Below are 69,792 nucleotides of genomic sequence, written 5' to 3'. Positions count from 1 at the left end.
ACCTGCCTGCACAGCTCTTGTGCCTGCGAGATGCTTGGTCCTCAGCCGGTGCTGCTCACAGAGCTCCCAGCAGGTTGCCGAGAGGACAACTTCACCTGCACCCGCAACCTCTTCGGCGTCACGAACTTCAGCCAGGCACGGGCCAAAAATGCAGAAGTGTTGCCAGCTCTCATCTCCGAAAACCAGGAGGCTCATGGTCCCTGCAGAGACCCCTGGGGAGAAGGAGAAGCAGAACTGACACAGGAACATTTGGAACTCCACAGCCCCCAGCATCTCGGCTGCTCAGAAGCTCCTCTGAAGCCCAGCGGGGAGACGGGCATTACGGAGGGGTAGAGCATCCTCCCTCCTCCTGGGGGAGACGCTGACACGAGTCCCTAAAACAGGCGTCTAGAAATAGACGAACCGAGTTGACATTGAGAATGTGTTGAGTGCGCCAGGCGTCATCCCCAGCTGCCTGCCCCAGAAGCCCAGCAAACCAGAAGCACCCTGTGGCATGGCAGAGTGCCACACAGCTGCGTCTGGCACAGCGCCCGTACCTATCTTCAGTTGGATCTTCTGCCCCACATCTGTGTCACGCCTTCCGTACTTCTGGATCTGCCAGATACAGTGCAGCACCAGGCTGATGGTCCTGGCCACCTCCTGGGGTGGTGTTCTCCACAGCACCAGCACAGCACCTCCTGGGGAAAGGGAGGGAAGGTAAAGGCTCTGCCGAGACCTGACTCTCCCCGACCTACGGTCTGGTTCTGCAGAGACAGCAGAAACCAGCTGCCGTGCGGAGGAAGATGGGCTTGTGGGAGGCCATCGTCCTGGGGGACCATGTCCTGGGCACCGGGACACCTCTCCTATCCCGGGCCAGCCACAGCAGCAGACGGCTGGCAGCGGTGACACCCCCTGTCCCGAGCGCTCCTCTGCAGCTGCAGCACTGGAGAGAGGGCACTGCTGGAGGGGTGCGTGCGTGGCCAAAGAGCTGGCTCAAGGCGCTGCACAGAGCCTCTTGAGAAGGAGCGCAGAGCAAACGGCCGCCACAGGAGTTAAATGCTACAGCTCAGTGCCCGAGGTCATCGTCGTCCCAAGAACCTACCAGCAAACTTCAAGATGTCTCCTCCAAAAATCAGGAACTCTGTGGACAGAGGGAAGAAAAGGCAGAGTCATGTGGACACCTTCTTCCAGAAGCCACAGAGCAAGGCCCTCTGCCAGGCTGCCTCCACCCTCCACCATCACGGCCCGATGCCACACAGTCCTGCAGCACGGCTCCTACCCTCCAAAATGTCGCACAGGTACTCATTGAGCGTTTGCGCCAGCTCATCAGTGCCTCTGTCCACGCCGCTCCTCTGCACAAATTTCTCGGTCAACGCAGTGAAACCTGGAACAGGGACATCCAGAAATCAGGAAATGCCCATGTGGGCCAAAAGACCTGGCAGCTGTTTCCACGATGCCCGGCCCGAGAGCCTGTAGGGGACACCTTCCCGTGCCAGCTCCGCACTGGTGGCAGCCGTGATGGACCGCCCAAGGTCACCCATCCCGCTCTCTGTGGGCGTCCCAGCAGAAGACCTCAGCAGTGACAAGATGACCACTCTGTCTGAGGGGCTCCAAAGGGCCTGCTGTGTCCCCACACGGCTCATGTCCGTGGCTGCTCCTCCCTGCTCCCCCCACCTGAGATATCCGCAAAGAGCAGCACTCCGTGGACACTCTGAGTGGTGTCGTTGCTCCTGAGGGAGCTATCAGCAAGGAGCGAGGGGAGGAAAGCGACTGCTTTCTGCAGGTCCCCGTAGTGACGATTCCTCTCCCAGGCAGAAGCCATCGTCAGCGCCCTGTGGCACACGGGGTACCTCAGGAGAAGACGGCCGTGCCCAGCCGGGAGGAGGACGAGGACCTCACTGCACAGTGCAAGCTGCACACTGGGCCCGGGGCCTCTGTGCGGGGCGACTAGCCCTCCGCCTTCCCGGGGTGGTCACAGTCACCAGGCGGCGGCCTCCTCTGCAGGTCATCGCTTGCCCGGCAACTCACCTCACGCATCACAATCGGCTCGCAGTGACATCTTCCGTCTGTCACCGCCATTACCCGGTGTCCTGCTGTGAGCGACACAGCACTAACTTCTCTTGTAATGCTGGGGAAAACTGCACTTCTAGAACTCTCTTGTCTGAATTTGGGAAAATATGTACTTCATAGCCAGCTAGCCTATGGGGGATTAGCGGTCTCGGTGCTTTTAAGCAAGTCATTAAACTGTCATTATTCTTATAATATCTCTGGTATTTTCTCCCAGAGGTATTAAATATTCCTTTGTGGTCACACATTAGGGCAAAAATAGGCCTTGTACCGGTGGTTTTTTAGCAAGAAGAAGCGTCCTAAGAACAGGATTCCAACACGCAACTCAAAATATGACTTTCTGGGTTAAAATTGCCCACGCTAACAAGCTGCGCCTCGCTCTAACGGCTTTATACCTGCTTCTGTATGAGGCGAAAATTCTTCTTATGGATGTAAAAAGCCTCTTTAAACAACTGCTCCTCCACCGGTGTCCAAATATCTGAGCCTAGGAATTAACCAGCGACACGCAAATTATTAGAATCGGCATCCCGCGCCTCCAAAAGCCCCAGAAAGGGATTAAAACTTCTCCTTTCCCCACCCCAAAAGAATATTTTTAAGACTCAATTCAATCGGAGCAAAAGGAATGCCGGGATCTGTTCTCCTCGTTTACCTGTGTAATGATAATCAGCCAGGGGATGGGATTCGGGTCTCCGAGGCGGCCCACCATGCAGCCTCTCTGCCGCCTCCTGCGAGATTTCATAGGGAAAAAAGACTTAAATTCCTCTTCCGGAGGAGACAAAAGGGAAATTCTCACTCCTCGTGGCGACGCAGCAGATGCTGAGGGGTGTTAAAGCCCTTCTTCGAAGAAGAGGGAGCAAAGCAGACCCGCTCGGGGCTCACCGAGGGCAGACCTCGGCTTTTAGCTAACATCCCTTCATTTGGGCGTAATTCTATTCTCCATCCCAAACCCTTAGTGATGCACCAGGAGAGGGCTCTGGAAGCCCAAGAGACGTTAACGCAGCGACAGGCATCACCCAAGAACCTCCTGCACCTTCAGCAAAGAGATTCCGGCCCGCGCAATAGAAAACTCGGAGCGACGCCCAGCTCAAACCAGTAACAAAGTCCGTTCTTAATTAGAAATTGCCGCTTCTTACCAGCACGTCGCCTTGAGCCTCGTGCAGGCAATGCAGAGCGAGCTCCAGGTTGACCCGTCCCCCTGGCCTGGTGTTGGCAGAAGCCAAATGGAGCAGGTTTGTAACTACAAATGCAACGAAAACCAAGAAAAAGTCAAGTTTTCCTCAAGAAAAGGGGCGATAGGAGAGGGAGGGAAAACAGGACGAGCGCAGCAGAGACCGGAGATGAGGAAAAGGCAGAGAAAAAAGTCCGATATCCCAAATAGCTCTACTTTAAAAGCTCAGAGAGAAAACTCCCCTCTCCCGAGGGCGCCGCAGATGAGGTGGGACAGCTCCAAACGCCCGTTTTTCATGGAAGACGCTGTCGCCCGTTATTCTTTAGTCACTCTCCCACCAAAACCCAGCCATCTCCTTCCCTCGAACATGAAGGCGGGCAAGAAAAGGAGGGAGAGAAGCCCAAAAAGGTGGAATTTTCAACCCATCATATCCCTGGGTGGGGTGAAAGTGGAAGAGAAGCGTTAGAAAAACCTTTCTCCTGCGTCTCCGGGTTGGTTTCGATGTCGCCCCAGGGTTTCCAGACCAGCGACGCTCCCTCTTCCTCCTCTTCCAAACGGGCTGGGTCCTGGAGGTCGGGAAGCTCCGCTTGGAATTGGTTGCCGATGTTGACGTGCCTGAAAGGGTGAGGAAGAGGAAGTGAGGAAGGCGAGTGGGGAACAGCTGCGGCAGGACAGGGGGAACAGCTGCGGCAGGATAGACGCATGCGTACGTGAGGTGCTGTAATAAATACGGCCCGTATTTCCCAGGAAAGCACTAATTGCTCTCCTCTAACAACTTCTCCAGCAGCATCACGTTACCGCCACTTGAAAGGCTCCATCTCACTTCATTAAACATCCCAAGACTTGAGCTCCTGAAATGATTTCTCAGCCTTTGGCACCGGATTAATGAGTTAATGGTTTTCAGAGCGCCCCGGACACGAGCGCTTTTGAAGTGCTGTTATTGGCGAATCTAGAGCTGTCGACGCTAATAAAAAATGCACTTATTCCTCGCGTTACTCTACACTTCTCACTTTAGTATTAATAAAAACACCTGTTTTTATAACGCTTCTCTTGGAGGCCTTTGGTCCTCAAACGACTAAATAGCCGCACAAAAACAAGCACAAAACTCCTCATCAGCTTTTCTGCACTGGCAGCAAATTTGCCTTTTCTGCGGCTTTGACGGGGAAGATCTGTAGCGACCCGGAACTCACAAACGTGTCTCGCCCCAGGCATGCGACTACCTGAGCAGTGAGCGGAATCAGCCATGCAGGGTTTTCTTGCCGTGCCGCAGAAGGTGACGCTGGGAAAAGAAGAGAGGAGAAATGAGCCTGTTTGTCACACCCAGCCAAGGGGGATGAGATGGGGGACCCCCACCTCACCTCTGCCCCTCAGGAGCGGGGCTGGGACAGATCCTCCGCGCAGACAGAAGGGGCCTGGCGCGGATTTCATCTCCAGCCCTCTTCCTCAGCCCAAAGCCACACAACTCCCTCTCTTTCTCAGCCCCAAAACCAGCCACGCCAGCCCCTTTGCCAGCCCCAGCAGCACGAGTCCCACTCTCCGGGTCAGGCCACAAACCGGCTCCCCCTCTCTGCTTCCCCTCTCTGCTTCGCCCCCCTCTGCAGCCCCCCTGGGCGACGCTGAGGGACAGCAGACACCCCACAGCCCGGCACACCCAGGGCCCCACCGACACTTTGCGGGGAGCGCTGGCAAACTGCGGAGGGCCCGGCCCCGCGTCCCTCCGGGGCGGCACCAGCACGGCCCGAGCATCGCTTTCTTACCACCCTGACGGGCTCCATTTCTCCGCCATCGCCGGCACCGCACCCCAAACCCCCCAGGACCAAGGCACCCTGCGGGGAGCCGGGCCCAGACACCCCCCTCCCACCCGTCAATGCCCCCCCTCAGCCCTCACAGCCCCACTCAGGGCCCTACCAGCCCCTCCACCACCCCTCGGGGCCGCCCACTCACCTTCACATGCTCCAGCTGCCTCACCACGTGCTCGCAGCGGCCCCGCGGGCCCAGCCCAACCAACCACCCGCCGGGCCCTGCTTTCCGCCCCGACCGCCCCGCTCCCATTTCCAGCCGGCCGCCATTTTCCCCCGGCCCGGCCCGCCCACGACGGGCGCCCATTGGCCACCGCTGCCCCATCGCCCGCCCCCTCCTTCTTGGGTTGCACCGCTCCATTGGCCCGCTGCCACTGTCAATCTCCACATTCGACCAATGGGAGCACAGCACAGCAGTCCAACCTTTTCCTTCCCTTCCCTCCCCTTTGCTTTCTCATTTTACTTCCCTTTTTCCTTCCCCTTTTGTTTCCCCTTCCCCTTTTCCTTCCCTTCTCCTTCCTTTCCAATGAGTCAAATCATGATGAGCCTGAAATGCCATGGATTTTTCATCTCCAAAACCACTTGCAAGGACACGCAGCACAAGGGTTACAAGTGGGAACAGGATTTTACTCTCTTTTGCTCAAAGCGGTTGCAGAGCAGATGCTTACAAGCACCATCGCAAAACAAGAGCTCTCACTCCAGAACAGCTGACGAGAGGCGCAGTCAGATGGGAGAAAACAGCCTTTTATTGTGGACGGACATGAGGTGCGGGAGCCCAGGAATGGCAGGGGTTCGGCTCCTGAAAGGAAATGGGCATCTACAGCGAGAGTCGGAAAGCACTGATGAACCCACAGAGGCAGGACTTGGTTGCCCTTTCTTTGGGAAACAGAGTGGACAAGGAGTAGTTTGTAGCCCAGAAGAGAGAGCTCTTGCGGGCATTGCCGAGGGGAGGGCTCTGGCACCGTATCCCCCATGGAAATGCCCTTAGAGGCCCCTGCGTGTGCAGAGGTGCTCAGTGCCCCTGTGCCACGCAGCAGGGCTCCATGGGGAGCCCCTGGGGAGCTGCCGTGGAGTTCTTCCCAAACCCTGCGCAGCACCGTCCCTTGCCCTCCCTTGCCAGCCCCTTGGACTGCCTTAGAGCAGTTTCCCCAGCTGGGAAAGATGGGTAGCGGAGCCTGGGACACACCTGGGCTTCTCCCTCCTCTTTTTCCGTCCCCATCTTTTGCGCTCTTCCTTCTTTCCTCTTCTTGCCAGCGTTCCCTCTCCTCATCCCAGGCCTCTTCTCTCTTCCTTTTGGGTTTTCAGTTTCCTGGAGGGAGCCTGCAAAGCTTTCCATCCCCCAGTGGGTTTAGATAGGTAAAGGCAGGATCAACTGGATTCATCACGTCTTGATGGAAGCAAAGCTGACTCCTTTAACCGTCTTTCCCGGGAAAGGCTCTTTAGTTCTTGTGCGCATCCTGGGGCATCTTCCGTGGTCTCTGGGGCAGTTGGAGGCAAAGCGGCGGGTGCCTAAAGCAGAAATGTTGGCGTTAGCAGGTGGCAAGGGACGCCCTACCTAAATCCAACAGAGCAAAAATATCAGGAAGAGGCAGAGCAGCTCCTTGAACTCATCGGGAACCTCCTCCTAGATGAGACGCCTTGTCCCAGGGTTTGTGGACCTGCCCTACCTTTGCCATTTCCCGTCCTCTCACCGCATCTACCCCTGCTGCTTTCTGGAGGACGAGCAGAGAGGGTGGTGCGTCCAGGAAGGCTTTGGCCTGGTGCTCTACATCACCTTCCCCAGCAGGGCCACGTTGCTCTTCCAAAGGCAAATCTGGAAAGCAAAAACTCGTGTAGCCAAGTGACTTGTGGGAAGTGGACAACACCTAAAGCAAAACCCACCCAAAGCCCTCCACCAGCTTTCTGCTCTGGCTGTGAGAACCCTCAGTCCCTCCTCCTACCTCTGGATGTGTCCCTGGCTGCTGGCGACTCCTCAGCTGAGGGACTGGAAAGGCCAGACGTCTTGGCCCCAGTGGTTTTCTAAGAGGAACTCCACCAGCCCCTTCACCTGCACACGAGAGCCTTGCTTTCAGGGCAGGGGGCTGAAAAGTTGTGGAGCAGCCTTTCCCACTCCTCCCCCTTGCCTCCACGCAGAAGGCTGTGGCTGTGGGGCTGCTTTTGCAGGCAGCCAGCCCACCACCTTTTGCTCTTTTAAGCAAGTCCTGTGGTGACATGGTACCCCAGAGAGAATCGAGTCGGACAACGGGACTCATTTCCGAAACAGCCTCATAGACACCTGGGCCAAAGAGCATGGCATTGAGTGGGTATATCACATCCCCTGTCACGCACCAGCCGCCGGGAAGCTAGAACGATACAATGGATCGTTAAAAACTACACTGAGAGCAATGGGTGGTGGGACTTTAAAACATTGGGATACACATCTAGCAAAAGCTACCTGGCTAGTTAACACCAGGGGATCTACCAATGGGGCTGGCCCTGCCCAATCAAAACTTCCACGTACCGTAGAAGGGGATAAAGTCCCCGTAGTGCACATGAAGAATACGCTAGGGAAGACAGTCTGGGTTAGTCCTGCCTCGGGCAAAGGCAAACCCATCCGTGGGATTGCTTTTGCCCAAGGACCTGGGTGCACTTGGTGCGTGATGTGGCAGCATGGGGAAGTCCGACGTATACCTCATGGGGATCTGATTTTGGGTGAGAATAGCCAATGAATCAAATTGTGTGCTGTTAATTGCTAAGTAACACTCTCACTGTATGTGCTCATTACTATAATTGCTATCAGTTGTACTATGAGTAAGGCACAGGGGTGATGGGATAAGAACTGACCTCAGCAGCTGGCGCCCAGCAACTTCCTCAAGATCTACGTCTTCAGCCCACGGATTGTGTGCATGAGCCACACCGGGTGCACCAGTCACAACCTCCGAAAATACAGCATGCAACAGACCAGCGCCACCCAGCATCTCACCTGCCCTGAGAGACTGTTCTAACAGGTGGAGCCCAAAGCCATGGATTAAAAGAACTCAACGGACGCTTTGGAGGGATGGCCCATAAACTAAGGGCATTATATCCGCATGAATATACGTGTGTATATATATATATATGACAGGGGAAAGTGGTGGCAATTCATTGGAACCTGTAAGATCCGGGCATGGCATAGATGGTATGGAATAAGGGGTGGATAATGCCCTGGTTCCGGCGGGGATAGGGTTAATTTTTCCTGGCATTCCATGCCATGTGAGCCATGCCCACCCTGAGCTGCTGGCGGAGGGGGCAGGAAGTCACCGTTTGGAGCAGGCTGGGGCGTCCCGGGTCCGGTCGGTGAGCGGCGGGGAGCGGCGGTTCCGTAATCGTGTTTGTATATTCCTCTGTCCGTGTGATTGTTGTTGTTTGCTTGTTCCCTTTGCCGTTCTGTTAAACTGCCTTTGTCTCAACCCAAGAGTCCTGTATTGGGAAGGCCCGAGCGAGCGGCACATGGTTCTTTGTTGCCGTCTGAGGCCAAACCACAACATTCAGGTTTCATCACTACTGTGTTATCCTGAAGAACACTTCTAGAACACTGTTAGTATCATATAACGGTTAATATCACGCAGCTCGGAACTAAGTCTTCTCACCCAGGGTCGAATTTCCTTGGGGTACACATTGAGCTTCCCCATTCTCCAGCATCACCCACCAAGTACCTCCAGGTCCTTGAGCAAAAACAGTCCCACGAATGGGTTTGCCCTTGCCTGAGGCAGGAAAAACCCAAACAGTTTTCCCTAACCTATTCCTTTCACGCTGTTCTCCTGTCCCGTAGGGATAGAAGAGACTCTTTAGAGACCCAATTCAACAGTCCCATAAAAACAAAGAATGTTTCCACATTAATTGAGATATATATATACTTTTATATGTATATATATCTATACCTTGGTAGATCACAATTTCTCTTGGGAGTTATACCGTTCTCTTCTTTATACCTTATTATATTCTTACCATAGGTAAGAATGCCTTACCTATGATCCTAAGTAACAAACCAAAACCCGCTACTTATTGACTGCCCTCTGTGTTGTGCTCTGGTTCTGTAATGAAACGGTTGGTACTAACTACGAATTCCTGTGGAGGAGGAGAACGTAGTGTGCGGCAAACAAACCATCCAGCACTGTGCCGAGAATCAGAAAGCCCAAACCCGAGGGCTGAAGGATGAGTATGTGATGATACGTGCATAAATACGCGTGTTGTGTTCCTTGGGTTTTTTTTCTTCATTACTTCATTGGTAAGTAATGAAGTACTCTCCTCTACCTGTCCCCGAATGTCAACAGAGGAGACTGTATTTCTTTCTTGCTAATTGCCTTTGGCGTGAAGTCGGCAACCTTGTATTTGAGATTCTGTGTGGGATGTTCCGGGTCAGTCTCACCTCGAGGACAAAAAGCCCAATGTTTGTATCTAGGACCAAAAACAACGGAGAAGATACTCTCCTCGTCATGTCGCGTTTTTAAAAAATGAGTGTTTTTCCTTCAGAAGCCAAACAGGTGGGGATGGGTCAGCTGAGACCCATTTTTTGAAATGTCAAGTCCCCAAGCATGTGGTAGCTACAAATTGGAACCACAGAGAGCTTCTCATCATTGCTTTGAGCAATGCAGTAACTTTCACAGCTTCACAGGGAGACGCTCAAGAGTACTTGAAATACTGGAAATTTAATTTCACTTGGTGCAGTGGAGGCTCAGTAAAATGAAAAACAGGGTTTAAGCCAGCAAATCTACAAGCACAGGTCACTCGCCGAGGCAAACAGCTCCGGTGCTGGCACGTCGGCAGCAGAGCCGGGCAATGGTGGCGAAAAGGGGCTTTTTCCGAGTTTTTCTGAGGCCGGGAGAAGACCGGGCAGTGGCAGGGACCCGCAGGGAGCCCGCAGCTGACAGCTGATGCGAGAGCGTCTGACGAGGCCGGGGCGGAGCCTGCAGCAGCAGCGGCAGGTTTAAAGGAGGCGTAACCGCCACCAACGGTCACTGGCTGAGGCAAGTGAGCCTGCAGCAGCAGCGGCCAGCCCCCAGCCCCTTCAAAGGCGGCCCAAGGGAGTGCGGGGAACAGGGCGGGCAGACAGGGCATGGCGCGTCAGTTCGCGTGGAAGGGCGCAGGACGCTCGGGGGGGAAGGTCAGCCATGGTCTCCAACTGAAGGACGCAGCTTCCCGCATCTGCTGCACCTGCCAGAGCAGACGTGGCCGTACCAACTGAGCTCCCCTGGAAGCACGCAGCCCCCCAGGTCGCCGGCTGCAGAGAGTGCCTTAATCTCCCAGGGCTGGTGGGTGGTAGAAGAGGTGACAGCTGCGTGAGGTGCCACCAGGGGGATGATCTGCTCAGCCTGGCAGCAGAGCTGAAAGAGGAAACAGAAGGGCTGCGGAGCATCAGGGAGAGTGAGAAAGGAATGGATTGGTGGAAGCAGACTCTGACCTCCCTGAGTCAAAAACCAGAAGAGCCCCCAAAAAAACCCCGAGCTGAAGGAGATCTGGTCCCTTCGCCCTGCCACTGAAGGCAGTGGCCAAAAGGAGGCCAGTGAATGGAGGCTAGTCCCTACGAGGGGAGGGAAGCGAACTCCCTCCTTGCCCACATCCCCCGACCAGGTGCCTCTGCACAACAGGTATGAGGCTCTTGAGGAGGGAGGCCAGCCCATGGATGGCATGGAAGATGGTTTGGCTACACCAGAAGAGATGCCGGGACCAGCAAGGCCTACCCCCAGTTTAAAAACTGCCTCTGCAAGGGAGAAGAGGCGGGTTATAGTAGTAGGCCCAATATGCCGCGCAGACCCTCTTGACAGGGAGGTATGCTGCCTCCCCGGGGCCGGGGTCAGGGACGTCACTTGAAAACTTCCCAGCCTGGTTAAATCTGGCTAGGGGCATCAAGGATAACAAGAAAAACTCCTATGAGTACGTCACGGGTACAGGCAAGACTAGGGAAGGTGTGGGCCCTCTCAGGAAGGACACAGGAGACCTGGTCACCCAGGACACGGAGAAGGCTGAGATGCTGAATGACTTTCTCGCCTCGGCCTTCACCAGCAAGGGCTCCACCCACACCACCCAAGTTGCAGGATGCAAAAGCAGGGTCTATGAGAATGAAGCAGCGCCCACTGTAGGAGAAGATCAGGTTCAGGACCATCTGAGGAACCTGAAGGTGCATAAGTCCATGGGACCAGATGAAATCCATCCACGGGTCCTGAGGGAGCTGTCAGATGAAGTCGCCAAGCCTCTTTCCATTATATTTGAGAAGTCGTGGCAGCCTGGTGAAGTTCCTGCTGATTGGAAAAGGGGAAACAGAACGCCCATTTTCAAAAAGGGAAAAAAGGAAGACCCAGGGAACTACAGGCCGGTCAGTCTCACCTCTGTGCCTGGCAAGGTCATGGAGCAGATCCTCCTGGAAACGCTACTAAGGCACATGGGAAATAGGGAGGTGATTGGTGACAGCTTCACCAGTTTGGCTTCACCAAAGGCAAACTCTGCCTGACATTGACAAATGTCTTACTCTTTGGTGTCTTTGGTGAAATTACAATAGAAACTGTGGCGGCTCTCTGTCAGTGAACGGACTTATTTCAGAGATAACTCACATAATACGTGTGCTTATTTTTGAACTTCAGTACCAATGTACCTTGACAGAAGAGGCTTGAAACACAAGGAAGCGCCTTCCTTCCCCGATTCTTTCAAAACACGCTGGATTCTTTCAGAACTGCTTGGGATGGGAAGTGGCTAATTGTACTAATATTGACTCCTCCATCCAACAAAGAAGGAACTGCAACATGCCATTACAAATTCTACTTTTGTAGCCCTCCAAAACACTGTCAAGTTGCTTTACAAATGCTAATCAATGTCTCCTGAAGTCTAGTAGGTTGAAACGCTCTGGCGATACCACTTGACTTGGTCATTGCAGAGTTGTATGGCGGAGAACAGAACTCCTGAGTTTTCATAAGAACCATTTTATTTGGAAAACAAATATACAGCTCTGGTGACAGAAGAAGTCGGTAAAGTTGTCCTGAATGGTCCCTGTTTAAGAAAAACATCTGCCACGCTAACTGCACCTGCAACAGCACCTGCAACGTGGTCTCCATCTGCGTTTCCATCTTCAATTTTATCTGCATCCGCACCGGCATCCCCAAAGATGCCTTCCTCTGAAATGGTACCTGCATCAGCAACGCTCCCTCTGTCTGCAAGGGCATCTGCAATGCTCTCTGCACTCCGGTTGTGTCTACATCTGCAGTGGCGCACGAAAGGGTATCTGGTGTGGCATCTGTCTCTCCCATGGCATCTCCGTCTGCAGTTGCATCTGAAAGACTACCTGGTTTCTGCAAGGGCGTCTGCAGCGGTATCTGTGTCTGCCACGGCCTCTACAACGGCATCTGCACCTGCAACGGAATGGGCGGTGGTATCTCTGATGGTATCAGTACGGGTGTCCCTGCCTGTATTGGTGCCGGCGTCTGTGAAGGTCTCTGTACGGTGCCTGTGTGCCCAATTGTACCTGTGTCTGCGTCTGTGCTGGCATCTGTCTGTGTCCTAAGTCTGTGCGTGGCGGGAGTTCTGCTGTCCAACAGGAGTCCAACGCCCTGTCCGTGTTGGCCTTCATGCGCGCTGCCAGGCGGGAGAACCTCTGTCCGCTGGAAGTGCCCTCCAGGCTGAAGAGGCGCTCCAGTAAGGAAAGGCAGCAGCTCTGCTGCAGCAGCCAGGCCAGCCTCTTCATCCTGCTGCACGAGAGAAACTGCTGGGCCCAGAGGCTCTCGCTGTACAGCGCTAAATCAGCCAGGGCTGGGGGAAAGCAGGGCGGCGGACAAGCCAGTCGCACCTCCTGGGAGGAAAGGGAGCTGATGGAGAGGAAGGGGGCAAACAAAGCAGTGCCGCCAGGGGAAGCTGACCGCTCGAGAGGGCGCGTTGGCGCTACAGCGCCCGGGGGCCCAAGCAAAGCTGGGAACCGGCAAGAAAAGGGTTATCGCCCTCTGAGCTTCCTCGCTCTCACACCTCACCCCCACCCACTGCTCCTTCCCAGTCTCCTGAGCCCTGCCCCTCGTCAGCCTCTACTCCCTGTTTGCAGCTCTCTGTCCCCAGCCACCACCAAGGCCCTGCCGCCGTCGACGCGTGCCGGCAGGCACAGCCCCGGCTGTGAGCTGCTTTTTACCCAGGGGGGAAGGAGCGTGCAGGGGGGAGGGAGTGTGGGGCTCTGTCGTTCCCCATTCCACCCGCATATCGCTCCTTAACCCCTCGGTCCTGTAAGGGCCGTGCGTCAGGTCACGTGTGGCCTCAAGCCCAGGCAGGTCTGGGACCAGGTAGGAAATGGCTCTTCCTCCCCTAGGTTCTCAGTTCTGCTCCTTACCGGCCCTTCTGCAGAAGGCAGGCTGCTCTTCTCACGTAAGCGACACAAGGCAACTTTTCCACCTGAGCCTTGACAAAGGCGCCAAGGAAGGTCTCGGGGAAGTTCCTTCTGAGCAAGCTCAAAGCCTGCCTCATCATTTTCTCTGCCAGCTGAAGGCGTTGCATACACCAGCAAACCTGCAGAGGAAAAGGGAAACACCCTGATCTGCTCGAGTCGGCCAAGAGACTGCCGGAGTCTGCCGGTGGCTGGTGATGCCAGGGATAGCCCCTGCAGCCGGGGAAAGCATCCAGCTCCATCCCCCAGGACACCCCTCCAGACCTCCCCATCTCTTTACCTCCCCTTTGAGGCTGAAGAAGGTGGCCTCTTCAAAGCAGGCTATCGCAGTGGCTTTCATCTTCCTCAGGACCTCCGCTTCGTTCAGCTTCATGAGGGCCTTTGCGCAAGCACAGAGAGAGCAGGCGAGCGTGATGCAGAGCCCACGGCCGGCCTCGTCCTCCCCTGTTGCCTCTGGCATCTGTCTTAAGAGGGCCCGTTTCTCCCCCTGCTGATGCCCGCCCCAACACAGTCACGCCGGCTCAGAGCACAGGCACCAGTGCTCCTTCAGATCCCCTCCCTGCTAATTCCCCTCCTGCTATGGGCACGGTGGCCTGTGTCTCCGTCCACAGAAGAGGCAAGCCGGAGGAAGAAGTCAGGCTCTGACCCCAGCATGTCCCTTCCAAGGCCCCGTCAAGGCACGCCCTATTGCAGCGGTGAAGTTGTCCTGCCCAGAGCCAGCTGACTGAGAGGACTCCGTGCACGGTGGGCACTGGCGAGCGAGGCAACTCACCATGTAGCTGTTGGAGACGTGCAGGTAGGCAGCAGCACACTCCAGAAGGTAGTAAAAGGCTCGGTCGGCATCGCCCATTGCCACGTAGTGGCGAGCCAAAGGCACAAGCACCGATTCCACGATGGCTCGGCATTCACACCAGTGTGTGCCGTTGTGCTGCCTGTCGGTCTCGTCGGGCAGCTCAGTTGTCTCTTCGCCCTCTGGCAGAAGCCGCTCCGCCACACTAGTCAGAGCACCGTTCCCAGGGGAAGAAGAGAGCAAAGAATGCACAGGCATCACCTACACTGGTCTTTTGCCCCACAGAGAGGCCATCAAAAGCCCTTTGTTCAAAAGAGAGCGCGAGCCCACGGGCAGGCATGACTCCTACAGCTGCTTTGTAGCCAGGGAGAAGAAGACAAGCTGGGCTTTCTGTCACCTCCCCCAGGCAAACCACCCGGCTCCCTTGTGGTGGCTTTTCGCCTGCAGATCTTGTAGCGCTCCTCTCGAGGAACTGGAAAGCAAGGCCTGCTCCAGGGTAGTGTGACCATCACTAGGAGCCCACGGGCTTCCTCCAGCACTGTCTCACCTCCGTGGCCATCTCTTCCCCGCTCCCACCTCACAGAAAGCCTCTTCCTTAAGCTAGAGTCACAACCGGCAGGCAAATGCCAGCGCTTCCTTGGTCTCCTCTGGAGACCCCTGAGGCCCCTGCCTTTACAGAGAATCAAACCCTTGTCTGCTCACCCAGTTTCCTCCTCCATGAAAGCCTGCTGCTCTGCGGCATCTGCAAAGAAAACAGGGGGTTAGACACCTCCTCGCCTGCCCCAGGGGAAGAGCTGCTCTCGCTCTCCCACTGGGCTTCAAGGACCCTTGCGAGGGTGCCGACACGCTGAGCAAAGTCTGCGGTGGTTGTCCTCAGCTCCTGGGCTCGTCCCCGGCAGACCTCCTCCCAGCCGATCCCCAGCATACACCCCTGGGCTCCTGGAGGGCCCGGGCTGTGGAGCACGGTGCACAGCGTACCCCCAGTGGCGTGGGTCCTATCCTGCTTCAGCTCTTCTCCAGCCAGCACCAAGGCCTCCCAGCTGCATGAGTCGCCTCCGTCGGCAGGGTCCCGACAGCTGCCTCCGTCCTGGCTGCTGGTGACGGCGAAGTGGTGGAAGGCGACAAACTCCCCTTGGCCGCAGCTCCTGCATTTGTGCGCGTGCTGCTCCAGGAAGGCGGCACACTTGCCGCGCAAGGCGACTCGCTGCCTCCCGGGACACAGCTCGTACGCAGCCTTCTGCAGCAGCGGGACGCAGAAGGCCAAGACGCCAGGCTGCTGCTCCTCGGTCCTCGTGCTGGGAGAGGGCCTCTGCACACCTGCAAGGCAAAGGGCCTTGGCATCAGCCCCAGCTCAGGGCCGTCGCAGCCGGGGCACGAGAGTCATGCCTTGGCGTGCACCCTTGCCAGCCAACCAGCACTGCTGCACACCGAGCCTTGCAGCACAGGGCAAAAGGGCCCAGCTTGCCTTGCTGACGCTAGCCCAGCCCCGCGGACACAGCGCTCAGCTGCGCTCCAGGCAGGAGCTGGGCATGTCACCACCAGCCCAAGCAAGCCCCGTCCAGCACTTTCTCCCTGCTCTTGGCAAGGCAGTCCCCAGCCTCCTGAGCTTCCTCCTGCGCCACAGGGGAGTCAAAGCTGAATAAAAGCCCGTCAAGGGCCCCGGGGCAACCTGGAGAGCATCTTTGATCAGGTGGCTGGGAGAGGATGTCAGGGACTCCACACGCCCTCCCGTGCCTGCGCTACGAGCAGCACTCGGGATGGCACTTGGTGGGAACCTCCCTCCAGCGCAAAGCTAGCGGGCTTTGAGACTGACCCGTAAGGTCTTTGAACAACCCATCGCAAAGAGCCGTGCCTGCCTGAGCCCCAGCCACCCCTCACGGCAGGGGAAGCGCACCATGCCCTGGGGAGCCCTGCCGGGACACAGCTGGGAGCTCCCTTGTCCACCTGCCCGCTACCACTTACTGCTCTCCACCTGCGAAGAGGTGGCTGGCCCCTCGGTAGGATCTTGCACATCTTCTGGCACCTCTGTGTTTTTCAGCCACCTCAGGATGTTGTCGCTCACCAGCTCGTCCAAGGAGGAATTCATATGGGTCCTGAGGCCAGTGGGAAGGATGTGCAACAGGAGCTGGGTGGTAAACACCGGCCCGATGATGGCTGCAAACTTCACAACCATCCGCGTCAGCGGCTGCATCCGATCCAGCTGAGTCAGCGCAATCTCTGTCAAGAAGAAACAACACGTCTCTCTTGCCTCTTCCCCATGCTGAGGCTGGAGAGGCTGGAAAGTTTCAACCCATGAGATGGGGTAGACTTTGGCCTCCTCTCCTTGCGGCTGCACCTACTGGGCAATCGCAACCCAGGGTAGGCATCTTCAAACTGGCTCCGCTCCTGATGGAATCGCAGGCCATGAGGCCTGGGGAAAAGCCAGATGCTCAAACAAATGCTCCCCCACCGAGGGCAGGGAGGGCAGGACCCAGCAGGTATGCGCATCCCATGATGTGCCCTACCAGATCTGGAGTAGGCTTTTGCCCAACAGCGCACACAGAGAACTTTCCCCACATCACAGGTGGACACAGAGCTCCCCACAAGGCTTGCCTTAACTTGGCCAGACAATACTATTCCTTTCTCTTGGTTTTCTTTTTTTTTTTTTTTTTTTTTTTGGACAAAGCCACTTCACAGCAGGAATACTTTAGCATGATGTTTCTTCACAATTCATAACAAATGTCTATGGCCAGAGAGGTTTGGTTTGGATTAAGTGCCTTGAGACCAGCATTAGCTGGGGAACTTAAAAAGAGAACAGCAACACAGATGCTGCGTCAAAGTTGGGACAGAGGCAAGTCAAAGCCTTTTCCCAGCAAAGTATTTGTTTTGGTGAGAAAAGGGAGCCATTTCAGTGTTGCACGGATAACCTTTTCTCTCCTACCTGCTGACGGAGAGCAGCCAGCAGGCTCACAGGAGGGGAAAGCGGCTGCCTGCAGCCCCAGGCCTGTTTCTGGTGGGACCGGAGCCGCCTTCCCAGCAGAGCCCCCACGCTGAGAGGGTGACTCTGCAGCACACGGATGCCCGGCCTCCCTCCAGCCCCTGCCCCGGGAAGGAGCCCCAGCACAGCCGACAGCCGGCAGAGCGGCGCTCGGCTCCTTACCTTTCAAGGGGATGGGCAGCGCGGTGTTCTCCAGGGTCACGCCTGGCCTGAGGAGGCAGACCCTCCCGTCATTCCCCGCCTCGGAGCTCCAGGTTGCTGCGAGGGATGAAGCCTCGGCTGCAGATGCTGGGCGGAGCAAGAGAGCACCGATAAGGCAGTTCGCAAAGCGACTCGCAGCTCGCGAGCGCTTCACGATTCACTTGGGATGGGACAAGTCGCCCCCGACATGGTCCAGTGCCTGCCCTGAATGTGGTGGTCATGAAGCAGAGCAAAACAGTTCCCACCAGTTCCCAGCCAGGGAAACTGCTGGTGCTAATGCAAGACGTGGCCTCAGTCCTGGCTCTTCCCAAGGCCGCGGCACTCTGGCTGGCATTGCTCTCTCGGATGGCATTACCACCGTTTTCTTCCGTTACCGGCACTCTTGTGGGGATTTACGGTTTGGCATTCAAGTTTCCTGGGCTCGTCCCTCACCTCAAGCTGGCGTTTGTTCTCAAGTGAGCTAGCCTTTGGCCAAGTTAAACTGCATGCCCATTGGAATGCCTAAGAAACACCACAAGCACATGTGCTTCGGAAGGATTTCCCCTGTGTTTTAGCCCCACAACCCCCGCCCCAAGAACGTAGGTCCCTCCGAGCCACCAGAACTCACTGCCCCTGCTTTGCCTGTCCCAACAGCAAGGCGCACAGGAGCCCGCACCTCCGCCAGACCAAGATCTGACTCTGCCCAGAGCCACGGGGGAACAACGGGGCAAGACTCTGCTGTGGAGAACACGCCACAGCAACTCGCTAGTCGCAGCCAAGGTGCTTACTGATCAGGCTCTCCCAGTTGTCCTTTGCTTTTCCAGACTGCCTCCGGGTGCAGAACTGGAGCATGTCGTTGGCACGAAGGCAGCGCAGCAGCTCCTCGCAGTAATATGGGATCCCTGAGCTGGTTCGGATCAGGAACCTGCACAGGAGCAGACCCGTCGGGGACCAGCACAAGGAAAGTAAGGTGAAACACAGTTCAGGTGGGCGGCCAGTCACTCAGGCATACCAGGGTAGCCAGCATCTTCATCACAGCTACACCTCACTTTGGAAAGGGATCGTCCTCCCACTGCCTTGGGATTTTGTGCCCCCTGAACCCTCCAGCCTTTGCCGAAGTCCACGGGAAAAGAATTGCGGACAATGCTCAAAGCGCAGAGCAGCGAGCCCTGCCTTTCTTCTCCTCAGGAGCCTGGAGAGGATGGACCTCTGCCCCGGGGAATCTCCCCCACAGCCCAGCCACCCAGACCAAGGCCTTTTCTGTTCACACCCAGACACAGCTGGGCTCAGGACTCTTCCTCCCTTCCTCCCTGTGCGGCAGCCAAGGCTGACACCTCCCAGGCTGGGTGTCTCGGGAGTTGCCCGCTCTCAGCGCACACCCACCAGGGTGAGGCATAACAAGCCGCCCACGCCTGGCACTCGCTAGAGTCCGGGATGCTTCTAGCGGCCCTGCGCTCCCTTGCCTGGGGGGCTGATTCCCTACCACGGTCAGCAGAGGTTCAGGCCCTCAGGAAGAGCTCCCCTGCCTCCAACTTACCTCACCAGATCCCTGGGGATGCTGACCACTCCGAGCTCCTTGCAGACTTTCTGCATCACAACTGAAGCTTTCAGCTTGTCCAGATGAAGATAAGTGATTTTCTGGGACGTGGCGTTGTCTGCTGCGGCTTTGCGAAAGCTCTCTGTTATCTCGTAGCCTGGGGCTAAGCTCATGACCATGAAGAGGGAGACCTTTTGGAGCACGGGTGACATGATGAACCAGGAGTCAGGGTCGATGAAATGGGCATTGTCGATGACAAATATGCCAAAATCTCCTGTAAGGGTCTGAAAAAAAGCAGGTTGCTCTGAGGGGAATCCAGTGGATTCTCAGCTGTCTTGCAGGGGACGAGATTTAGCCTCCGTCTCTTGAGAGGATGCTCTGAAGTCTCTCCCCAGCCACTTTCCCGCTCGGAAGCTTACTGACTCTTTGAGACTGGAGGGTCATACCTAACATCACTTGCCCTGCAGAAGGAGGGAGCTCGGGCAAGGGAACCCAGAAGACATTGTTCCTCCTCCAGGGCACACTTTACGGGAGGAAAGTCCTCGGGTGTGTTTGTGGGGCTGCGGGGGGAAGTGGGGGGGCGAGGGCTTTCTCGGGCTCTGACGGGCCATGACCCAGGTGCGCAGTCATCCCGCCTGCTCACACCTCAGTGGTACAGAGCCCGCAGACGGCAGGGTTTTTCCTTCTCTGACCCAGGGGGAAGGAAGGAGAAATGCTCACCTTCTCCAGCACTTTCAGCCGAGTCGAGTGCAATTCCAGTCTTCTTTGAGTTTCATCCATCTCGCGAACATTGTCCGAAATGGGGAACTGGCCAGAAAAGCAGAGTCAGGGAGAAACACGGCTCCGGGGCTCGGCACACCTACCCAGCACGCAAGACCGCAGAGCCCACCGTCTCTGACAGCCTCAGCACCTCACCTCTGCCCAGCACAGGGGCAGGGAGCCGCAGCGGGGACTCCACCCAGAGCCTAAAGCAAAGGCCCTCTGCTGAGGGTCTCTGCAGAGCTGGGGCTTGGGCTGAGCCGGTTCTCTGGCTGTGGGAATCGTGGGCTGGCTGGGGCAGACCCCTCGCACAGCGGTGACCTCGGCACGAGGTCAGGAACAGCCGCTCTCCAGTGCCACTTCCAGGGTGCCGAACAAGGCACCGGGCACTGCGGATGCGGCGCAGGACACCAGCCCCACAGACAGGGAGCCCCCCGGGCCCAGGCATGGCAAATGCACACTGTGACCCCCGCAATGCCCACCCCGGAGCTAAGGCACTCCCAGCAGCGTGCCCACTCAAGGTCAGACCCAGACAAGCTCAGGAGAAGGCCTTCTCAACGTCCACAGGGGCCTCTGGCTCTCACCTTGACACCGAAAATGTCATTGAGGAGGCAGTAGCTGCTCTCTTCGATTGTCCCTTGCAGCTTTGTCTTCAGCACGCGCTGCCTGTCGCCGCGCGATTCACAGTCCTGGAGGCCCAGGGCCCTGGCCATCAGCATGCGGATGGCAGAGAAGGGCTGCCTCATGTCGATCTCCAGCAGTTCCAGGGCAACCACCCTGCGGTGCAAAAGCAAAAGGCACTGAGATTCCCCACAGCCCCAGCCTTCTAAGACAAGAGGGGCGGAGGTGCCCTTTGGGGGGAGCTCTTCAGCCCCCCATCTCCAAGCGCTTCCCACAGAAGGCCAAGCCTTTCCCTCCTCGTACGAGAAAGGGCACAGAGGGGCAGTTGCTGCCAAGCCAGCGGGAGAGCCGGGTCCAGAGCCTGTGTCTCTGCAGCGCCGGCCTAGGTCTCCCTACGTGCCCCCTGCAGAGGAACTCACGGGGCTGAGAGGCAAGAACGGAGCAAGTGGTGGGTTTGCCTTTGGGCTCCAGACCTTATCGGTCTGCCTGCCAGAGCACAGGCCCCCGTGCTCCTCCTGGGAAACACGCCGAGGGCGAGCAGGGCTTCTGAGACAGGCAGCCCTGCTGTCTCTGGGGTCTGGAGTGGGATGAAAAGCACTGAGCTTGGGCTCTTTCCTTCTATCTGCGCCTGACCCAGGGGTGAAGGAGGAAAGGCCGTGGCTCCAGAAGCCACCTCCAACTCCCCAAAGAGGCAGAGGCGGGAGCGGAGCACGCAGGTGCTCCCAGGCAGTGTCTCCAGGAGGCTCTGTCGGGAGGCTGCAGTCCAAGGGCCAGGTACCCTGGCAGAGGGGCTGGAGCGTTTCGCGGCTGTCAGGGGATGGGCAGGGGCAGCGTCGCAAAGCTACAGGTGGAAAACCTGTACCTGTGGCCAGCATCCTGGCCTAGAGAGGCCAGTTCAGCAAGTAAGTGGCTCTTTCCACAGCCCATCGTGCCCTCAACCGCCAGGATGTTCCTTTGGCCTGAATCCCTATAGGCGTTCAAGCAGCTGACAAAGAGGTCAGTCTCCTGCTTCCGACCTGCGAAGACAAACCAGAGAACGAGCTGCTGGGGGCGTGCTGAAAAGCAAAGAGCCGTCCCTTTTGCGGGCACCCTCCACCGCAGCTTCCCTCCCCGCTACCACATCGGCCAGCCTGCCGGCACCCAGGCCTCCTTCCCACCTGCTCGTCCACGCTTGGGCACCTCTGCCTTCCTCAGAGCAGTCACGGGGCCACCTGCTTGCCTGCCCCACAGCGCAGCCCCCTCGCCCTCTCCCCTATCCCACAGGCACGGAGATTCTGCCGGCCCCATGCGACTCCCCGCAGCGATCCAGCACGAGACTGTAAGGGATGACTGCAGCCGGTTCAGGCAGCTGCGTCCCAAACAGACTCAAAGCATCTCCTCGCTGTGCCGTGAGCTGCACAGCACCTCCCAGTAGCTAAGGCAGCGTCGCCAGTCCCGTTCTGGTTTGGTCCGGGCTAGAGTTAATTTTATTCAGCAATAGCCTGTACAGGTCTATGTTTTGTATTTGTGACCAAACATCGCTGTTGATAACACAACCAGGTTTTAGTTATGGCTGAAGAGCGCCTGCGCAGCGTCGAGGCCTTTTCCATTGCTCACGCTGCCCCGCTGGCGAACAGTCTGGGGGTGCACAAGAAGCTGGGAGGCGGCACAGCCGCCACAGCCGCCACAGCTGACCCCAACTGCCCAAAGGCCTATTCCAGACCATACAACGCCGTGCTCAGCAAGAAAATCCGGCGGAAAGGAGGAAGGGGGGACATTCGGAGTGATGGCATTTGTCTTCCCAAGTCACCGTCACACGTGATGAAACCTTGCTTTCCTCGAAATGGCAAGACGCCTGCCCGCCCATGGGAAGCGGTGAACGAATGCCTGATTTTGCTTTGGGCGTGTGTGCAGCTTTTGCTTTCCCTATTAAGCTGTCTGTATCTCAGCGCACCAGTGCTCTCACTTTAACCCTTCCGATTCTCTTCCCCATCCCACTGTGGGGAGCGAGTGGCTCTGTGGGGCTGAGCTGCCAAGCGGGGTTAACCCACAACAGGGCCCAAAACATTCGGCAAGACCCCGAGTGAATACAGGCATCCCCTGCCTCCTGACATTTCCGTGTCTTCGCCCAGATGCTGCCAAGAAAGCAGCTCTGAGGAGTAGAAGGAGGAGAACCCACCGTCAAAACTCTCCATCGATTTGGCAGAAGGAAATCTCTTTCCTGACCCCAAAGACAGGGATCAGTTTAGCCCCCAGGCTGTGAGCAGCTCCGCAGTTGAAAGCAACCTTCCTACCAGCTCTGGAAGACAGCAGGGAGCAGCAGGCGCCCCACCTCGTTTTCCACCCAAAGATATCAAGCAAGCAGAGACCAAGACAGGCGGCGCTTTCTTAGGGCTGCTGCAGGCAACACCATCCCTGGTAAAAGCCTCTCCCTTCCCAGCAAGGCACTAAAAGTTACCAAGGGGAAGAACCTGGGCTTCAGAAGAGCAAGGCGTTCTCCACCTACCCAGCAAGGGGACGTACTCCGACCTCTTCTTGGTAAGACCCACGCCAAAGATGCTACAAGCAGGGGAAAAGACAACACAAGTCAATGAGATGGTGAGAAGCCAGGGGACCTAGAGAAGCAGCCTGGCGTGGTAGGGAAGGAGGTGCTCCTCGGGTACCGGCTTTTCTCTGGAGCAGGCTGTTATCCCCTGCACGCTTTCCCAGCCAAAGTTCAAGCTGACACGCTACGACAGCTTCAAGCGTAAAGAAGCCCAGCGGCCACGGTGGGACAGGAGAACATATCAAGAGTCCATCCCCAGAGGCCAAACCCAGAGAAACAGGAGAAGACACGTGAAAGAAGCCAGGGCGTGCTGTTGGCTGGGAGACAGCTTTACCACTTTGGCCAAGAACACCAAGCGTCTTTGAAAGGGGGACTTGTGTCCCTGAAGGGCTTGGGACGCCAAGCACCTGGCACCTTTGGCTCAAGTCTTCCCGCAGTCTCAAAGAGACGGCAGTGGTAACCTTCAAACCGTCCTCTAAAGGGAAGGTGAAATCCTGGCCCAGAAGAGCTGAGATTTCTGCAGGAAGACCTGAGGAAGAGTGTCCCGATGGTCCACGTTTCCCCATGGGGACCAGACTGGCCCAAAGCTTCCTGCTCGGAGCAGCTGGGACAGAAAACTCCTTGGGTCAGCATTCCCAGGGCACGTGGTGGAGCAAGCACAGCACGGAAAGCACAGCCCAAAGCCCTTTAGACCCAGCCCACAAGGCCAGGTTGTGTCTACCAAGACAGACAAACCTTCCCCATGCCTGTGGTTTCACTCCTGCTCTCTCAGCAGCTGGAGACAGCAGGGGAGAGGGGCAAAAAGCCTGCCACGCCAGGGCTTCCGACCGTCTCGGAGGACACTCACCTCTCCTCGGTGACCCCCACGTATTGATAGACAGGGCCAGGCTGGCTGAGGCCTTTCATCTCTCTCTCAGGCAGCTCCTTGAAGTAGGAAGCGGGCAGCCGGGAGGCGGCGTAGGTCACTGCATCACAGGACACCAGCCCAGGGTAGTGCACCATCATCCGGGCAGCCAAGTTCACCTTCCGGCCAAGGACTGCCAGAGGGAGAGCACGCGTTAGAGAGAGAGAGCATGCGTCGGTGTGGCCCGTGCCACCAGCCCCGCGGCACCCTTCCAGGCCAATACCTGTGTATTCGTGTCTCAGCGGGTGGCCAGTGACTCCGCAGAACATCGTCCCTCTGGTAACTGCCACAGACATTGTCCTGGCACACAGAGAAACAGCAGGGCTTGAGCAGCGCCCCAGGCGCAGTCCTGCCCGCCTGGCTTCATCCCTTCCCACACCTCCCCTCGGTGCCAGCCTGGGCCACCGGCTGTGCTGCCCTGCCAGCGTGGGTCTCGGGGACGTGGAGAGCTCAGGGGTGCAACATCTGCAGGTTGCAAGGGACAAGGGGCAGGGGCAGAGCACGGGCAGGGCCACAGCCCTCTTGTGAGCAAAGAGAGAGGGAAGAAGGCGCCCGCCATGTCACCGCCTGGCGATGACAGCCACTTGGGATCAGGTGGCTGGGCCCCATCCCCGTTCATGGGGCAGTGGCCCAGAAGGGCCTGCCTCTGGCCGCAGCGGCCTCTGGCCCTCACGAGGGCTCTTTCCAGCACGGTGGCCAGCAGAGTGTGCTTGGAGGGACTCCGTCTGGCTGCCGTGGGCTGAGCCCAGGGGTTGCCTGCACCTCTCAGGGCACTGCCTCCTTCCTGCCAGGGACAAGGGAGAGCAAGCTAGAAGGCACATCTCTTTCTGGGAAGCCCCCTTGCGCCGTCCCAGGCAGCATGCACCCCGCCGACCCCCGCCACACACTCACTCTGTTTCCTTGAGCATGGTGGAGCACGAGTTGAAGATCTCCAGAGCACTCTGCAGGGCGTGAAGGCTCTCGCAGGGCAGCTTGTTTCCAGGGAGTCCCAGCACGCAGAGGAACGTGCAGCCCTGCCCAGGACAGATGTGGAACATGTTGCTACAGCGCCTAAGAGGGAGTCTCTCCCTCGCGCTCACTGCCCACCCTCTGGCGCTGGGGGAGGCCACCGTTCCCCCCCACTCACTTTATCACACAGGAGGACTTTGTTGATGTGGCCCTTGTGAGGAGAGAGGATTTCTAGCATCACCCTGCTGGCCTCCTTGAGGACGGTGCTGAGATGCTCCGAGCTGGTACCTGCAGCAAGCTGCAGCTGGACAAAGATGCAGGTGACTGGCCGTAGCTCAGAGAGGAGGTCCATGGGCAGTCCTGCATCGAGCTGGAAGACAAGAGCACGACGGCTTCACCAGCCTGCTCTCCCGGGCTCTTACTGCCCACACCAGTACCGAGGGAGAGCAGGCGTGCTGGCGATAGCGGGTAATAGCAGAGGAAGGGATAAATCCTCCTCTCAGTGCAAAAGGGCGGGCAGGCCGCCCAGCCTGCGGCAGGCAGACGCCGAGTCATAACACAAATGACAAAGGAGAGAAGGCTGCTCCGCTAACACGCCATCTGGGGACCGGTACGGACATGAGGGGAGACCCTCAGGGATGCTCCAGGGACTTCAGGGGAATCTCCCCTTTATCCCACCATCGTGTCCGCGGCACACCCAGAACCATAGCCACGGAAAAGACAGAGGGACAGGAGTCCTCCTCCTGCCACCCATGTCTCTCTGAGGACAACGCAGACAATGGTGCAGCACCGGTGCCCCTGGGCTCAGTTTCCCTGCGTTGTCATCGCAGGGCGCATTTTCTTTGATTGGTCTGTTCCCGTAAGAGCTCCATCTCTGCAAGGCACCACTTCTTCTGCCCTCCGAAAATGCAGCCCCCAGCAGCGGTGGCCTTGCCGTACCTTCCCGAGAGCAGCGACTGGTATGTACTTCCTAAGCACATCCTCGGCGTTCAGGTCACTGGGCAAGAGAAGAGCAGGCCTCATGGCACCTGAGGAGAGAAAAGGCAGGTGGTCGCTGGGTGGACGGGACTACGAGCTGTTGCAAAGCAGGGCCTGGCCCTGGAACCGGGGGAGAAAGAGTCTTCTGCGCTTGCTCATGTTGCCACCTCCAGATGCTGAGGGCAGAGCTCTCCCCTGGAAGGAGGAGGCGGCAGCAGCCACCGCCCTGGGAGGCCCAACAGCCTGAGTGCTAACGGACAGAGGGAAGAGGGAGGAGGTGGTTCCTCTCTGGCCCCTGAAGCAGCAAAGCCCCACCTTTCGGGACAATCACAGAGCAAGGGGAAGTGGGCACTCACCTTCCCTTTTTGAGCGGTGTCTCACTGGGTCTTGTACGAGCTTGCGTAAGGCGTCTTGGCATTCGGACCAAGGCATCGGATCCATGCCCGTCACCTGAAGACACACAGAATGAAAGCACTGCCACTGGCCTCCCCAGGACTCCCAGGGGACAGAGCCTGCCCTCCACCGTCACTGCCCAGAGAAGGGGAGAAGTAGCCCACCTGGCTGGATGGGACAGCAGTGCTTCCTCAGAAGCACCGGAGCTGGACAGCCATTCTCCAAGCATGCCCATCTCCAAGCAACCACAGCTCCATGGCCCACAGAGGACATTGCTGCTGGGGCTCAAACCCTCCCAGCGCCTCCTGACCCCTCAAAGCAAGAAAGCCCAGCCCACGGTTACCCTTGAGATGGAAGGACAAGACCTTCCCCTGCCTGCCCGCTTTCCCACCTACAACTCTCTCCACATTCATCTCCTCAGCCTTCCGACACCTCCCTCCTTCATGGCCAGGCCCAGGCCCTCAGAATGGCTCTCGAGGCCGTCCCATCCACCTGCCTGCACAGCTCTTGTGCCTGCGAGATGCTTGGTCCTCAGCCGGTGCTGCTCACAGAGCTCCCAGCAGGTTGCCGAGAGGACAACTTCACCTGCACCCGCAACCTCTTCGGCGTCACGAACTTCAGCCAGGCACGGGCCAAAAATGCAGAAGTGTTGCCAGCTCTCATCTCCGAAAACCAGGAGGCTCATGGTCCCTGCAGAGACCCCTGGGGAGAAGGAGAAGCAGAACTGACACAGGAACATTTGGAACTCCACAGCCCCCAGCATCTCGGCTGCTCAGAAGCTCCTCTGAAGCCCAGCGGGGAGACGGGCATTACGGAGGGGTAGAGCATCCTCCCTCCTCCTGGGGGAGACGCTGACACGAGTCCCTAAAACAGGCGTCTAGAAATAGACGAACCGAGTTGACATTGAGAATGTGTTGAGTGCGCCAGGCGTCATCCCCAGCTGCCTGCCCCAGAAGCCCAGCAAACCAGAAGCACCCTGTGGCATGGCAGAGTGCCACACAGCTGCGTCTGGCACAGCGCCCGTACCTATCTTCAGTTGGATCTTCTGCCCCACATCTGTGTCACGCCTTCCGTACTTCTGGATCTGCCAGATACAGTGCAGCACCAGGCTGATGGTCCTGGCCACCTCCTGGGGTGGTGTTCTCCACAGCACCAGCACAGCACCTCCTGGGGAAAGGGAGGGAAGGTAAAGGCTCTGCCGAGACCTGACTCTCCCCGACCTACGGTCTGGTTCTGCAGAGACAGCAGAAACCAGCTGCCGTGCGGAGGAAGATGGGCTTGTGGGAGGCCATCGTCCTGGGGGACCATGTCCTGGGCACCGGGACACCTCTCCTATCCCGGGCCAGCCACAGCAGCAGACGGCTGGCAGCGGTGACACCCCCTGTCCCGAGCGCTCCTCTGCAGCTGCAGCACTGGAGAGAGGGCACTGCTGGAGGGGTGCGTGCGTGGCCAAAGAGCTGGCTCAAGGCGCTGCACAGAGCCTCTTGAGAAGGAGCGCAGAGCAAACGGCCGCCACAGGAGTTAAATGCTACAGCTCAGTGCCCGAGGTCATCGTCGTCCCAAGAACCTACCAGCAAACTTCAAGATGTCTCCTCCAAAAATCAGGAACTCTGTGGACAGAGGGAAGAAAAGGCAGAGTCATGTGGACACCTTCTTCCAGAAGCCACAGAGCAAGGCCCTCTGCCAGGCTGCCTCCACCCTCCACCATCACGGCCCGATGCCACACAGTCCTGCAGCACGGCTCCTACCCTCCAAAATGTCGCACAGGTACTCATTGAGCGTTTGCGCCAGCTCATCAGTGCCTCTGTCCACGCCGCTCCTCTGCACAAATTTCTCGGTCAACGCAGTGAAACCTGGAACAGGGACATCCAGAAATCAGGAAATGCCCATGTGGGCCAAAAGACCTGGCAGCTGTTTCCACGATGCCCGGCCCGAGAGCCTGTAGGGGACACCTTCCCGTGCCAGCTCCGCACTGGTGGCAGCCCTGATGGACCGCCCAAGGTCACCCATCCCGCTCTCTGTGGGCGTCCCAGCAGAAGACCTCAGCAGTGACAAGATGACCACTCTGTCTGAGGGGCTCCAAAGGGCCTGCTGTGTCCCCACACGGCTCATGTCCGTGGCTGCTCCTCCCTGCTCCCCCCACCTGAGATATCCGCAAAGAGCAGCACTCCGTGGACACTCTGAGTGGTGTCGTTGCTCCTGAGGGAGCTATCAGCAAGGAGCGAGGGGAGGAAAGCGACTGCTTTCTGCAGGTCCCCGTAGTGACGATTCCTCTCCCAGGCAGAAGCCATCGTCAGCGCCCTGTGGCACACGGGGTACCTCAGGAGAAGACGGCTGTGCCCAGCCGGGAGGAGGACGAGGACCTCACTGCACAGTGCAAGCTGCACACTGAGCCTGGGGCCTCTGTGCGGGGCGACTAGCCCTCCGCCTTCCCGGGGTGGTCACAGTCACCAGGCGGCGGCCTCCTCTGCAGGTCATCGCTTGCCCGGCAACTCACCTCACGCATCACAATCGGCTCGCAGTGACATCTTCCGTCTGTCACCGCCATTACCCGGTGTCCTGCTGTGAGCGACACAGCACTAACTTCTCTTGTAATGCTGGGGAAAACTGCACTTCTAGAACTCTCTTGTCTGAATTTGGGAAAATATGTACTTCATAGCCAGCTAGCCTATGGGGGATTAGCGGTCTCGGTGCTTTTAAGCAAGTCATTAAACTGTCATTATTCTTATAATATCTCTGGTATTTTCTCCCAGAGGTATTAAATATTCCTTTGTGGTCACACATTAGGGCAAAAATAGGCCTTGTACCGGTGGTTTTTTAGCAAGAAGAAGCGTCCTAAGAACAGGATTCCAACACGCAACTCAAAATATGACTTTCTGGGTTAAAATTGCCCACGCTAACAAGCTGCGCCTCGCTCTAACGGCTTTATACCTGCTTCTGTATGAGGCGAAAATTCTTCTTATGGATGTAAAAAGCCTCTTTAAACAACTGCTCCTCCACCGGTGTCCAAATATCTGAGCCTAGGAATTAACCAGCGACACGCAAATTATTGGAATCGGCATCCCGCGCCTCCAAAAGCCCCAGAAAGGGATTAAAACTTCTCCTTTCCCCACCCCAAAAGAATATTTTTAAGACTCAATTCAATCGGAGCAAAAGGAATGCCGGGATCTGTTCTCCTCGTTTACCTGTGTAATGATAATCAGCCAGGGGATGGGATTCGGGTCTCCGAGGCGGCCCACCATGCAGCCTCTCTGCCGCCTCCTGCGAGATTTCATAGGGAAAAAAGACTTAAATTCCTCCTCCGGAGGAGACAAAAGGGAAATTCTCACTCCTCGTGGCGACGCAGCAGATGCTGAGGGGTGTTAAAGCCCTTCTTCGAAGAAGAGGGAGCAAAGCAGACCCGCTCGGGGCTCACCGAGGGCAGACCTCGGCTTTTATCTAACATCCCTTCATTTGGGCGTAATTCTATTCTCCATCCCAAACCCTTAGTGATGCACCAGGAGAGGGCTCTGGAAGCCCAAGAGACGTTAACGCAGCGACAGGCATCACCCAAGAACCTCCTGCACCTTCAGCAAAGAGATTCCGGCCCGCGCAATAGAAAACTCGGAGCGACGCCCAGCTCAAACCAGTAACAAAGTCCGTTCTTAATTAGAAATTGCCGCTTCTTACCAGCACGTCGCCTTGAGCCTCGTGCAGGCAATGCAGAGCGAGCTCCAGGTTGACCCGTCCCCCTGGCCTGGTGTTGGCAGAAGCCAAATGGAGCAGGTTTGTAACTACAAATGCAACGAAAACCAAGAAAAAGTCAAGTTTTCCTCAAGAAAAGGGGCGATAGGAGAGGGAGGGAAAACAGGACGAGCGCAGCAGAGACCGGAGATGAGGAAAAGGCAGAGAAAAAAGTCCGATATCCCAAATAGCTCTACTTTAAAAGCTCAGAGAGAAAACTCCCCTCTCCCGAGGGCGCCGCAGATGAGGTGGGACAGCTCCAAACGCCCGTTTTTCATGGAAGACGCTGCCGAGAGCGTCGCCCGTTATTCTTTAGTCACTCTCCCACCAAAACCCAGCCATCTCCTTCCCTCGAACATGAAGGCGGGCAAGAAAAGGAGGGAGAGAAGCCCAAAAAGGTGGAATTTTCAACCCATCATATCCCTGGGTGGGGTGAAAGTGGAAGAGAAGCGTTAGAAAAACCTTTCTCCTGCGTCTCCGGGTTGGTTTCGATGTCGCCCCAGGGTTTCCAGACCAGCGACGCTCCCTCTTCCTCCTCTTCCAAACGGGCTGGGTCCTGGAGGTCGGGAAGCTCCGCTTGGAATTGGTTGCCGATGTTGACGTGCCTGAAAGGGTGAGGAAGAGGAAGTGAGGAAGGCGAGTGGGGAACAGCTGCGGCAGGACAGGGGGAACAGCTGCGGCAGGATAGACGCATGCGTACGTGAGGTGCTGTAATAAATACGGCCCGTATTTCCCAGGAAAGCACTAATTGCTCTCCTCTAACAACTTCTCCAGCAGCATCACGTTACCGCCACTTGAAAGGCTCCATCTCACTTCATTAAACATCCCAAGACTTGAGCTCCTGAAATGATTTCTCAGCCTTTGGCACCGGATTAATGAGTTAATGGTTTTCAGAGCGCCCCGGACACGAGCGCTTTTGAAGTGCTGTTATTGGCGAATCTAGAGCTGTCGACGCTAATAAAAAATGCACTTATTCCTCGCGTTACTCTACACTTCTCACTTTAGTATTAATAAAAACACCTGTTTTTATAACGCTTCTCTTGGAGGCCTTTGGTCCTCAAACGACTAAATAGCCGCACAAAAACAAGCACAAAACTCCTCATCAGCTTTTCTGCACTGGCAGCAAATTTGCCTTTTCTGCGGCTTTGACGGGGAAGATCTGTAGCGACCCGGAACTCACAAACGTGTCTCGCCCCAGGCATGCGACTACCTGAGCAGTGAGCGGAATCAGCCATGCAGGGTTTTCTTGCCGTGCCGCAGAAGGTGACGCTGGGAAAAGAAGAGAGGAGAAATGAGCCTGTTTGTCACACCCAGCCAAGGGGGATGAGATGGGGGACCCCCACCTCACCTCTGCCCCTCAGGAGCGGGGCTGGGACAGATCCTCCGCGCAGACAGAAGGGGCCTGGCGCGGATTTCATCTCCAGCCCTCTTCCTCAGCCCAAAGCCACACAACTCCCTCTCTTTCTCAGCCCCAAAACCAGCCACGCCAGCCCCTTTGCCAGCCCCAGCAGCACGAGTCCCACTCTCCGGGTCAGGCCACAAACCGGCTCCCCCTCTCTGCTTCCCCTCTCTGCTTCGCCCCCCTCTGCAGCCCCCCTGGGCGACGCTGAGGGACAGCAGACACCCCACAGCCCGGCACACCCAGGGCCCCACCGACACTTTGCGGGGAGCGCTGGCAAACTGCGGAGGGCCCGGCCCCGCGTCCCTCCGGGGCGGCACCAGCACGGCCCGAGCATCGCTTTCTTACCACCCTGACGGGCTCCATTTCTCCGCCATCGCCGGCACCGCACCCCAAACCCCCCAGGACCAAGGCACCCTGCGGGGAGCCGGGCCCAGACACCCCCCTCCCACCCGTCAATGCCCCCCCTCAGCCCTCACAGCCCCACTCAGGGCCCTACCGGCCCCTCCACCACCCCTCGGGGCCGCCCACTCACCTTCACATGCTCCAGCTGCCTCACCACGTGCTCGCAGCGGCCCCGCGGGCCCAGCCCAACCAACCACCCGCCGGGCCCTGCTTTCCGCCCCGACCGCCCCGCTCCCATTTCCAGCCGGCCGCCATTTTCCCCCGGCCCGGCCCGCCCACGACGGGCGCCCATTGGCCACCGCTGCCCCATCGCCCGCCCCCTCCTTCTTGGGTTGCACCGCTCCATTGGCCCGCTGCCACTGTCAATCTCCACATTCGACCAATGGGAGCACAGCACAGCAGTCCAACCTTTTCCTTCCCTTCCCTCCCCTTTGCTTTCTCATTTTACTTCCCTTTTTCCTTCCCCTTTTGTTTCCCCTTCCCCTTTTCCTTCCCTTCTCCTTCCTTTCCAATGAGTCAAATCATGATGAGCCTGAAATGCCATGGATTTTTCATCTCCAAAACCACTTGCAAGGACACGCAGCACAAGGGTTACAAGTGGGAACAGGATTTTACTCTCTTTTGCTCAAAGCGGTTGCAGAGCAGGTGCTTACAAGCACCATCGCAAAACAAGAGCTCTCACTCCAGAACAGCTGACGAGAGGCGCAGTCAGATGGGAGAAAACAGCCTTTTATTGTGGACGGACATGAGGTGCGGGAGCCCAGGAATGGCAGGGGTTCGGCTCCTGAAAGGAAATGGGCATCTACAGCGAGAGTCGGAAAGCACTGATGAACCCACAGAGGCAGGACTTGGTTGCCCTTTCTTTGGGAAACAGAGTGGACAAGGAGTAGTTTGTAGCCCAGAAGAGAGAGCTCTTGCGGGCATTGCCGAGGGGAGGGCTCTGGCACCGTATCCCCCATGGAAATGCCCTTAGAGGCCCCTGCGTGTGCAGAGGTGCTCAGTGCCCCTGTGCCACGCAGCAGGGCTCCATGGGGAGCCCCTGGGGAGCTGCCGTGGAGTTCTTCCCAAACCCTGCGCAGCACCGTCCCTTGCCCTCCCTTGCCAGCCCCTTGGACTGCCTTAGAGCAGTTTCCCCAGCTGGGAAAGATGGGTAGCGGAGCCTGGGACACACCTGGGCTTCTCCCTCCTCTTTTTCCGTCCCCATCTTTTGCGCTCTTCCTTCTTTCCTCTTCTTGCCAGCGTTCCCTCTCCTCATCCCAGGCCTCTTCTCTCTTCCTTTTGGGTTTTCAGTTTCCTGGAGGGAGCCTGCAAAGCTTTCCATCCCCCAGTGGGTTTAGATAGGTAAAGGCAGGATCAACTGGATTCATCACGTCTTGATGGAAGCAAAGCTGACTCCTTTAACCGTCTTTCCTGGGAAAGGCTCTTTAGTTCTTGTGCGCATCCTGGGGCATCTTCCGTGGTCTCTGGGGCAGTTGGAGGCAAAGCGGCGGGTGCCTAAAGCAGAAATGTTGGCGTTAGCAGGTGGCAAGGGACGCCCTACCTAAATCCAACAGAGCAAAAATATCAGGAAGAGGCAGAGCAGCTCCTTGAACTCATCGGGAACCTCCTCCTAGATGAGACGCCTTGTCCCAGGGTTTGTGGACCTGCCCTACCTTTGCCATTTCCCGTCCTCTCACCGCATCTACCCCTGCTGCTTTCTGGAGGACGAGCAGAGAGGGTGGTGCGTCCAGGAAGGCTTTGGCCTGGTGCTCTACATCACCTTCCCCAGCAGGGCCACGTTGCTCTTCCAAAGGCAAATCTGGAAAGCAAAAACTCGTGTAGCCAAGTGACTTGTGGGAAGTGGACAACACCTAAAGCAAAACCCACCCAAAGCCCTCCACCAGCTTTCTGCTCTGGCTGTGAGAACCCTCAGTCCCTCCTCCTACCTCTGGATGTGTCCCTGGCTGCTGGCGACTCCTCAGCTGAGGGACTGGAAAGGCCAGACGTCTTGGCCCCAGTGGTTTTCTAAGAGGAACTCCACCAGCCCCTTCACCTGCACACGAGAGCCTTGCTTTCAGGGCAGGGGGCTGAAAAGTTGTGGAGCAGCCTTTCCCACTCCTCCCCCTTGCCTCCACGCAGAAGGCTGTGGCTGTGGGGCTGCTTTTGCAGGCAGCCAGCCCACCACCTTTTGCTCAAGAGAGGAGGCAGCCAGGGACCTCTGAACCTCCAAGCTCTGATGGGTCTGGAAAGCTGCAGCCAGCTGCTCAAGACAGCCTACCTTCTCAGTCACCCCCAGCATGGCCTCCAGCAGCAGCAGCAGGTCCTCATGAGGTGGGCTCAGCAGGTTTGGCCCACTGCAGATGGCCAGGTTGCTGCAGCTCATCCTGCTGGTAGACACGTTGTGGCTAATGTTGTGCAGGAGGGAGAGCAGCCGCTTCAGGAGGAGGACATTGGCTGTAGGCAACTTGTCGGCCACCCTGAGGGAACAGGAACACAATGTTAAGAAAGCAGATGTTGCCCACAGCCATGGCCGAAGCTTGTCCAAGGCAGGTGGGAACCAGCGTCTGTGTTGCGCAGCTTTGTCGGTGCTCGGAGCCAGTGGTCAGGGCTGCTGCTCAAGAGGCAGGCTGCTGCCCACACTTACGCTTTCAGCTCTTCCACTTTTGCCTGCTTGCTTGTCCTGTGCAGGGCTGGCATCCCATCCTCGTAGAGGTGGCTGACAAGGAGCTTGGCGGGGATGCTTCGCAGGAAGTTGTGCAATGCCAATGGCTCACGATTTTTCTTGGCTTTTTTCTTTGGTTTTTAATTGTGGGGGTTTTTTTGGTTTTTATTGTTTTTTGAGTTGTTTCTTGGCCAGCCTTGCCCAAACTTCTTTCTGTCGGTACTGAATGCTTCTGATTCTCCAAAGGAAGAGCTGTCTCTGCATCTTGAATGTTTCCAGGGCTGGGGCATCTGCCATCTTTGATGCTCTGTTGCTATTCTATGGGCACAGCCAGGGTGGGTCTGGCTGCTTCTTCACCCACCCATTCGTTAGCTGAGGTGAGAGCTAGCTGAGGACAGCCACCCCCCACTGGCTTTCTCATCCTCAGACTGAAACAATGCGAAGTCCAGACCCCAATAACCTGGGTGGCGCTGCAGGGGAGTCCAAGAGGCTGTGGTGGTCTGCAGTGGTCTCCGAGGGTCTCCAGTAGTCTCCAGTGCTATCCAGCAGTCTCTGATGATCTCGGATGGTCTCCGGCAGTCTCCAGCAGTGTCTGGCGGTCTCCAGTGGTCTCCAATGGACTCTGGCAGTTTCCAGCGGACTCCGATGGTCTCCAGTGTGAGACCACCGGAGACTGCCAAACACCACCAGTGTCAGGTCATCTCCAGCACTCTCCGGCGGTCTCCGGCGGTCTCTGGTGGTCTGCGACGGTCTGCGGCGCTCTCCATCCATCTCCAGCCATCTCCAAGGGACTCCTCCTGGTACTATGGGGCTGCCGGCCTGAAGATGGCAGCCCCTCTTCTCACCTCTTCTCACAGCTCTGAAACAGAAAGCATAGAATCATTGATGTTGGAAAAGCAATTGAAGCTCATGGAGCCCAGCTGTTAGCCTGGCACTGCCGAGTCCACAGCTAAACCATGTCCCTGAGCACCACATCTACAGGTCTTTGAAATCCCTCCCAGGATGGTGATGCAAGCCTTTCCCTGGGCAGCCTGTTCCAATGCTTGTCAAGCCTTTTGGTGAGGAAATCTTTCCTACTAGCTCCTCTGGTGCAACTGGAGGCCGTTTTCTCTGTTGTCCTATCCCTCTTGACTTGGGAGAAGAGACCGAGCGCCACCTGGCCCCAAGCTCCTCTCAGGGAGTTGCAGGGAGCAGCAAGGTCTGCTGGTGCTGTGGGGCTGCCGGGCAGAAGATGGCAGCTCCTCTCCTCTCCTCTCCTCTCCTCTCCTCTCCTCTCCTCTCCTCTCCTCTCCTCTCCTCTCCTCTCCTCTCCTCTCCTCTCCTCTCCTCTCCTCTCCTCTCCTCTCCTCTCCTCTCCTCTCCTCTCCTCTCCTCTTGCCCAGGCCTGAGGGCAGAGGAGATGGCCCCCTTTGCTGAGGGATGGGAGTGGGGGGAGGGAAAGCAGGGCTCCTCAGCGGCTTGAGAGATGTCTGATCTTCCTGCTGAGCCTGGCGGTGTGGATGGCCCTTTTACGGTTAGTGTCGTCTGCGGGGCTGGCACTGCTTTTTGGGCCCTGTCTTTGCAGAGGGTCCCTGAGAGCCTGCGGGGGTCCTGTGGCGCTTTGGGCAGGCTGCTGGTGGAGGCAGCCTGGCCATGGTGGAGGTGTGCCACGTCATGGCTGCAAGAGAGGGGTCCACCTCCATGGGCTCTTGGTCTTCTGCCAGCGGATCAATCTCCATGGGCTTTCCCTCGTCTCTCTGCTGTGGTAGGTCGACCTCCATGGGCTCTACCTTGTCCCTCTTCTGTGGTGGGTTGACCTCCATGGGCTCAACTTGCCCGCCATGGCTGCTGCTGCTGGTGTCTACCCACTTGCGCTTGTGGGTGTGTTTGGGCATCCTCAGGGCTTCCAAGGAGCCTCTTCTTGCTGGGCCCATGCAATGTGGGCAGTCGCCACTCTTTGCCGCCTCCTCCTCTGCCAAGCAGGCTTGGATTGAGAAGCTCTGTCTGCTGAGTGAGCGCTGGCCCAGCCGCAGGGTTGCCTGCTTGCCTAACAGCAGGCCGGTGACGTCACCAACGCCGCTGGTGTGGCTGGGAGGGTGTCCTGGGGGGCCCTGAAGGCCCCATTGCCCTGAAGGCCCTTTTGCTTGCCAGAGAGCAAGGCTGCCCCTGGGGCAGCGGGACTGCCCTCCAGCTGCCCTTGTGTGCCCTGGGCTCCAGCCCCCTCCTCCTGCCAGGCCTGGGGTCCCCTCAAGGCCACGGTGGCCACAGGAGGGCCATGGAGTCTCCATGAGCCTCCAACCACTCGTCTCCCTGCAAGTGTCAGCGTCCCGGCAGCCGACAGCAGCAGAGAGGGCCTGATTTTTTCTGCCATTTGCACTTTGTCCTTTTGGGGAGTTTTAGGCTCTCCATTCCTGGCCTGGACCAATTGTGTAGAAAGGAGAAAATAGTTTCATTTCTGTGTCTGCTCATTTCTTGATCCCTTCACACACACACCCCCACATACACACCCTCTCCCTGCCCTCTCTCTTTCTCTCAGAAAAGCAGGAGCTCCCTTGATTCTGGTCGGTGGCCTTGTGCAAAATAGCTGGCCAATATTTTCAAAGTACACCTTGAGTGTAAGGAGATCTTGAATCTACTTGCTTCCTTCTTCCCTGGTGCTGCAGAGATGGCTGTGAAAGGCAGGAGGAGAGCTGGGCAGGTGGCTGTGTGCAGAGGCCCCCGTTTATCTGTGCTTTCCCAGCATGTGGTTCCCAGAGCAGTGGTGGCCCCTGAGCTCTAGGAGATGTCTCAAATGGATGTCTGAAATCCTACTGCCTTTACTGGGCTTTCTCGAATAGAAAGGCAGCTGGTACATGAACGTCTGTGAAAACGTTTGCAGGTTGGCAGGGAACTGTTACAAAAGTATTTGACAGCCGCTGTGGTAAAGGTTTTCTCTAAATGTGATCCATTGAAGCATTTCCTAGACAACTCTTTACAGCATCTCCAGTCTCTCGAGCCTTTGTCTGTGATGCGCTTGATTTCTCCAGGTGATTTTCAAAGTTGATCCTGGGCAAGGAGTTGAGTGGAAACTGCAATGAAAAGCTTTCAGTCTCGCTGAGACAAATGGAGAGAAAGAATCTGCTTTTTTCCACTGCAGGGCAGAAAGAGAGGGCCTAGGGATAGTAAGGGGGTGTTGCATATTTGTTGGTTCTAGGTGGCTGCTTTTTCACCACTTGCTCTAGCGTGTATGTTGGAGGATGGCAGATTGGATGGATCCTTGGTTTCATTCCTCTAAGACTAACACTTTTCAACTCCTGCTGTGCTTTTCATCTCAAAGGATGCCTGCCCAGGTGGTCTATAAATTACATCCATGGATTGCTCTACATGGCAGTGAACTGCAGCCCCAAGAACTGCCTCACAATCTCCGTTGGTCCTGCCTGGCAGCGGAAGCCCAGAAAATGTACTGTAGCTAAGAATGAGCTGGAGCGCTCTGCTTCCAGCAGGGAGAGCAAGGCTGCTGCTGAACGGAGAAGCTGGCAGGATGATGAGAGAGCCAAGGAGCAGAAAGGAAGGATTTCTTAAATGCTGGAGTGCTTGTCATGTCCCAATCCCAGGAAAGAGGGGGGGTAAGTGACTTCAGATTCGTAAATTCCCAGTGGCGCGGACTAAGGTGAGATAAGTCTCAGGGTTCATATAGAAACATTTATTAGCTGCCCAAAATGATTAGTATAGGTCTTAACAAGTCCACAATAATTGGTTAGGTATATGACAAATTATGGCAAATGGTGAGGTATGCGTTGTGTTACTTAACAACAGGTATAGGACAACTTATGGCAAATGGTACTTAAGGTCGTTACTTAAGAACTCTAACCGTTACTTAACAACTCTAAGAGAAAAGAGAAACTGAGGGACAGAGAAAAGAAAAGACAGACAAAAAGACAGAGATAAAGAGATCACCAGTCCTGGTTCCAGTGTCCTGCGCTGCCCACTCCACCTGGGACCCCTCTGTGCCAGCACCCCCAGCCGCCTCCAGCCCCGGGAACCCCGAGACAGTGGAACCACAACTCTGCAAACGCCACGGCTCCCAAGAAATGCACACAGAGCTTAGGTGTGAAAAACATGAACACAACTCTTTATTAACAACAACACAACTACCTAGAACTACTTACAAAACACAACTATTACAAAACACAACTATATACATCTATTTACAAAACAATTAACACCATACCATTTAAATCAAGGATTCTCACCCAGAATCAGATCTCCTAAAGGTACACATCTAACCGCTCCATTCTCCTGCATCACCCACCAAGTATGCCCTGGTCCTTCAGGAAAAGCAGCCCCACGAGTGAGTCTGCTTTTACCTGAGGCATACAAACCCAGACCATTTTACCCAACATATTTTTTACATGCACCCCAGGGACTTTACCTGCTTCTACATAGGTGAAAGCTCTGACTGAGCAGGACCAGCTCGGCTGACAGTTCCCCTGGTGTTGACTAACCAGGTGGCTTTTGCTAAATGTTCATCCCACTTTTTAAATGTTCCAGCACTCGTCGCTTTCAGTGTAGTCTTCAACAGTCCATTGCATTGTTCCACTTTGCTGGCAGCTGGTGCGTGATAGGGGATGTGATATATCCACTTGATACCATGCTCTTTAGCCCAGGCATCTATAAGATTCTTTCGGAAATGAGTCCCATTGCCTGACTCGATTCTCTCTGGAGTACCATGTCGCCACAAAACTTGTCTTTCAAGGCCTAAAATAGTGTTACAGGCAGCAGCATGAGACACAGCATATGTTTCCAACCATCCGGTGGTTGCTTCCACTGTTGTAAGCAGACAGCGTTTTCCCTGGCGGGTTCGGGGAAGTGATATATAATCAATTTGCCAAACCTCCCCGTACTTATATTTCAGCCACCGTTCTCCATACTACAGAGGTTTCAATCTTTTGGCTTGCTTAATTTCAGCATGTTTCACGTTCATGGATGACCTGTGAAATAGTGTCCAGAGTCAAATCCACCCCTCAGTCACAAGCCCATCTATATGCTGCATCTCTTCCTTGATGACCAGAAGTGTCATGGGCCCACCAACCTAAAAAGAAATTCACTCTTCTGTTGCCAGTCCAAGTCTACTTGGGACACTGTAATCTTAGCAGCTTGATCCACCTGCTGGTTGTTTTGGTGTTCCTCAATGGCCCAACTCTTAGGTATATGGGCATCTACATGACGTACCTTCACAGACAGCTTTTCTAATCGATCAGCAATATCTTGCCACAAGTCAGCAACCCAGGTGGGTTTACCTCTGCACTGCCAGTTGCTCTTCTTCCACTGTTTTAACCAACCCCACAAGGCATGTGCCGCCGTCCATGAGTCAGTATTAAGATAAAGCACCGGCCACTTTTCTCTCTCAGCAATATCCAAAGCCAGCTGGATGGCTTTCACTTCTGCAGACTGCCTTGACTCATGCACTCGCGCAGTTGCTTCCACAACTCGTCAAGTAGGACTCCACACAGCAGCTTTCCACCTTCGCTGGTTTCCTACAACATGACAAGATCCACCAGTGAACAGCTCAATTCGCCTGTCATTTTCCCATAATTGATTATATGGTGGGGCCTCTTCAGCACGTACCACCCTCTCCTCTGGGGACCCTCCAAAATCCGTGCCTTGTGGCCAATCCATGATCACCTCCAGAATTCCTGGACGACTGGGGTTCCCTATGCGAGCTCGCTGAGTAATTAGTTCCACCCACTTATTCCATGTCGCAGCAGTTGCGTGATATGTGGAAGGAGTCTTCCCTTTAAACATCCAGTTCAACGCTGGCAACCAGGGTGCCAAGAGGAGCTGTGCTTCAGTGCCAACTACCTCCGAAGCAGCTCGAACTCCTTCATATGCTGCCAATATCTCTTTCTCAGTGGTAGTATAGCAAGCCTCTGATCCTCTATATGCTCGACTCCAAAACCCCTGGGGTCAGCCTTGCGTCTCTCCTGGTATTCTTTGCCAGAGACTCCAGGTAGGGCCATTCTCCCCGGCTGCAGTGTACAGCACATTTTTTACATCTTGTCCTGCCCGGACTGGCCCAAGGGTGAACAATCTCCTGTTTAATTTGCTCAAAGGCTGTTCGTTGCTCAGAGCCCATTTAAAATCATTCTTCTTTCTAGTCACTTCATAGAGAGGGCTCACAATCTGACCGTAACCAGGAATATGCATTCTCCAGAAACCCACAACACTTAAGAAGGCTCGTGTTTCTTTTTTGTTAGTAGGTGGGGACATAGCTGTTCTTTTGTTACTCACATCCATTGGGATCTGGTGACACCCATCTTGCCACTTAATTCCTAAAAACTGAATTTCCTGGGCAGGTCCCTTGACCTTACCTCGTTTGATGGCAAAACCGGCTTCCAGAAGGATTTGAATTACCTTCTCTCCTTTTTCAAAAACTTCTTCTGCTGTGTTTCCCCATACAATGATGTCATCAATGTATTGCAAGTGTTCTGGACCTCCACCCTTCTCCAGTGCAGTCTGGAGAATGGTGGGGCTGTATTTCCACCCCTGGGGCAGTCAATTCCAGGTGTACTGGACACCCCTCCAGGTGAAAGCAAACTGTGGCCTGCAGTCTGCTGCTAAAAGAATAGAGAAGAATGCATTAGCTGTATCAATTGTGGCATACCACTTCGCTTCCTTTGACTCCAGTTCATAGTGAATTTCTAACGTACCCAGGATGGCAGCACTCAATGGTGGTGTGACTTCATTCAAGCCACGATAGTCTACTGTCAATCTCCATTCCCCATTAGGCTTTCGCACTGGCCATATGGGACTATTAAAGGGTGAGTGAGTCTTACTGATCACCCCTTGGCTTTCCAGCTGATGGATCAACTTCGGGATAGGGAGCAAAGAATCTCGATTAGTGCAATACTGTCGCCTATGCACAGTTGTAGTAGCAATGGGAAACCTTCTGTTCCTCGACCCTCAACAGCCCCACACCAGAAGGGTCCTCTGACAGCCCAGGCCAAGTAGACAGTTGCACAACCATCTCTGTCTCCACTGCCGCTACACCAAACGCCCACTGGTAACTCCTCAGGTCCTTAAAATACCCTTTCCTCAGGTAATCTATGCCAAGGATGCATGGAGCATGCAGGCCAGTCACAATGGGGAACTTTTCCCATTTATTCCCAGTTAGGCTCACTTCGTCCGCCAGTACAGCCAGCTCTCGAGATGCCCCCCCGTCACTCCAGCAATAATGATAGATTCTTCCCCTCCATGATTTGATGGCATTAGGGTGCACTGTGCACCAGTGTCCACCAAGGCCCTATACTTTTGTGGTTCTGATGTGCCAGGCCATCGAATCCACACAGTCCAATAAACTCGGATATCTCTCTCCTCCTCCTGGCTGGAGGCAGGGCCCCCCTACTTTTGACTAGAGGGCCCACCACTTCCATCCATGACAGTTGCACATCGTAAATCAGGCTCCGAAGCCCATCCTTGCCTTCTGAGAGACCGGTCACTGGAAACTGGAGCAGCACTTCTCCTGGAAGAATCCCCTCTTGGGGGTGTTTTACTCTGCAACTGACCTACACGCGTCTGTAAAGCCGAAGTAGGTTGTTCCATCCCAATTCCTCATGTTTTCTCCCTGATTACGCAGGGTAGACCGCAGGATATGCCGTGATGTGCTTTGTTTCTCTCAAACAGGTTTAGAAGGGAAGCATTTTTCCCCAGCTGAGACATTGGCATTGCCAAATGATTACTTCGGCACTGAGACACTGGCCTGTGGGGCAGAAAGAAGATCCACATCCAGACAACACATCCAAGGTGACAAGGACACTCTCAAAGTTACACCATTGGAGCACCTGAAGAGAAGAAATTTGCCAATTTTCATAGAATCATACAATCATAGAATGGTTTGGGTTGGAAGGGACCTTAACGATCATCCAGTTCCAACCCCCTTGCCATGGGCAGGGACACCTCCCACTAGACCAGGCTGCTCAAAGCCCCATTTAAGTGGGTCTTGAACACTTCCAGGGATGGGGCATCCACAACCACCCTGGGCAACCTGTTCCACTGCCTCACCACCCTCACAGGAAAGAATTTCTTCCTGATATCCAATCTAAATCTACCCTCTTTCAGTTTGAAACTGTTACCCCTCATTCTATCATTAAACTCCTGTGGAATAATTACTAAATTGGCCAAGAATACAAAAATACAGCATTGTTCACACATTAAAGAAAGTCGTAAAATCAAGAGGCTTCTGAGGTAGAATACAGCCGCAGCTGGCATGCGAAGAGTGCAACATCTGCGATTCCCTGTACAAGGTTGTTTGCGAAACTACACGAGGGATGGAACGGAACGCGCTTGTTCCGTGGCCTTCCCTTGTGACGAATAGCAGATATGGGAACGAGACGGTACTACGGAACAGATAAGTGGCCTACACGCCAGCCGAGCCAACATTTTGTCAAATGTTGATGAAATGGCTGTCCTTTGTGCGAACTTTGCTCACTACAATGTACCAAAACACACCTCCATCCCGGAGGCTATCCGCCCCAGAGGTGCGAACACTCCTCCTGGAGTACATTAATCATAATAAAAGTACGTATGACTAAAGTCACTCAAACTCCACTTTGAAGATAAAAAAATAGTATAAAAATAGCCCAAGAGAGAGGGGATGCCAGGGAAGACACCATCGCAAAGAATTCCATCACTGATTTCTGGGATCAGTCGACAGGCTGAACCTTTCTTCCCCCACATAGGGATGCCTTTGAGTAAGACTTTGATTATACCGAGTGCTTTCTCGGGGACTTAGAAATTTCTCTAGAGAATCTCTATTCTACATTTATAGCGAGGCTGTATCGTTTATAAATTTGTCACATGTTTTGTATACTTAACAATATCTATATTTGCACGAGCTTTGCAGACAGTGTATTTATCACGTGCAATCCTAAGAACCTGTATATCTGTTGTTTAAATAAACTGCACTAAGTAGCTAGTCGTTTCGCTTTCTCACTGAACGCGACCAAAACTACAGAGAGGCCGTGCTAGTTCATGAGCACGACTAGACTGAAGGTGCTGTCCACTATTAGTGTATCCAAATCGTAATAGTTTAATATGTATTAAACGCGATTGGACTGATAGTGCTGAATTGGGCATCACTCAGAATTTAAACCTAGCCACACCTGGCCTCCCACCTCCGTGAGGAGTGTTAGAACACAAGGGGGTTTATCTTCTGTCAAAACCGCTTTGCCCCTTTTCATGCAACTACTCCCTGATCCAGAGTCCCTCCCCATCCTTCTGTAGGCCCCCTTTAGGCACTGAAAGGCTGCTGTAAGGTCCCCATGGAGCCTTCTCTTCTCCAGGGTGAACAGCCCCAACTCTCTCAGCCTGTCCTCACAGCAGAGGTGCTCCAGCCCTTGGAGCATCTTTGTGGCCCTCTGCTGGAGCTGTTCCAACAGCTCCATGTCCTTCTTGTGCTGAGGGCTCCAGAGCTGGACACAGCACTCCAGGTGGGGTCTCCCCAGAGCAGAGCAGAGGGGCAGAATCACCTCCCTCACCCTGCTGGCCATGCTGCTGGGGATGCAGCCCATGATGCAGGGGCTTTCTGGGCTGGAGTGCACATCGCCGACTCACGTTGAGCTTCTCATCAACTAACACCCTCAAGTCCTTCTGCTCAGGGCTCTCTCAATCCATTTTCTGCCCAGCCTGTGTTTGTGCTTGGGCTGAGCAGAAAAAGTCTGCTAGTAATTCACCATTCACCTGCTCAAATGTTTTCTGTCAAGCCCAGAACTAAACAAAGAACTACACAGCTTGCCGTTAAAATTAATGCGAGTCCAAAGGCTGGGAGTGGGTGGTTTGTTCTCTCCTATCTAGGCAAGATAAACCAACAGGTAGTGGTTGGGATTTGGCATGGAAAGGAAAGGGCACAGTTGATCAAACGAGTGTACTAAACGTAGTAGAATTTTGTAAGGATGGCTGAACAGCAGCGACACTGGTGGTGCTTAGAGGATGCTTTCAGAGATGGAGATTTCTAAGGTCCAGCTTTTCCAGGCTATTAGAGAGAATGGAATTGGTACCATTGGCTGGTCAGGTTGAAGGCTTCATTGCGCATTCAGGGTGTACTTGTGCCACAGGGCGAAAAGCATGCAGGCAAACCTGTGTGGATTTCTCCAAGGTGATGTGGAGGAGGGCCCCTGGGAAGGGAGAGTGTTGTTTTGGGCTGTGGACCAGGAGGAGAAGAAGGGATGTAGCACTGTCCGTTCCTCCATGGTCACTCTCTCTGACGTGTCCATTCTGGCCCTTCTCTCCTTTATGTGGCACCACTCCCATCATCTCCTCTCTGAATGCCCAGTAGGCGACTGCAGAAGGGCAGCGGCTGTCCTGGCTCTCAGAGAAGAGACTCCTGTCGCAGCGGCTGGAACGTCTGCAGCAAGCAGTTGCAAGGCTGGACCAGGAGAAGACAGAGCTGAAGCAATACAATGCTGAGCTCAGGAGGACTCTGGAGGAGGTAAAACAGGCTTTCGCTGCCTCTGCACAGCATCACGGCCTCTGGAAGACAACGCATTTCCACAGACAGCACCTTGGAGTCCTTGGCTGGTTTCCTTCCCTGTCCCACTGTCCCCTGTGGCCACACACTTTTGTCTTTTCTCTCTCTTCTGGCACCCTGTTGCCTTCGCAAATGCACATTCACTGCAGTACCACCCTTCTTGCCCCGGTGTCCCCATCCGCACCCATTGGACACTCTTGTGTCAGGAACTCTTTCCTCCTGCTCGCTCTCTTCCATCGGCTGCTTCGAGTGCTTTTTTGCTTTTTGGCCCCAGCGTTCTCTGGTGCAATTCACAGTCTCTGAGCAGCCATCTCCTTGCCATGATGTCCAGAGGTCGTTTTGCTCCTTGTTTGGTGGCAAGTTTCTGTGACCCTTTCTCCTATCCAACATGCAGGTGGGACGTGAACAGAGGAAACTGAGGAGATGTTGCAGAGGTCGGGCGCTGCCAGATGCAGGTGGATTTTCTCTCTCCGAGTCTGGGCAGCACCAGATGCCGGCTTCTCGGCAGGTGAGAACAGGATCTTACTTGGTGGGAGGAGGCTCTGGCCATAGAGAGGAATGACGGCAGCAGCCCCCAGTATAGACCTCATAGAAGTTGAATATAGACCATGAACATAGACCCTGACCAAACTGGAGACCAAAGGGAAATCCTTGCCTTCTCTTCACAGGAGGACTCACCCGTGCTGCAGTCGTCTGAATTGCAGAACCGGGTGAGGAGCAGGAAAGCTCCATCAAAAGCCTCTGTGGCTGTGCTGATGGGCACAGCTTTGCACAATGCTCTGGCCCATTTTGTTTGGCCGTCAGGAAGGGAGACCAGCAGGCAGCGGGAATACCCAGTCAGACATGTCCCTTGGCCATGGCCAAACAGCATCATTCACCAAGGTCTGGTCTCTGTGGTGCCAACGGGTCAGGCAGGGTGGGAGAGGGATTGGAGGAAACTCAGAAAATGAGATGGCCGGAAAATGGAGAATAGTCTAAGGAGTTTCCCCTTGAGTCTTACTCATCTTGTAGACCCTTCCCATTTTCCCTTTTCATGCGCTAGCTGTCCAGTTTTTAAGGTAGATGAGAACAGAACAGTTCTTTAGTGCCTTGTGTAACCAGTAGCCCTCCTGCAGAGGAAAAAGCCTGTGTAACTAAGGTGGCAGTAGCTCCAGTCTCTCTCTTGAAAAGAGGTCCTGTAGGAACCTCTCTCTCCCGTATCCATGTAATGTCTCGGTGTTGTACGTGTGAATGGTATGCCAGAGAGAAACTCAAATTGTCTATAATCTGAGCTGAGGCCGGGGTGACTCTGGGAACCTGTGACTTCCATTCCCCGGAGACCAAGTGTTTGTCGGGGCTGGTGTTAGAGGGTGCGTCTTCCCCGAGAGCCGGTACCGTGGAGCTACGGCTGGTCCTACCAGCGTGGGCTTGTCTGAGCTCGGCCTTTGGCCTCTTTCAGGTGTCCCTTCTGCAGACGCAGCTGGTGCAAGAAGGAAAATAGAAGCAGGACCATGTTGAGTGCTGTGCAAAGACCGGCCAGAAACTTCAAGACCTTCGCCAAGAGCTGTCTGGCTCCTCAGCAGCTGCTGTCTGGGAGCCCAAAGCTGCTGCTCCAGCGGCAGAGACTCAGGGCAGAGACTGAACCTTCTTGTTTTGCCAAGGAGCAGCTGCAGCATTGTGGTGTTCCCATCTCGTGCCTTTACCTGGACTGTGTCTGTTTTCCTGTGGGCAGGGGGGGTGCATTTGTTCTGTTTTGATTTTGAAGCATCTCCTAGTGATAGCGGGTTTTTACGTTTTTGTAGTAAAAACCATTTTGTACTATTTCTGAAGGAAAAACAGGGTGGTTTGTACGTCCATGGGTTAGGAAAAGATTAGAGTAGGGATGCCAAAAGAATATGGTTAAAAAGTTACAGAAGTGTATAGACCTGTAATAGGACTGTGATGGAACTTTAGCTGAACTCCTGAAATTCAACCTTAATTGGGCTAAATAGGGGGATCTCCCAAAATGTTCCAAACGTGGACTTGAATGCATATGTATGATGAGGGATGGTAAGGGAACTGTGGCTCACCCATCGGCTCTATCTTATCACATAAAGCCTGGGACTGTCCAAAACGTGTGGTGTGCTGGCTGTTGTTCAACGCCCAGCACCGGATTCTGCAGAACTGAAATAAGGACAAATACCCTGACTGAGTGTGTTGGTTGGTTTTTGCACAGCGGGTGAAGACCCCTGACTCAGGGGCATCTCCTCCCGCCCTGGTTTTTCCCATTGCCTGCTTGCAGCTCCCTTTGGGTGAGCCCTGGCACCGGCTGCTCGAACCTGCCCACCTGCACCATTCTGGGCCTCCACAATAGACCTGCCTCCCCGCTGCGCAGCGAGGAGACCCGAAGGACATGTGGCATAGCGGTCCCCAGGGGGAGACGCCACGGTCTGTCCCTGGAATAGAGAGAACAAGGGTTCGTGCAGGGCTGCTTGCTCTGAGGAGAAAGAGCCCTGGAGCCAAGATCTCAACACAAAGACCGCCAGAACCCCGGCTCAACAGAGCTGGAGCAGCCCCTCCGATAGCCCGGCCGCAAAGCTTCCCAAAGGAGACAAAAGCTGGGTCTTTGCCTGACCCAGGCTGTAGGAGGGAGGAAGAAGAGGGAAAACATTGCAGGGAAGATGCCCAGAGAGACACAGTATGGCCTGGCCTGAAGGAAGGAAGGCACAAGCAAAGACGGGGGAGTAAACTTTATTGCAACACAAGCGGGTAAGGTCTGTGTCTGCTGCCCAGGGGCTCTACACCTCGCTTGCCGCACACCTCCTCAGGACATCGGCCATAAGCCTTCTCACGAATGCCCTCCTTTCTGATGCGGGTGGCTGGGGCTCGCCTCCGACAGGCTTTACAGACAGTGGTCTGCGCCAGGCTCCTGTCTGGGCAGGGGGCTTGGGACCTGCCGGAGGGACAGGCTGTCGGGACCACTGCGGGCCCATGGAGGGGAGGGCATCGTTAGCAGGACGGCACTGCTTCGGATCTCGTGGTGTGTGTGTTTTTGTGACACCCCTTCCAAAACTCAGTTCAGGGGACAGTGCACGCCCACGTTGACAGATCCGCTCCAATACAGAGTCGACTATGCGACGTGACCTGGTCCTTAAACTCAAAGTGCTGGCTAAAGATATCTCAGAGTCAGCATCGCTACTGACCCTCCTGGGCAGCTTGGCACCTTCCTGTCCCCACTCATGTTGGGAGAAGCTGTGGCCTTCCTCCAGATCTGATTCCGCTCTTCTGCATTGCCCTGATATCAGGGAGATCCTGGAGCTGTTGGGTGGAGGTGGGCAAGCTGGTCTTGGAGGCTGCAGCAGCCGCTCGCCCAGGCAAGAAGCATTGATGGCTCCCGGTGGTTTGGGGGCATCCTTCAACTTGGTCAGGTGTTGCCAAAGCCTTTCCTGAGAAGGAGACACCAAGTTGTCGCTTGCTGTTGCCTGGACAAGTGCTCGCAGCCCTGCGTGCCGAGGCTTCCTGCAGGTGCAGGCCAGGGCTCCGCTTCAGCCGTGCGATGAGGGCAGAAGAGAAGGGCTTCCCTCGGGACTCCGCGTGGCTGCCCATGCCCACCCCAGCACCCTGCGCTGGCTCAGCTCCGAGCCCCGTAGTCCTTTCCCCACCACACCACCCGGCCCCCCCAGCACAGCCCTCACCTCTTCTGCAGCGACCGCCTCCCCAGCAGGCAGCAAGTGAAGCCCCAGCCCTCGGCACCGTGCCGCTGACCGGTGCCCACCAACGCTTGGCTTTGCCTACCTCTTCTTGCCTGGACATCTGCTCAGCGCGCAGCTTGAGCGTGGCCAGGTACTGCCTGTACTCGTTGAACTCCTTCAGAGTGCAGACCACCTATGCAGAGAGGAGGGGGACACCCCCAAGAAGAGTCAAGCCAGCAGACTGCCTTCCCCGAAACAGCCCCAGCCCAGCCGAGGGGAGCTGCTCCTCTGCACACACTCCCTCTGTGCTCAGGGAACCCCCCTCCCAGGGAGCCGCTTCTATCAGCCCGATGACGTCCAAACCTACTCTGCCATCACTGGTCACCAGGCCCTGTCTCTGCAGCCTCTGGAAGTTGTTTTTGCAGTTGTGATAGTCCTGCAGATACGGGTCGTGCAGGCTGTTGTACTCCCTGCGCAGCAGGCGACAGTGGGGATCTCCCAGGTCGTAAAAGCCTGAGGGCCGTTGGAGCTGTAAGAACAAAGTTCCAGAGTATGAACGGGGCACGGGAGAGCAGCAGGGGCAAATGCACTCCCGAGCAACTCACGCACGCAGGGTGGCATTTCCAAACCTGCGAGGTATAGACTGATTCCTGGCTTACTTCCCACCCCGAGGAAAGATCGCTCTACTTCGGAGACCCTCCAACGGAGGAGAAACCCTGTGCCTACATCCTCCTGTCTGGTGGCTATCCCCTCTGGCTGTAGGAACACAAGGGGCTGTTTACTACGGAGGGAGAGAGTTGTACCCACTGCTGCACCTGTGAGGAGCTCAGCTGAAATGTTGCCTACAGCCACGTCTTCTCCTCTGGCAATTCACTTTGATTGTACAAATGGGCTTGTGCTCCCCAGAGGTGCCAAGCTGTCCTTGTGGAAAGGTAAAGGGAGTTTGAAGACCTGACACCAACACTCTTCTCCATCCAGCTCTGGGCACCGTGCAGCTCTGCTATGGGCAAGTCCTCCTTTCTCTCGGCACCACAGCGCCAGGAGCTTCCCTCGACTCCCAAGCCCTGTCTGATTGAAGGGCTGCAGCCCCCGCCGTAGCGCAGATGTCCACAAGGACTTCTCCGAAGGACACGGACCCCATAAAAGGGGGAGCTGTGCCTCAGGACTGCACGCACACAGCCACCAGCCCTGGGCTGGGGCGCAGCAGAGCCAGCTCTCTGCTCCTCTTGCCCACGCTGCCTGCTGTGGCCAGCAGGGGCGGTCACTGGCGTGTTTCCCCTGGGCAGGGCCGGCAGCCATGGGAAGGCCTGGGCAGGTCAGGTGACCCAAACTGACCAATGGGGTGTTCCCTCCCAGCTCCCACGCTCAGGGGAAAAGGCGAGGCATCAATGGCTTGGGGCTGCATCAATGGTCCATGGCTGAGGAGGACCCTGCCAATTTTTCTACCTTTTTTCCTTATGCACCAAATGTAAATGAAGGGGCTCACAGGGTACGACAATATGAAGGCGTTCCCTCTTGTACCCTTCCTGTGGCAGGTGTGGAAAAAATGACTGAGAAAATCGAGGAAATGACCAAGACAACAGCCAAGCAAAACGAGGCAACAGCTAAGAAAAATTACAAACTGTTTGTTTAACTGTCCAGGCTGGATAAAGAATCCCACTCTTACTCTGAACCGTCCCACGTCTCGATCATTAAGAAATAACACCCTCCCACGAAACCCATTCAAGAGAAGCAGGACCCGCTCTGGGATTTCCTGTGGCTTTGCCTCTGCAACTATGGAGAGCACAGGAGTAAATGGGGTAGAAAATCTACCCCGGTGCCACGAGCACGAGTGCTTGAGTTGCAAGGTAAAGCAGAGTGAAGAGAGAATTCTTCCAGGAGGGTGGCTGCTCCAGTCCATGGTAAGTGGTTCTCCGGTCCGCGTAGGAACTCCTCTGCTAATAGCGGGCACTGGTGCGCAGTGTACCCTGTTGCCTTTGAATCATAAAGGGGCAAAATCTGTCACTATTTCTGGTGGGACAGGCGGGTCTCGAGAACTGACTGTACTGGAGGCTGAAGTGAGCCTAACTGGGAATAAATGGGAGCCACATCCCGTTGCGACTGGCCCAGTTGCTCCGTGCATCCTTGGCACAGGCTGCCTCAAGAGAGGGTATTTCAAAGACCTGAAAGGGTATTGGTGGGCTTTTGGTACAGCAGCTGTAGAGACTGAGGACGTTACACAGCTGTCTGCCTTACCTGGCCTTTCAGCTGACCCTTCTGTGGTGGGACTGCTGAAGCTTAAAGAACAGCAGGTGCCAATTGCTACTGCCACGGTGCATCGACAATAATACGGCACTGACCGAGGCTCCCTGATTCCCATCCAGAACCTGGTTCATCAGATGGAGACCCAAGGAGTGCTCAGCAAGACTTGCTCACCCAATATGGCCAGTGTGTAAGTCTGACGGAGACGGGAGATTAACAGTAGACTACTGTGGCCTGATGGAAGCCACACCACCACTGAGTGCTGCTGTGCCAGACCTGCTAGAAGTGCAACAGGAACTGGAGTCAAAGGCAGCCCAATGGTATGCTCCAATTGACACTGCTAATGCATTGTTCTCTCTTCCTTCAGCAGCAGAGTGCAGGCCACAGTTTGCTTTCGCCTGGAGAGGCATCCAGTACGGACTGCCCCAGGGGTGGAAAGACAGCCCTGCTATTTGCCATGGGCTGATCCAGACTGCACTGGAGAAGGCTGGGGCTCCAGGACACCTGCAATACATTGACGATATAATTGTGTGGGGTAATACAGCAGAAGAAGGTTTCAAGAAAGGTCAGAAAATAACCAAGATCCTTCTGAAAGCGGGTTTTGCCATAAAAAGAGGTAAGGTCAAGGGACCTGCAGGAGACATCCAGTTCTTGGGAATCAAGTGTCAAGATGGTCGTCGCCAGACCCCAATGGATGTGATTAACAAAAGAACAGCTATGTCCCCACCTCCTAACAAAAAGGAAACACAAGCCATTGTAGGTGTTGTGGGTTTCTAGAGAATGCGTATCCCAGGTTAGAGGCAGATTGTGAAACCTCTCTATGAAGGGACTGGAAAGAAAAAAGATTTTAGGCGGAGTCCTGAGAAACAACAGGCCTTTGAGCAAAGTAAACGAGAGACCGTGCACGCAGTAGCTCTTAGACCAGTCGTAACAGGACGGTCCATTAAAAATGTGCTCTCCACTGCAGCCGGGGACAATGGACCTACCTGGAGCCTCTGGCAGAAGGCACCAGGAGAGACTCGAGGTCGACCCCTAGGATTCTGAGGTGGAGAATACAAAGGCTCTGAGGCCAACCATACCCCAGCTGAGAAAGAAACGCTGGCAGCATGTGAAGGAGTTGGAGCTGCTTCAGAGGTAATTGGTACCCGAGCACAGCTCCTCCTGGTGCCTTCTCTTCTCCAGGCGGAACAGCCCTGGCTCTCTCAGCCTGTCCTCACAGCAGAGGGGCTCCAGCCCTCTGAGCATCTTCACGGCCCTCCTCTGGGCCCGTTCCAACAGGTCCATGTCCTTCTTGTGCAGAGGACTCCAACAAACATGTAAACACACGTTGTTCTCATCTGCGGCAGCGCTCAGGTTCCCACACCGTGCTCTCACAGCCAGAGTTTGCAGGGACAGGGCCGGGTCTGACTCTTGTTCTTCAGTTTGAGCATGACTGTTCCTCCTCCTGTTATCTCCTGTGTGTTTATACACTGTAAAATCATCGGCCAAATTGGGAGTGATATTACAACAAATATGTAAACACACTCCAATTCTTTTCCCCTTTGAAGGTAGGTACAAGGTTTGCTCTTCAGTCTTCGGAGGTGTAACGCCATCCCTCAGTTTAAAAAAGGCCCTTTGGCTCATACCCTTACTAGTCAAGCAGTTGTTTTATCACAAACATTGTTTAACATACTCTTTTCTCTAGCCCATGATCCTGGTACTTTACTGAACTACATTTCCCCAAAGCTGGTTACAATCCACCTTTTCTGGTGAAGACTAAGGAAAAATGTATTTGCCACTACTGTTTCAAGCATTATTTCTTCCCTCTCATTAAGCCATGGATATCAGCTTTTCCTTCCTGGCCTTTACTTTTAAAATGCAAAACAATTATTAGGGGCTCTAACTAAAACTCATTTTGTGTCCTAGGTTTCTTGATTTTATCTCTACCCATGCACGACATTATCGTGCATGCCTTATGCCTTTGTCTTCCTCACACAGTTCTTTTTTTCAGAGCTGCGGATGATAACCTACGAGTCTGTCACCCACTTTGGGGTAGCTTTCTGTTTGGTCATTTCCACTCAGATTTTCCAACCACCTACGTCCCTGCCTGAGCTTTTCCAGCTTAAGAGTTGCTGCATGTCAGTGTGTCCAAACCGTTCAGACCCATTCCGCCCCACCTGAAGAGGGGAGATGAGGTATCTTGGTCCAAGGGTTCTCTGAAGACAGACCGTGGGATCTGTGATCACTTCCATGGAACAGACCACACTTAACCTCTAGAAGATGACCAAGCAGTATAGTTCCAGAAGGAACATGCTAAATTTAGTCACTGAGTCAACATCTGTTTCTTATGTCTGAACAACAGTCCAAACTGATTTTGCTCTGTAAGCGTGCTTTCCTTCACTGCGGTTTCACCACCTGAACTGTATTTCACCGCCTGAAGTCAGACGTGTTCCAGCATTTACCCTCACCCAGAGCGCCCTGTTCGGATACCTCTCTTCACACTACTGTCCGCACTGCCTAAAAACTTCAGAAATTCGGTCAGGAGACTTCTAAACATGCATGTAGTAAAAATTACCTACTCAGGCCTCAGCATAACTGCATTCCAGGTGTTCTTCAGCTCAAAAAACCTGGAAAAAAGTAATCATAAGAAAATCCATATGCAGAGTAAACTAAATTCGCAGGAGACTGAAAATCACCAGTAATGCTGCTACAGTGCTCTGAAAAGAGAGGAGAGTTTAACTGAGCTTGGCAGACTTTGACTACAGCTCTTTCGGCACAACGTTGTATAAAAAGACAGGATTCTGCCTGGCTTTATGGAGCTATTCCATAAAGAAACATCCAAAATTCTACTTCCATGCAATTGCTAATTATTCTGAACCTTGATAATAAGGCATACTTCACACATTCCAACTCTAATCCCATTTCACCGAGTCCTAAGTTTTCTGTCTCTCATTAGGCCAAAGTATGTTCACAGAGACCGGTGACAAAGTCGTCTTTGGTTTTCAGTGCCCTCATCATCACGAGCACAGACCATGCAAAGGGAGAGTTGGAGGCCGCCTTAAATTCCCACACATCTGGAGTTGGCTTTGGTGATACGAGTTACCTGGAGCACACATGGGAAATGCCGGGTGAGCACATTGAACACCTAGGATGGACCGGTGCTTTTTGATTCAGGGAAGTAAAAATTTGAGTCGCTTAACTGGAAAGCCTACTTTGCCTTGTGCAGAAAACACCTGAAATCCACCAAGAGCGCCTTGACATGAGAAAGCACAAACTACAGGAAGTGAAATCCAGGACCAATTCTGGTTTGTTCTTGTTTTAACCACCAGAAGTAGAGGATGCCCAATCTCCAACCCAATATTTAAACTGTGATAGTCACCCCCACTGAAAAGCAAGATGAATTATCACTAGTACTATTTACTATTCCTGTATATTCCTAAATACCCCAGTAACAGTACCTATAAACTATGACACTTTTTGAACAAAATAGTCTCCGCAAATGGGAAGCCCTAAAATGCTGCTTTAATTTATAGTACTTTCACACAGAACTCCTTTGGGGAAAATCCCAGCAGCCAAACAGTCGAGGGCTTTCCCTACTGAACTCAACCGTTACCGTGATGTTATGCCCTTAATGCACAACGAGAAGTATTTCGTACCATGCTGGCTTCCTGGCAGTGGAGCAACACCCACCACTGCCACCTTTTTCTTTTTTTTTTAAATTACTTCTGTCTTAAAATTATTGAGCTAATTAAATTTACGCTTTCTAGACTGTCACTGTTCAAAGCAGTTTAAAGCAGAAGCCTGACTTTCTAGTGGGCTTTCTTCTTCTGCCAAACTCATCCACTGAACCCCACTGTTAATGGAAGGGTTAGTTCTGTATCACGGCACCACCATGTGAAAATGCCACTGCTAAAGGTTCTATTTCAAAAACACAAGCATCTTGGGGATCAGCAGAGTGATGAGAGGAAATACAGATTACAGGGCATCTTAAAGCATGTGTGTAAATGTTTGCTGGCAAAGGACAACAGCTTTCTAAACAAACTGGAACAATGTTGAAAAGTGACAGCTTCATACATGATGTTATTTTAAAATAGTCAGTCCCAGCTGTTAATACTGGCTCTATGTTTGGGGCCATATGCTACCTTTTACAGTATAAAATCAAGTCCACTTGGCACGTGAAAAACTGATGTCCCGCTGTCACTGGAAATCTCATCACGTTGGACGGTTTACCGAAAACATTTTATTGTAATCAAAAAGTGATGTAAGAGGGCTCTGTGTATTCTGCAAATCATTCTGCTGGTATTTTATAATGAGCTATAACAGCTTCTTCTGACAGGCAATTAAAAAAAATACTCAACCATGAAAATGTTCACAGTACCTGAAACTCCACCCAAACTAATGAACGGTCATTAAAACTAAGATGCCCCAGCAAAACTTTTCACGTTGCATTGTCACAACTCACAATTCTGTACAAAATATTCACTTCTATAAAGCTTCAATGTAAAAATCCAGCTGCAATATTTTAAGGGCAGCACAGTCTCCTTCATGCCATCACTTGCAATGCCTGAATTCGTTTACATTTTAACAAAATTTGATACAGATGACTTAAGAATCCAGTCATTTTTTCATTATCTGTCATTCCATGGAGTGACAGATTTCACTTTTTGGTCATCCTTCTCTTTGCTGTTCTTCGATTTTTTTCTTCTTGTGTTTTGTTTTTGGCTCTTTGCGAATTCTGTTTCGTTTCCAATGTATTTCTTACGCTGCTTGTGTTTCTTATGCTTCTTGTGCTTTTTCTTCTCTTTTTTCCTTGTCTTTTTCTTGCTGTCTTGACTCTCTCCTGAGCTGGCACTGCCGCTGTGGCTTCGAGTCCGACTCTCAGAAGGGCTTTGACTGTGGCTGTGGCTAACGCTGGGACTGCTTTGACTTTGACTTTGGCTTGCATCAGGCTGGTCAACTGCAGGAGGTGCTGCTGTATCCTCTTTCGCCTTAGCAACAGCCTTGTCTTTCGGTCCTTTAGGATTTTTTCCTGCAGCTTCCTCATCCTTTGCAGATACGTTACTGTCCTGCTTTGAAGTTTTGAGCCAAAACCACAGTTACTTTCCCTGTCACTTTCACTGCAGTCTGGTGCAAACACAGCCTCATGAGTCTCTCGAGTTAGATCAGAAGAGAGCTGTGAGGAGCTGCTTACCTGAGGCTTAGGCTTGACAACACTTTTATCAGTTGGTCCAGTCATGTTCTCTTTCTCATTTTTTACATCTGGTGATTCTTGTCTCAAAGGTGGTTTATTACCACCTGGCTCTTTCTCTTTATTGCTCTTTGCTTCTGGTACATGCTTCTCTTTCTCTGAATTTTTATCTAGACATTTGTGTTCCTCCAGTGGACGCTTGGAAGCGTGAGCGGCTTTACGATCAGACTGCTTCCGCTCACGCAGGGGACTGTAGCTGCTCCTTTTGGCATGTCCAGTGCCCTTTCCGGATGGCTCTGCTCGCTCGTCTCTAGGCTTATGTTTCTGTACTGATGTAGACGCTCTGTTTTGAGAAGGGAGTCTTTTCTCCTTGCTAATTCATTCTTTTCATCTCATTGCTTGGCATTAGAATGATGGCGGTTGCCATCGTGGTCAGATCTTTTGTCTGGATTAGGAGTAGAGTCTTCAGCAGTGGATCCATGGCCAGTATCACGTTTCTCTGAAGATGTGCAGTCTTTGGAAGATTGAGAAGTATTTTTTCCATTTCCTTGTTCGGTTGCGCATTCCAAGTGGTCTTTTTCTCGCTGAACACTGCTCTTTCTATTCTCAGAAGTGTCCTTGTCTGACAAAGAATGACGTCGGTCTTTGGTTTTCCCTTTTTCATTCGACATCAACATTTTTGAACTTGTTGCATTGTGCTGGGAGCTTCACAACTCTCCTCTTCTGTCGTTTTCCATGTTTCCTCCAAAGACTCTGTCTCTTTTTCATTGTGTTCTACAGGGTTTGGTGTGGCTTGGTACTCACATTTTTTTTATAACGCTAGCAGGTTTTTCTACGTTTGCAGGCACCTGGGCAGATTTAATGTCTTCCTTTTCAGACTCCAAGTCATCTTTATCCCGCTTGGACTGAGGGACCTGGATCGTAATAACAACGTCTTCAGCAGGGGCTGTTATGTCATTATTCTACTGCTCCATGGTGTTAATGACAAAACATGATAATGTTCCTTATCAAACATTTTATCTACTCTTCTTTTTCTTTTTTCAGGTTTTGCATCAGAAGGTTTGCTTTTTTCAGCAGGTTTTTTGACTTATGCTCTTTGTTGAGGGCTTGTCTGACTTGGTTGCTTTTGGATGGTCTTTCTTGGCCTTTTCCTCCTTGGCTGGCCTGGTTTCTGGGTGATCTTTTGTCACTTCTGGGTGAACTTTCCATGGGGTAACAAGAGCCTTCTCATTGTCTTTGGCAACTCCTCCTTCACTTTTTTCAGAGGAGGTTCCTGTGAAATACTAGGAGATTCTTCACAATTGGTGTCCACCTTCCCTTGGGAACCTTTAGCTTTATTGTCTTTCTTGGGAGGAACGGCCACTTCTACTTTCATCTTTGTCTTGTCCTTCTCTTTCTTCTCCTTGTCAGACACCAACTGGAAAGCAATAGAATCTGCTTCCATAGGCTCATCTCGCACAGGGGTGGCGTCATCTCTGCTTGGGAGCGTGAACAGAGAGTCTGTTTTAACATCTTCTGCTGTTACTGGCTCTCTTGGTTTTCTCACACCTTCTGAAAACTCAGCATTGGGAAATCCTTTATTCTCATCCCCTTTTCTTCTCTTCCAGTGTTTTTTACATTCATTTCCTTTGCCATCTTCCAGTGGATATTCCATGTCCTTCTCATTTGATTTTGGTGGATCTTTGATGCCGTGGCGCTCTCTTCCAGAAGGCTCTCTTCCAGGGTCGTGTCCATCTCTATTACGACTTCTGCGGCTTTGCCCACCACGATAGTCTTCCCTGCGTCCCCGAGCATATGGCAAATTCTCTCATCCGGTCCCAGGTGGACCAAACCTATCTGGAGAAATGTTCTCTCTTTTTACTGGTGGTCAAGGTTGAGCACCAACAGCAAAGCCCTTGTATAACTTTTCGTACCATTCTCTGTAGTTCCTTTCCCATTCTCTGTATCTCTCCTTTTCAAATGGATCTCTGAGGTCAACAGATCTGCCATGGTAAGCTTTCATATCATACGGGGGAACTTCTCTGTATCTGTTAAAGTACTGCCTTTCTCCATCCCCTTGAGGTATAGTCCGTTTAGTGGAAGACTGGCCTCTAAACGCTGGAGACCTTGACGGTGAATGGTATCTTCTGTATGGGGGTGACCGTGACCTTGAACGGTGATAACCATGTGATCTTGACCTAGAGCGATAGTTACAACTCTTCCCTTTGTCTTTCCTTGGATAGGGTAGTGATCGCGAGAAGGAACGAGAACGGGAACGACTAAATGATCGAGAGTAGGAGCCAGAGTGAGAAGAACCTGATCTCGACTTGGAGTGGGCATATGAACTTCTAGAGTAAACTGAAGCACTATAGGGAGACTTGGACCTTAGAAAACAACACAAAAAACATACATGAAGTTAATTCAAAACAGTCACTCTCCCATTTATTTTTCTTCCTCCCAAAATTAGTTGTTTGGGGTTTTTTTTCCCCTCTCCATATGCTTATGTCAAAGCTGCTTTCAGCTGCTGACATAACGCTACTGCAAATTGAAGAATGTGGTAACATGTAAAAGTTTCTGCTTAAGACAGAACACCTGCTGCTATGATAGTGTAAAAGCATAGAGGAAGGGTAAGTCTATATCCACTCATTTCTGCCACATGAACGACCACAGCTATTGATTGATTGAAGGTGGCGTATACTGGCTTCTGCTGGCATATGAACGCACACGTGTTTCACTACTCAGCAACGACATGCAGTGCAAATCCTTTTTGGTGCAGTAAGACGCAAAAAGAGCAAGTCTTAATGGCTACAGTGCACTATCAAACATCCAGAAGACACGATTCAGCCTGAAGACAAGTAAAGCTCAATTTTAAAATGCCTGCTTAGTCGATTTAACTTCACTACTTATTTGGCAATTTGTACAGGATGCAAAATATGGCAAAATACGGATTGTACGGCAATCCTACATAAAGGGCACTTCTAGCCAGGTGTCCTAGCAAAATTTTGCACATAACAGCTCTAACCAAGGATAGTGACAGGTTCTGAACTCAGCCTTTAGTACTATGACCCATGGCCATTACTCTAGGAAAGATACTGGCAGCATTACTAATACAGCTGTTCGGACTGCTGCCACAAGCAAAACCAGTTTAGAATTCCTACAGGGTTTAGGGAAAGTTTTAGAATTGCATTTGTCTTGGTTTAGTTTTGCATGTTTACCATCTCCAAGGAAAAAGTCTATTGGGAAAAATGCTATGTCATTTTTGCGCATGCCAGATGCACTTTCTTGTAACTGCAGCCCAATGTGCTATCGAAATACAAAAACGAAAAACAATGCAACTTCATTGATCCAACTATGTAGTCCTCTTTAAGTGTCGGTCATTCTTGGTAAAACTCCTCCCCAGATAAAGGAGGTGCATGTGTAATTGGGATGGGATTTGAATGAGCGGCTCGTACCCAAGCTGAAGACATGTTTGAAGGAGCTGGGGGATATCCTGGGGCGGGGGGACAGCGTACCCAGCAGATGGAGGCTGACCAGGTGGAAACTGAGGAAGAAACTGTGGTGGTGGTATCCCCGGTGGAAGGGGGAAGCGCATGGCGTGGTGGAGGCACAGGCACAAAGATTGGTGTTGATGCTGGTAGTGTTGGGGCTTGAGTCCTCCTTTGGGTGCATTCACGGTGTGGGCGTCCTCAATTTGAACTTCTAAAGAAACCCTAGGACATGTGTCACCATTTGTAACACTCTGCCCTGATTTTAAAGAGCAAAGAGAACGAAGCGGGAGCATGGTGGCGAGCACTTCTTGTTCTCAACTTACGCATTTTTCTCCCTGCTTTCTGTTCACTTGAGACTACACTCATTTCTTGATCTTCATACTCGCCCTCCACATCCTCACCCTCGGCAGTTCCCTCAGGCTTCTCTCCTGATACTCAGCTTTGCGACTGTGCATGGAGGCTGCCCGTGCTTAAAAGAGACTCCCATCTCCCATGTGCCGACCGCTCTTCTGCCACTCCTTTATGCACTTCATGCTTCCCATGTTGTTAATGACGTATTTGGCCTGTTCTTGCCCCTGAATTGTTATTTTCTTGCTTACTGAATTTAAGATTTTAGACAACCTGTGGGATGTATCCTGCTGTCTGTTAATTATTTATCTTAAGATTTTATAAAGACAGTGCACCCTTACAATCTGTTTAGAACAAATTTGTACCAAAAGGAAGGACTAGCTTGACACTGCGACAATAGATGAGACAGGCTCCTCTCTCTCCCTTTGAGAGAAAGCAGCTTGGCTATTGGACATGGCTGCATTGAAGAAATTCAAAATTGTCAGAAAATAACAGCACTGACTTTTCCAATCGTGCGCTCAATCAGTATCAACTAAGTTGTCAGAAAAAAAAAAAAAGAATGTTGGAGTCTGGTTTCTATTGGGAAATCAATTTTTTCAGCTCTGTTCAGCCAAAAGGGTTGAACAGGGTTCGTCAAAAGCGTGGCTTTCCATCCAATCCTTTGATTCTATTTCATTTTTATATGTAACTGCAGTTTCCTCAAAAAACATTTGGTTTTCAGAGTCCTCTTTTCAATCATGTACCAGGGTTTTATGTTAAGTAATGCATTAAAATAATTAAATAAAATAAGCAAATAATTAAAAATTAATTACCACTTGTATTCTCCACAGCTATCTGTGCATACTTTTTTCATTGTAAATCAGCTGTTGTATAAGTTAGGTGTTATGGCCTCGTTACAAGCAGTAATATGTTGAATTGCTGTCGAACACTTACAGTTCCCAGCCTGGTCTGCCACCTGCTGAGCGAGGTGTACTGGCTCTCGTTGGATGACCTTCTGGAGTTGGGAGAGGAAAAAGAGAAAAATCCCATTCAGTGTATCTGAAGGTAATTTTTTTAAAGAAATTCTGAAGTTATAGTCACGTACCAGTTGTGGGCACTGATTGTCCTTGGCGGCCCTGAAGACTTGGTAATGCTGGTTGTCTTTGTACAGGAACCTGACAGGCCTTGTGAGTAAATGCAAATGGTTGGAAAATAAGCTCTACTAAAATGCAAGAATCACTGCATATGTTGAAATACAACTTACCTTCTCTTTCAACAAGCTGCTGACTGACCGTGAGGAAGATGCAGAAGGTTCAGCAGCAGTCACCAGAGCCGCAGGAGGTATAACGCTGTCGGCATTGCTACAAAAAAACCCAAATTTTTATTGTTTAAGCAGTCTTTTGAAGGGCTACTTGAAATGTAAAGTCCAAGGTGACAAAAGGCTGACTACTGTAAATGGACAAAAAAATTTACAAAATAATCTTCACCAGATTTACAAAAGTGAAGTTGGCCGATTCCAAATGCAGCACTGTCGAGAAGTCCACGTGGATTACTGGCAGTTAAAGAGAAAGCTCACTGGAAACATATTTTATTAAGGAAGCTGCACATGAAACGATTAGAGTACATTTAACCCACAGAATGAGCCTCAGTTGTGGAAGATGGAAACACCGCAATTCTATGCTACTTCAGGGGCTGCCTTAGAGGTTCTTTTGGATTGCGGTCCTTTGTATTCAACGCTACGGCTGAGCCTGACACTCTTCTGGACAGAGTGGCTGTTTGCATCCAAGGCACAAAGTCAAAGGATATAAGCCCTGAACAATAGTACAGGTTTTTCACCTATTTTCCTATGACTTCATGGGTTGCACACTTAGACGGTCATGTTTGTAAATACTTCACATTTACAGTGTTTCGGTGTTTATTATCCAATCGGTATGTGTTGCTGACTACGCTGGGTGTTACTGAGGATGACTCTGACTTATCATAAGATTGATGATAGAAATAACGTAGAAAGAAGTAATGTGAAAACACCTGGCCTATTTTACCCATAATTGGCTTTTATGCTTTTCATGAAAATATTATTTCCTCAGTACTAAAGAGAAATTAATGCACTCAAGAATGTTTGCCATAACCAAAAGGTTTCTTTAGGAATTGCTAGCCACTTCAAATCAAAGGGCTCCTGGGGAAAAAGCGCTCCTCTCTCAGGGCAAGCCTGTACAGAATGACTGATAAGGGAACCAAACAAGCAATACTTGTGAGAACATTCTTGCAGGAGGCACACTTCCAACTTATCAAAGGGTCCTCATTCAAAGTGAGGACTTTCACAAAACAGAACTTCCGCAGTTATCTGGAACTGTCACTAACGGGACATAAATCGCTGGCGGACAAGCTCAAGGAGAAGAATCTAACTTGGGCATCTGGGTGTCTTTTATGTTCATGTTGATCTACAGATTTACTTACTGAAAAGGTCCAGGAGGTGCAACACTCATGAGTGGTGGTGGTGGTGGCGGCTGCTGCTGCTGAATCGTCTGGTGGAGCCCTTTTGTGTAGCCCGTTCCTGAATTGCTGAAGTTGTTCACAGCCTAGACACAGGAAAACATTTACCACAAGGTAATATGAAACTTCAGTAGATACAGGAACAAAAGCCTCCACAGAATAAAATTGCTTGTGTAGTCCTGTAAATGCTATCAATCCTAAAATGAATCAACATACAAATACATGAACACATAGCCTTAAACACTGATAGTAACAACTGATCACTCAGAGTACCTGTATTTAAAATACTTCAGCGTTAACGCCGAATTTGAAAGTAAGGCAATCATATTAAACAAAAGCGCGACCTGAATTTGCCCCATTGTCTCTAAATGGTTGTGAGCTTCTGTAATAACAGATAATGGGTTTGAAAAGTAAATGTAGCCTATTTAATTTAGCGGTTTTTGAGGAGATGTAAATTAATATTTTCTTCCCTTTTGGCTTTTTACAAATAGACTTTTCTTACAGTTTACGTAAAAGTCATCCTGCTACCTTGCGTAGGAACTTGTTGGCAATTAAAGCATCAGGGGAAACGTCTGTCTGATGACACGTTGGGCATGTGTGTTCCTCAGATTCCAGCAATGCTGTTCTAATGCCTGTGTGTAATTAGAATCATCAAAGTAGGTTTAGCCAACGTAAGGAAATTTTGGGGGCTCCAAACAATCGTAAAAAGACATATATGATTAATGGGTGAATACGGTCTTGAATTGAGAGCATTAAGCCATAGATGTTCAATAGTGTAACACATTTCTAGGATGCAGCAAATAACTGTGCAGTTTTGATATTTCACTAACGTAACATTTGAAGACGGCTGCGTCTGGATGTTTCGACTATTCTTTTTGCCACTTTCTAGTACAGTGAGAAGTCACCACCCTCCAGGTTAATAAATAAAACACAGCTCAAAAGAACATCAGTAGCCTTGAGTTCTGAAGGTTTTAACCAGCTCTCCCATGGAGAAGAATGTGGATTAAATGCCTAACTATCGGTTTGTGGCAGATCACAGTAAGGTTGGCTATATTGAGCCAACCAGAGTTGGCCATACGATTTTGTGTGAGAGAAGGGGCTGTGAAAAAACCTAAATGCATTCAATATCTAATACTGTAATCACCCACGCAGCTATGCACTCTTCTCATGCTTGTCCTTCCGCATGTAAAGATTTAACTAGATACGGAAAAAAGGAAAAAAGCTTTCTGCCTTTTTTTTTTCCCTCTATATGACAAGAGTCCTTTCCTATTCAGCAGACACTTAAGTATGGAATAGAACTGGTAACAAAGAAATTTTGTCATCTCCTGTTTCTGTTTTCAGAAAACTAGATGTGGTGTTTGGAATGAACAAACACGGGAGTAACACGTACATTCGTCACAATAACTGTTTCCACAGCAGGGAATAACGGCTGCATCAGTCATTATCTCTTTACAAATGAGACATAACAACTCATGAGGAATAGGGTCTTCTGAGGAGGAGGAGGACAGCTGCGCTGGTAAGAAGGGAGGCTTCTCCTTCTTTTCTCTAGCATAAGCTTCCCTGGAGGGTGGGGTGGGGAAGGCAAAAGAAAAAGGTTAAGTTTAAAACGAGACAGTATCACAGATTTTGAGGTTAACATACAATGACAATGCTTCCTCCCCCATGGTTACAGATGCTGGCCAACTTGGCTGCATTGCCACTCAGACATTTACGCATGGTTTCTCTCCTTCACCTTTTGGTCAGTCCAATAAGTTCCATACTTACGCATTAATAATTGGTATTGCATATGTTCCGCTCTTTGTCAGCATAGCACCCATTGTATTGGGATCTTTCACCTCCGTCATGAAACAACTTGGAATTCCCGTGCTCTTCTTAATTCTGGGAACAGGCTTAAAATTTTTGTCCTGTTAAGAAAAGGAATGCAAACAGAGCTCATCTTAAGACCCACACTTAAAACAACACTTCGATGATTAATTTAAGTAGCAAAAGCCCTTAACCCTCTCCTTTTACCTAGCCTAAGGGTTACTCGACTAAAGGACTCATTTTCCTACAGGAATATAGCCAGGATGTTTCAAAGACTTGAGCAGCATTTTGAACTCAATGGACATTCTTTTGCTAAACTTCAGCTTCCGTAAGGGTTACGCATCGCTTAGCTCACCATCCACCCGGAGAAGAGGCACAAACCCGCTCCTCCTCCACAGCGCAATTCAGAGGGAGAGCCCAATTCAGGGCTCTGAACCAGCCACTGGAGAAACGTTCACCATCGATATGTACGAAGGTTGCATATGCATTCGGCAACTAATGTTATATGGCATGAATACTCAACCAGAGACTTGTGTAATTAAAACATGCAAATATTCAATAGGTGGGGTCAAGAGAAACACCTTCGTTTTATACGGAATTCTAAAAACCGTGAACTGTCATTAAAAAGCGTTAAAGCCAGAAAGATTTTCAATAGTATTGAAATATATAAAAATATGCATGACAGTTCACAGAAGAAGATCTATGGACATATTTAATAAGCAAAATTTTACATTTTAAATTCCAGGTTTCCCTTGAATTTTGAAGGGTTTTGCAACATTGCCCTATAACCTCTGTATTTCACCCCAAGAGAAACAATTCCTAATATGAGTGTTCATGTATTTGTTACGTAACTGCCACGTGAAAAATGAAAAGCGAAGTCACACCAGAAGTCCCCCGCAGTCTTACCCCATTCGTTGGGCAGTTCTTTATGTAGTGGCCAGGTTTTCCGCAACGAAAGCATATATATGATGGTGGAGGTGTATCCCAGGGTTTCTTCATGTAACTAAAAGGTTTTTGAGAAAAGAAGAAAAAGGTATGCATGTGTCTCTCTCATTAAAACAAACATCTCTACAATTTGTCTAGAATCTTCAAAGAACAGATTTGACATTATCGACACTTACTTGATTGGATCATATTCACGGCAAGACTGTATCATCATAGCTTTTATTTTATCTTCTTCGGAAGCATTGGCTTCAGCCAGATTGTCGGTCTGTTTAACAGGTAAGCATTTGACACACGCGTTAGAAACACATTTGCGCCCACACAGCCGGAGACGACACCACTCACCCCATCCTGTAAAGAGCAGCACAACGCTAGCTGGGGCTGCATGAGAACAGCTGCTTATAGAAAATACTGTTGTCCTGAAGATGTTCTGGGGAGTCCTTACGCCACCACATGACGCTTATGTGCCCGTTAACCTCCTGGAAAAGAGCGTTCTTGGGCACTCAAAACCTTGGGCTCTGTTTGCACCCCACATAAAGGCTCGAGTAACCACTCCAGTTTTCTTCCAAGCGCACTGAAGCCATGTGTAGAAAAAACTACGCTATCCAGTACTCTTCAACTGATTTTTAAGCTCCAGACTATTGGAAGGAGGAGATATCCACTGTACATTTAATGGAGAAAGACATATGCAACTATTGTTATTTACGCTTTGCAGAGTCAAAAGGACACTCAACTCAAGAGTCGGGGAAGCTGTTTCTGCTTGCTGAAATTCAGCTCCAGACACAGAAGCGTTAAAAGGAATCAAGCTTTTTATAATCCCTCAGCAAGACAAAAGACTCTTTGCAGTAGAAGTTTGACCATCGTGTGCTCTCGGCAGTCCAAACCACGTGTTCTCCCCCTACTAACTTCTTCATATTAAGTGATTTAACTACAGTAAGCAAAACCTGCAGGTTTTTTGCAGCTGACTGTGCCCTTTTAACATACAAATTGTAATGATCTTGCGCAGCGCTAGATCTTCAAATTATGGAAGCCCGCTGGATTTATTTAAGCATCATTTCTTAAAACATTTTTATTACACACAAGTGCAGTCACAAGCAGGGTCTAAGGCAGTGACTGTCAATGATTTGGACCTTCAGGTACCCATCCTTCAGATCAGCCACTCATGGGTTTGGTTTTATATGCATTCATTCACAAAAGCAACAAACTAGTTTCTACATTTTATTAAATGGTTGTTTCTTAGACACAGTTTTTTCCTCAACAGTAACATAATCCAGATGGACATCTCTGGAATCATTTCCATTAACATTTACAGAAAACTTTACAGGTGCTTGACTCATTTGTTGGAACCCAAACAGTTTACAAAGCACATCCAAAACCCACAAAACATTACTAGGAATAGACCAAAATTGAAATACAGCATTTAATACATCGTAATAACAAACCAGAAGACTGATAACACATTGCCTCCATGCTAAGCCAGTCTGCACTGAAGAGGTTAGACAAGGTAACAGCTTTGAGCTGCCGTATTCTTCTGAAATACTTAAATTGTCTCAAAAGCTTAAACGTGTACCCCACTTGGGACAGTTTTTCACATTTTAGAGTAAAACTTCACGTGAGGTTACAGAACGTCAGAGACAGGACATGTTTAGGGACAGCACTGATGGAGACCAATGTCTCTTGGTGGCTACCTTCCAAACCCTTTCTTTTTTTCTTTATTCCACCCCCTAAATGTACACATTAGGAAATGTGTCTCACACTCCAGTGAGAGAGGGAAGAATTTCCCAGTGGGAAAAGATTTCTCTTTCTTGGAAATGAACTCCCGCCTTTATTTTCAGAAGAAAGAACTAGCTCCGCTGCGTTAGGCCCTGCCTTCTCTAATCTTTGTACCTTTAAAGACTAGTGTTTTCACTGGCTAGCACTACGCCTTTTCACAAGGTGCAATCACTAGTGCTTTCCCAGACAAAGTTACGCATTGTTGAGCAAAAAATGCAAGCAGTTCCATAGCAAAACACGGTATCACAACAGTTTCAGAGGTCACATCTGTTAATACGCCACACATACACATTGGTATATTCCGATAAACGTTTTCAGAATTTACACAGTCTGCGTGCAAACAAATTAGTTTGTGCTGCTCACTGTAAATATATGAGAATTTATGAAGTTGTGCAGGTCTCAAAGAATGGATCTGTAACTGTAACAACTGGCAATTCAGAAATAGCCATGCAAGTGTCCGTGTTACAGAAATGCTTCTATTTTGGCTGTAGCAAAGCCCCCTGAAATGTCCATAACTTGCAGCCAATTACATTCTTCTGTAAAAAATGTTTTAGTTTCCGATGCAAAATTAACGAGACATGTGAAAAATGGTAAACAGTGTCTGAAGGGCTTCTTTTTTGTGTCTTTTTTGTGTCTGATGAGTAATCCTGCAACATTACGTTGAGGCTGATAAGGTACTCCCCCTCTCTCTGCCCAAACTGGGAACTACCCTTTACAGAACAGTATCGAAATACACACGCATTTTAAAGTTAAAATAAATACTTCAAATTATTAAAAATTAAATTAAAGTTTTGTTCACATTGCAACAGCTATCCAGCTATAAACCACAGCATAAGATTTAAAAATACAAAGCAAACACTTTTTTGGGGGGTTGGGTAAGTATTTGACAAGATTTTATATATATATATTTACCTTCACAAGCTGGGCCAGAGAAAGAGGTGCAGGAGAGTCATCAATCTGTTCACAAAAAATGAGACACATATTCAAGTTCCACAACCAAAACACAGCGATAGTCAACCTCTACTCTAGTCTGAGAGCAGCACTATATCCTCTGAGCGACACTGAAAGAGGCGTTTCAAACCCAGTGTAATTTGTCTTTGTTCAAAACAAAGTCCAAAACTATGAGAGATTAGGAGTGCCCGTGTGGTTAATGAGAAGAAACTAAATTAATCAAACCCGCTTGAGATCAACTGCTTGCTCCCGAATATATCAGAGAGGCACCCTTGTCGAATGCTCACAACTGCTTAAAAGTCGAAAGGGTAAGGCGGCTGTCAATTTTCAGCCAAAAAGGTTTTTAAAAAAATATTTATTTGAGAAGGAAGCATCACTGCGGGAAACTTACCTTCAGTGTAGTTTGTAAACTAATGGTTAATTTCACATCATCGATAAAAGCACATGGTTACGCTTCTAGGAACAGAGTACAGCTGCCTGTCAGAATAAAGCACCGGCACATCGGCCCTGGAACAGGAACTCTGCCCCTCCGCTCAAGAAGGTTAGAAATGCCACGTTCGCCATACCCCACCAAGCCCAAATAAAAACAGCAATCCAAACCATCAGCCAATTAAAATAACCCACCACTTTGCCTAGAAAAAGAATAAGCTGCTCAAATTACTGAAATGAAGGTGTTCACCACGACAGAGATCCTTGCAGTCACTGGCACAGCCACACTAAAAGGATCCCCTTCCTCGCTTTGGCTGTAGTAACAGCAGGAGGCAGCACACATTTGCAAGCGGGCAATGACAGCTAACGTAAGAGCAAGGCGATGAAGAAATAGCCAAAGAATAAGCTTTTGTGCATCCTGTTTAAAACAATCTTAACTAATTTTAAGTTTGCTGCTTTACTCTACAACAACAATCGGCAAGCTTTCCGGTGATTTGTTCCTACCACACTAAGATCCAGGTTCTGCTTTGAAATACATCCAGAAACATGTGTATTTCAAACAAAACAAAACAAAATCCCCACACTTTTGACCAAGTCCTGAGGTAGATTTAAGAATAAAGCTAATTGTGCCTCCAACACTAGAAGCACCTGAGGCTGCGCTGATTTACAGTGAGAGAGAGGACACGTGAAGAGCGATGCAAGGCTTCTGCCCTCCCTCCTTTTGTTTTTTGGCGGCTTTTTTGAGACACCTCTGTTAGCTGGTGGTAAGACGCTACTTAGAAATATAATGCAGACATGGCAGGGAACACACGAGGCTAAAAGAATGGTAACTTTATTTATGAGCATGTCACTTGTGTTTATACACATGCTAGCAAACAACAAGAAAAATAATTCTTTTCAAGAAATAAAAACCCATCTGAATTAGATCAAATACTATAAATGTGGCTTACATAAATGCAGTACATTAACTGCTAGGGTCACTGGGTCAGTTAAACTAACTCCAACCCAAGTGATCAGATCCAGTGATCCAGGGTTAGTGTAATGCCTCACACCATTCTAGTGCAGAAAAAGCAGTTCTACTTAAAATAAAGATGAAAAATTAAACCCACCACACAGTAAGTTTTATACTACAAGGGCTATTTCGAAACGCAGTTTCACACAGTATTCAAGCCAAGTGCCAAATCCAGACCTAGACCACTACCAGTCAAGTATTTCCCTGGGTTACTGATCTAGATTTTAGCAGCAGAATGACAGTGTTTTCAAACCTGAAGAAAAATGCTGTCCCTTTTCCAAATGTAAATTCAAAGTGGTGGTATACTAAAGAAAGGCTTAACCTTTGGGAAATGAAAGCAGCATCCAACCCTGAAAACACACAGATCCAAAAATGTACAGCAGACAGAAGTTAAGAAAAGTGATGGGGATTTTACCCACAAATGCACCACAGCGGGCAGGGGTGAGCGGCCCTGCTCCCTGCCCTGCAGGGGGACCCCGGGCACAGACCCCAGCCCCCACGCGCAGACCCCGGCCCCGCGCCCGCCTGGGCACCCAGAAGCTCCTTCCTCTTTGCAGGCAGCCTTTGGGCTCAGTGCTGCTCCGCAGGCAGGGATCATCTCCCAGGGCTCCGGCCTGGAAAGGGGCAGCAGAGGCACGAGCTCAGGCTGCGGGCAGCACCTGGCTGCTCCCGGCGAGCATCCCTCCGGCACCAGCCCAGGGGACCCTGGGCTCCCCGGGGGATGTGTCCCCCGGTGCAGGGAGGCCCGATGCCAGCAGGGCATGAGTAGCCCAGAAAGGCTTCTCCCAGCCCCTGGCCTTGCAGGGGTGGGGGGAAAGGGCGAGCCGAGCTCCCGGCCCCCCGAGCTCCCCAGAGCAGGGTGCCCACCCCACTCCATCCCCGCGGTGCCTG

The 69,792-nt window shown here is 52.2% G+C and overlaps 2 protein-coding genes, 2 long non-coding RNA genes and 1 pseudogene across 4 annotated transcripts in view; all 5 read right to left on the bottom strand.

Moving 5' to 3' along the window:
- Positions 1-1,675, bottom strand: part of LOC128917639 (adenylate cyclase type 10-like) — a gene marked incomplete at both ends in the record, with an annotated part of 4,529 nt that extends 2,854 nt beyond the window's left edge. Inside the window, 3 exons of the mRNA XM_054220986.1 lie at positions 1,089-1,120; positions 1,259-1,363; positions 1,654-1,675. Of these exons, the coding sequence (XP_054076961.1) occupies positions 1,089-1,120; positions 1,259-1,363; positions 1,654-1,675 (159 nt within the window). The remainder of the gene's footprint in view (positions 1-1,088; positions 1,121-1,258; positions 1,364-1,653) is intronic.
- A 1,857-nt stretch (positions 1,676-3,532) lies between these two features.
- Positions 3,533-5,227, bottom strand: LOC128917580 (uncharacterized). Its single transcript, XR_008469306.1, has 3 exons — positions 5,159-5,227; positions 4,405-4,493; positions 3,533-3,829 (listed from the first exon to the last, which is right to left on the bottom strand). It is a non-coding gene; the product is annotated as an uncharacterized LOC128917580 (long non-coding RNA).
- A 7,800-nt stretch (positions 5,228-13,027) lies between these two features.
- On the bottom strand, positions 13,028-14,220 carry LOC128917709 (adenylate cyclase type 10-like). The gene is made up of 3 exons (XM_054221108.1): positions 14,157-14,220; positions 13,665-13,763; positions 13,028-13,506 (listed from the first exon to the last, which is right to left on the bottom strand). The coding sequence occupies exons 1-3, from the start codon at positions 14,157-14,159 to the stop codon at positions 13,327-13,329; spliced, it is 282 nt and encodes a 93-aa protein (XP_054077083.1). The 5' UTR covers positions 14,160-14,220; the 3' UTR covers positions 13,028-13,326.
- A 15,769-nt stretch (positions 14,221-29,989) lies between these two features.
- On the bottom strand, positions 29,990-31,721 carry LOC128917578 (uncharacterized). The gene is made up of 3 exons (XR_008469304.1): positions 31,653-31,721; positions 30,899-30,987; positions 29,990-30,323 (listed from the first exon to the last, which is right to left on the bottom strand). It is a non-coding gene; the product is annotated as an uncharacterized LOC128917578 (long non-coding RNA).
- Positions 31,722-39,559: 7,838 nt separating this feature from the next.
- On the bottom strand, positions 39,560-64,968 carry LOC128917638 (E3 ubiquitin-protein ligase RBBP6-like; annotated as a pseudogene).
- Between the last annotated feature and the right edge of the window lie 4,824 nt (positions 64,969-69,792).

Source organism: Rissa tridactyla, chromosome 14, assembly GCF_028500815.1.
Source record: "Rissa tridactyla isolate bRisTri1 chromosome 14, bRisTri1.patW.cur.20221130, whole genome shotgun sequence".
NCBI classification, from domain to species: Eukaryota; Metazoa; Chordata; class Aves; order Charadriiformes; family Laridae; genus Rissa; species Rissa tridactyla.
This window is presented reverse-complemented; position numbering and strand designations above follow the sequence as displayed.

Coding starts and splice junctions, on each gene's coding strand:
- LOC128917709 (XM_054221108.1), bottom strand. Junction 13,507..13,664: donor TCTTCAGCCTCAAAGGGGAG/GTAAAGAGATGG, acceptor TTTCCTCTGCAG/GTTTGCTGGTGTATGCAACG.